The sequence below is a fragment of the Aythya marila genome (genome assembly GCF_965140915.1).
Source record: "Aythya marila genome assembly, chromosome: 2".
NCBI lineage: Eukaryota > Metazoa > Chordata > Aves > Anseriformes > Anatidae > Aythya > Aythya marila.
Window position 1 is genome coordinate 79,507,813 of NC_139043.1, and position 72,089 is coordinate 79,579,901.

The window sequence follows — 72,089 nt, forward strand, 5'->3', positions numbered from 1 at the left end:
TCTCCCCTTGAAAAAACATCTGCACTGTAAACCTGTCACCTTTCGATTCTCATTGCTGAAAAAAATAAACTGAGATACTTAAAGCTTGTCTCAACAACAGATTTCTAAGCCATCTTCCCCGCCTCCCCCCAAACACGCTCAACTCCCTTATGTTTCCTTTTAGTTTTCCAAAGTCCTTTTGAAAAGGCAGGCACCAGAAAGTAACAGTCTCACCGTAGCTATGCATGGCATAGATCACAACCTATTAGCTAAACAGTAAAATAGCCACAAATATGATCTAGATTTCACCTCTCCTAAAGAAAAAACAACTCCTGATGCCTTCGTGTCATCTTTCTCTTTGTATCTTCACCTGCTTTGGGAGTCAAATTTCTGAACTCTGGAAGATTTTTGGAGACTAGTACTCCACTCTACTAAAGCCAGCTTATACCACTAATTATGCCATTTCTACTCCCATCTTTTCTTTTCTATTTTTTCCTATAAGAGAACCAATTTTGTTATTTGTCAGCCAATTGTGTTACTCTAGCCATAATCACATGTACATGGGCACAGGATTTAATTACTACAGACCACCATTTTTAAGCACATTTTTAAGGCAACTGTTCTTAAATATTTTCAGAAATCTATCTTAAATTGTTATTCCAGAAAATTCTTGTCCATGTTAACCATTCACACCTTTCACCTCTCAGTGTGGCTGTCAGCCACACTGTAAGAAACAGCTGTGATGACTCCGCATGAGCAGCTGTCCCTATGGTAGGTGAGCCACCTGTGAGCTTAGCAGTGTTGGGGCTACAGAGAAATGGTCCCCATAAACATATAGGAAGTTACCTTCCTGCCATTGGGTGCTAGGAAGGCTATGGTCCCATTCCTGATGGCAGTTTTCTTGTAGATTTCATATTTAAGATCCTTTTTCCTGAATATTGCATTAAAAAAATGCCATTTTTATGTCACGAACTGGGATGTTCTGAATGACTATAATAACCACTGTAAGTACTAAAGCACATGATAATCTCTATGAAAATAATTATTGAGACCCGTTATGTCTCAAAGTTTTAGCCCACACAATATTGTTTTCCTGCTCTATAAATCTTGATGCTTGACTGAGACCTTATTACCCGGATATAGAATATGACTGAAATTAAAAGAAAGATGGGTAAATCTGGAAAAACAGACAGCACATCAGGGCAATATTGTCGCATTGATATTTGGATGTCAATTAATATTTGGATGACCTTAGGTTATTCCCATTTGATGTGAGCCAAAAGCAGTCACCCATCTGGGTTTGGAACATTGGTCTGAATCAACAAAGAATTTGGGCAATTATGTGCAGTTTATAAGCTGAGCTTTACTGTTGAGGAGCGAACTTTCCCGTTGACGTTATTGATGTGAATAGCACGCAGTCTGGAAGCTGTCGAATCAGCAAGATCAGCATGGCAGGGGTCTTGTGGTTTACGACGTTTCCTGTGTCCAGCCTGGGTGGAGGTACTTGGACGAGGGTCTGCCTAGTGATATGCTGCTTCAGCAGTTCCCGTACTGCTGAAGCAAGCAAAACTGGTAAAAGACACTTGAAAAATTAGACGGACTTTGAACTTCAAGATAGAGAAAAGCTTGTTTTCAGATCAGCTGTTACTATGGCCTGAAGCAGTTCAGCCCCCTCTTTTCATACCTGAAGACAGCCTCCACTCTGTATTTCTTCTTTTGCAAGCTGCCTGTAGGGAAGTGCCCTTTCCAAAATCTCCCTCACAAACCTAAGAACAAAAACTGGTGCCTCCCATGCAGCAGAAGGGGAGCGAAGACATAAGATCAGCAGGAATAGCGACTGTGGAGAAGCAGGTGATCCCTCTCAAAATCAAAAGCTCCTTGCCATTTTCTACTGACTTTGCTAAGCAGGACAAAGCAATTCAGATGTAAGAGCTCATTTATAATGTCATCCTCCAGGTCAGTCTCGAGCAAACAGTGCAAAGCTAAAGCACTTCTCTGTTCAATGAATCACGTTGTGGGTTTTGAATATGGAATGAGAATGAGCTTGTTGCTGAGGGAGAGCAACGAGCAGGAGCCTGAAGTGTCAACAGACGGAGAAGTAGGAATGAAAAATGAGGTTGTTTGCAAGCCCGGTGAATGGAGGATGAATGGTCAGCAGGACAAAAACAAAGAAAAGTGAGAGATCACTTGGCAAAGAAGTGGCATTATTTTCAGCAAAAAGCCAAGATGAAGATCTGAAGAGCTATCTGCTGTCTCCATTTCCCTGACATTCTCAAACTAGATGGGCTTAAATTACCAAGTTGCAGAAGGCTGCATCCCAGGCCAACTCTACTGCAGGGAATGGGTGCAGCTCCCACCATTTTGGGCCATCCAAGGTGAAACACTAATGGGCAGGCGTCTCAAGGGCTTGGAGGCTCAGCAGTTTCTGAAAATAGGATCCATTTAACGTGTCCCACTCTGAGCACCAAAACAAAGAGCCTTTGTTGCTGCTGACGGACAGAAAAAATCATTCAGGGATAAAGGAACAAACACGAACAAAGCAAACCTCTCATTTCCACAAAGGAAGCTATATTTAGATGCAGAGTTCAACGTAAGTGGCATATAGCCAGAGTTCAGCAGAGGAGTGCGTGAAGGAAAGCTCGCACACAAGTACCTACTGTGATCCTGGAGGATTTTCCTCCTAACTTCACCGAGAGCAGAAGTGGACCCCAAAGTCTAATTCCGTGGCCTGAATTCTTCAGACTGGCTGAGCAGCTGCATTGATTTGGCCTGCACAGCACAGTGCTGCTGGAGGTGAGAAATGATACCAGCATCTGTCCTGGAGGATTTTGTGAACCCACCTGACTCTGAAAGAACCAAAGATATAAAGATTTTCTGAGCTCTGACCATACAACTGATCCTCTTAAAGCTGTCAGTGCAGGAGACTGACAGACAGTGGTTGAAAGGTCATAAAATCAATACACAGAAAGTCATCTCACGGAAAAGCTAATAGGCGAGTAACTGCCCTTTGGCTCAAAGCAGGAGAGCAAGGTACGCATCCCTGATGGTTTCTAGGTGGCAGCTTCTCTACTTACTTCAGAAGGCCAGAGGGATGTCTTTGTTTTTCCACATTCAGCTTAGTTTTGCAATCAGTCCAATCTACAGACACTGTAATAAGAACAGGTCTTAAATCCAGAGGGGAACACTATCTTTCCCTGATGATTTATGAGTGTGGAATGAGAGAGGTGTTATCTGATCCTCCAGCTTTCTGGATGGGCTGTTAGCACAGCTCCTCCGTGCAAACTACACCAGGAGCAAAGCTCAGTACCTGCGGCTGGAAATAAGCTGTGCTGCCTCCAGCAGCCAGCTCCAGCAGCAGGGGTGAAGCTGTGCGGGCTGCAATCGCAGCTCAAATAAACCCTGCAGCACAGCAGTGCTTTGGAGAAGCACAAGGGACCTGGACCATTTTGCACAGTGACCGAAACTCCATTGGCAGGATTACCCTGGAAATGACACGTTTTCTTCTCCTGCATGAGGTGGCAACCGTAAGCACAGAAAAATGAAACATGGCACTGTGGGTGAGGAGAAAAAACTGAAAGACCCACAGAGGGGAATAATAAAAGGTACAAGCAACTTGCTATTCTGTAAGAAATCCCAGCAACTCAGCAACAGTTTAGGTTACATGCACATATGGGTAACACAAGGGGCATTTACTCCAGTGCCCTTTTCTCCAGAAGCCTCCCTGCCTCCAAGCCCCACAGCCTGATTTCTTTTACCCAGTAAGACACCAGTATATGGTCTCCCATGGGCTATTTTGCACATTTTCAGGATGCAGCTCCAAATTATGCAAATAACTGACCATACAAATTATTCCTCTGCAGTGTTTCCACTGCTCTTGAAGGGGTACAGACCATAAGTGGGAAAACGTGGTGCTCTAGCAGCAGCTATACTTTGGAGAAGCTTGAAAGGAAAAAAATAAAAATCCAAGAAAAGTTGCACCAAAAAAGGAAGGTCAGTTTAGTCAACAGAACAGCCAGAGAAGGGCATGAGTCTTGGCTGCATTCAGCCACCAGTGAGAACTCATTAGAAACTCCCATAGTCACTCTGTTAACTGGGTGATGAGCTCATGAATGTCTGCTTGTGTTTGCTTCCTCAAATATTCAAATCAAAGGGAGAGCAGCAGAAACAACCATCTTAAGAGTGCAGTTGCAACAAATGCATTTTTTTTTTGTTTTGAATTCAAAAAAATCAGTCAGTAAAAATAAACCAGATGCACAGGATCTCCGTTTATCCAGAGTTCACCATACTTTTGTCTTTCACATACTTCTGAATAATTTCCTGATGACTGCTGAGCTTAAAAAAGTACAGTTGAGTATACACTGGGGTGCTCACAGCCAATGCTGTATACTGTAACTTTTGCCCAGCTTTTTTTGTGAAGCATTCCTGCAGTTTTTCAAATGCACATATTACCTCAGTATATAATATCCATTGATTTGCATCTAACATTCACATTACTCACAAGATGAAAGAGAATGGTCTTTTAAAATTAGAGTACCAGCACCCGGTAATTTGGAGTCACATCATAGGGGAGTATATATCTCTATGTATGTGTGCATGAAAGAGTGAGAAAGCAGAGAGCATTCATCACAAAACTGAAAAGCTCCACACAGGGGTGAGTTGCATTGAAGAGTAAGATCTCCACCTTTAGATTTTAGATGAAGAATTTTTGCAAGATGTTACCTATGAGCTTTCTGTATCATCACAAAAATGTATTTGATGCTCATAAGGCTTCTCAGGGAATGCCATGTGAAATTTTACAACATGCCTATTGCTAAACATATGCACACATTCATAAATGTACATAAATGCACCACATATTCTCAAGCTGCACACAGACTTTGGGGTAAATGAGAGAGAAAACTTGTACTTTTTTTTTTTTAATTTCCCACAAAACCTTTTGAAGAATAATTGTTATTAACAAACTGATCCAATTCTCCTCCATCATACTTGCTGTCAGACTAAAACTATACAGGCATACAAAGGGAACAGGTCATTAATACTGATACCTACATTACCAGAGGAAAGGACAAAACTGTGTTTTGTCTGAAATTTTTACTGTTGCTTGCCTTCGAACTTACCAACCTTTACATAATTTCCAAAACAATGAGAGGGCTGTTTTAAGTACAGTGATATATATAATTAATAAATTCATATACAATTAAATTTTGTAGTGCTTTTCATACAAATCACATTCTGAGATGTCTTTCTGTATTACATAATACATAGAAATATTTTAAACAAGCTTTAAGCAGCTCATGTATTCTCAAGTGATGAAGGTCATTTAAAAACAAGACCTGAACATACTTTAAAAGAGGTATTTTAGGATATCTGCTGCAAGAAGTAGAATCTGGAGGGGTGGTAGTTTTTTGTTGTTGTTTTTTTGTTGTTGTTTTTCCTTTTAGGCTTGCAGAAGTCGTCTGTGCTACAACTCAAAAAATATAGCATTATAAAAACTTAAAGTTTATCAGGAATTGTTAAAGCGTCTAGCCTGACCCCTTCTCGTTTCCCAATTTCAACCTACAGGTATGTACCAAAATCCAAATTATGGGGCTGTAGAAAGCAAGGAAATGGCATCATCTCCCTCTGGCAGCTCTCCAGTCTCTGAGCCTGTTTGGCAGATATGTGTCAGAGACCCTAGCAGTTCAACCTCCCTGCCCATAAAAAAAAATAAATAAATAAATAAAAATAAACAAATAAATACCCATCTGACCCCAGTGGGTATTTCCTTGCTGCCCCTAGGTTTCTTGATTAGCATATGTCAGAGCATGTGGACAGGGCACAGCTATCAGGCGTCTCTGAGGGGTCAAACAGCAGGGCTACCACTAGCTTCCCAACCATGTTCAAGCACCAACAACAAAGATGACTAACAAAGTCACCTCCCAGCCTCCAAACAGGCCTGCTGAGGAACTTGAAGCCTTCATATTCCCCTCAAAAATGGTTCTCAGCATAGCCAAAGTAACCAATTTTTTAGGGCAGCAGACTGCCAACTACAGCAAAACAGCTACAGCCCTATTTCTTGCTTTGCTTCTACCTGGTAAACCAAGTCCAGGGGTCCAGCCCTGCTCCTTTTCCCCAGAAACATTGGAAGAAAAACACAGGGCCTCCCAGTTGTGGAAGGAAAGGTAAGTGAGGGCCTCCCTTGAACCTTCTTGGACCCAACACCAAAATGGTCCCCAGGGAAGGGCAGAGGGAGGCGAGGGATACAGGATGAGGCTGGGGGCTTTCACCAGGGAGCAGGGTCCCAGCAAACATAGCCCAGGTGGCAGCCTGGGACAGGGGAGGATGCCGTCCTGCTGGGGTGCTCTACTGAAGACCTCCATAGTGTGGCCTTGGGAGCACGTGTCTGCCTGAAGCAGCCCCGTGCCAAAGGGGATGTGTGTTAATTTAGCAGCACACAACTGTTTGGATTTCAGCAAGGCCTCTTTCAGTAGGTCCATAGGGAATCTGGCCTTGTTTCTGGCTATGTTTTGCTTATTCTAGCTCTTCCTGGAGAGGGAACTCCTAACTAAGCCATTGTAAATTTGTTTTCTTGCGTAGGTACATTAGTACTTCAAACCCAGCTGAAGACAATAATAGGTTAAGTATTGCCTTAAGATTTAGACAGCTGAACTCCACCCAAGTGCTTTTATTTTACTGTGCTACACAGACCTTATCCATCCGTTGGTCTCTGTGTAGGCTGCTCTCTTATCAATATTTGACTGCACACAGAAAAAAAACACAAAGCAAACAACACAAACATAATCAGAGGCAGGAATCTCAGGGCGTAAGTAGAGGAAAAAACACTTAATTTTAGATAAGTGCTTGGCCTAGTGTGTTAATCTGCTGTTCAGCAATACTTACTCATGCTGAGAGTATTTTATTTGCCATTAGTCCCGGTGCTTCAAACACCTCTCCTCGCAAGGTATCTTGCTCCATGAGAATAAAGGTGGCAGAACTGGGCCTTCATGATTTATCCACCCTCCATGTACAGCCGCCACAAAAAGCTGCATGACTTGCATTGTTCCCATTACACAGGCATGACTGGGACTGCTCAAAAGTGATACATTGGTGCAATTAATGTGCCCATCCGCACCTGTGACCAATTAATTAGGCTGGGGACACTGCTGAGCTGAGCAGTAACTTGGGAGCTGTTAGCATGCCACAGGCAATCATAGTGGCCTTCTAACCAGGGCAGCAAGGAATGAAAATACTGGCTTGTTTATTTGTATGTTTCAATTCCCCTGACTACGTCCTAAATCACGGCTCTTTATTTCTTTTTCTTCGTAAATGCACGTAAGACAAGGAGCCTGGAACACGGAGACATCTCATTTGTTGAGGTCTGGGGATTTTGGTCTGTCCTGGACATAACAAACGTGAAGGCAATACTGAATCCTCAGATGCCTTAGCAGCAAGAGATGTATATAAGGCTGATGAAAGGCTCAAATTAATTCATAGGAGTTAGCAGACTTGGTATTCTGTGGTAACAGATAGTGTCAAAACGAAAACCACTGCATATTCATTGTCAACCATGCCACTGTATTTATTCTACTCATACATTTTTCAGACCTGCCAGGGAACACAACCAACACCCGTCTGCTCAGTAAGGTTTCCTCTAGGATTAATTTAATCCATTTACTTTTTGTAATCGGGCCCTGCCTTGCAGCCCCCCTACTGTTGTTCCATACCTCTCAAGCCCTGACAGCTGATAGAAGCACATAGAAAAAAAAAGAAGAAAAAAAAAAAAAAAAAGTGATAAGCCCAGATCAGGATAGTGCTGGCAGAAATCTGTGTTGACTAAACACAGCTCAGGGTGTTTATTCTCATAACACTGACAGCAAAGCATATCAGCTAGTCGGTACTATGCCTTGCAGTTATGACTTTACAAGCTCATTTGCAGGCACTCATCTGACCTGCTTGCTTCACTCCCCCTTCTCTGGCACCACAGAGAACCTTGCACTGCATCTTCAGATGGAGACTGCACAGCCTAAAATACCAGCGAAACACTGCAGCCTTACTACTCCTAGCACAAGGTCAACTTACAAGCATGACCATGCAAAGGAGCAGGGGAAACTCACTCTAACATAGCTGCAAGGGAAATAAATAACAGGCTTTTAGCAAGGTAAATTGTTACAATACCATCGCCAACCCCAGCAAAAGAAGAAAATGAAGCAATGAGCAGCATCAAGGTTAGGAAGGCTGTATTCAGACATTAAATGCACCCAGCAATATGCTCACCTGGGCGAAGCTTAAAAATGCCATAGATAACAAACAGCAGGCAGCAAATCAGTCCTTCAGGTAGCAGGAGAAACTTTCAAGAAGCAGTCATTAATTTGGCTACAGTGACAAATTCCTCCATGCTGAAAGCGACAGCCCACTTCCCTGCTTCAGATTCATTGCTGAGGAGGCCATGAAAAGCAGCGTGATAATTTAACCTGTCTTCTTGCATAAGACTTAAGCTACCAGCAGTCTTTTATAATGCCTTCAGCTGGTGGTGAAGGGGTGGTTTTGGTGGGACAGGATCTTTTACGGCTTTGAGCTGGGTAGCTCTGCCCAATCCTACGCTTGGCACAAGATGGCTGCTTGGGCTCCATGCGGGGCCTGTGCTCGGCGTGGTGGTGGCTTCTCGCCCACCACAGGGCCCATCAGGCCTCCAAACTGTGCACCTACAACACGGCACACCCCAGCCACAGGGAGGTGAAGCCAAGGAGGCATTGCACCGAAAGGCACATTGGCAGGGCAAGCCTGTACCACATCGTGCTCTCCCTCAAGGCATGGCCTATGTTCCCCACACAATGCATGTGACACAAAGAGCTGAGCGGGTTCCCACTGACCAGGTGCCCGTCCTTGTTATATGGTGCCACGCAGCACTGAGATTTCCTCACCAGCAAGACCAGGATCTACCGAATAGCTGTATTTTATGCCACATTATCAGTCTCCCTCAGGCCTTTTCTCCCTTAACCACTTGAATTTTTCACTGGTGATACTGCCACTTCACAGAGGCTCAGAGCTCTCCTGCCTCTCAATAAAATTTCCTCTCTCCTGCACAGATCACATCTCCCTTACCCTCTCAGTACTCCAACTAAGTGGCATAGCTAAGGTAAATTCAGGGCAGCTGTCATCTGCCTGTATCTAGTTTTGATGCAGGCTGCTCTTATTTCAGGCTTGAAGAAGAAGAGCTTGCGGGCACAAAAAAAAAATTTTTTTTTTCTTCAGCTTATTGCTTCATCTAATAAAACATGCTACCTCACCTGACAAACCTAATTTATACTCTTAGTTCATCCCAGCTAAAACAATCATATTTACTAAGCTATCATAAATGACAGAGCACTCCATGGTTTTGCTTTTGCTTTTGATATTAAAAACACAAGCAAATACACCATTTTCAGGCATTTCCCTTCTTTGACGATGACCCTGTACAGGTCTGCCAATTGGTGTCTGTCACATCGCAGTGAAACTGGGTGTCCCATCCCTAATTGTGCAATGTCACTGAATGGAAAGTGATGCCATAAAAGTTGTGGCATGGCACTGCTAATGAAGGCATTCAGCCTCTTGCAGCTGCAAAGCTCCACTTGCCCTGGGCTATCTGCAGGCAGCCAGTACCACCAAAATTCATGACTGAAGAATAAATACATATATATATAAAATGCTAGGAGAGACTGGATGTCAGAAAAAAAAAAAAAATTACTTGAAGAGAAGCATAAATAAAATCTGATTTCCCATGGACTGGTGTCTCGCTGTTCACTGCAAGCTCCAATTTAATTTTTTTTCTCCCGGATGAGTCATTTATTGAGGATTGTCTCCCATTTCTAATTTCTAATAAGATTCAAGTCCACACTGTACCTTTTTCATTGGTTTGGCATATACACAATCTCTCTCTCTCTTCCCTTTACTCTTCTATCTACACATCATCAAAACAGAAATTTAATTATCTTTTAGATGGCTATCACGATGTTAAATTTCGTTTGAAAGGTCAGTGGAAAGGGACACACAGACACAGAGCATGAGTGTACATATCTCACTGCCATAGGAAACCAGGCTTAAAATTGAAGATTTACGAGGAAAATGAGCTGCACTTTGGCTCACAGCAACACACTCATTGGAAACATCAGAGATTTCTGAATATAAAAAATTAGCTGTACCTATTGGTCCTCACCTTGGGCATTATAAATCCTCAGAGCTCCTCAGAAGTCATTGGGTTTACATTCATTATTACCAGTAGCCCATTAACGTGGTGTTTATAATTCATGTGTCCATTAAGGAGGTAAGGGAGTATCTCTAGACATACATCTGTAAGCACAGGCATGCACGTGTGCAAGCACCCGTACACTCGGGTATCACAGAGCACTCACAGGGAAATGTCACAACAGACCCTGTCCCAAAGGATGGAGATTTGCACCCAAGTCAAGGGCAAAGTTGTAGAGGCAAAGCTCTCCTGGGAAAGAAGGGGAGCATGACCATTCACAAGATACTATTTTCCTCTCTTTCACAGGCTCATAAAAGCACCTTTCTGATGGACCACTTGAAAGTCACCTCTACACATCTGAAATTTGGCTGAGGATCTCATTCTTCCTTTATTACTGCGCTACTCTATTAAAGCTCTCAGTGGAACCGATGAGTGAATGTCCCAGCCAATTTTACTTTTTGTATTAAAAAAGAAAATCACACAGTAGTCTATTGAAAATCATTTTAAAGAATTTTAATCATAGCAAATGTGTCTGAACGGTTCTCATAAAATCAGCGCTTCCACATATACAAAGGACAAGACTACAGAGATTGGTCTACAAAAATACTATGTATTAAAACAGGGGGAGAAGGGGCAGTGGAAGAGGGAGGTTACAGCGACATTTAAGATATCTTCTAGGACAGACAAAGCGAGCAAGGAATGCTTCCACAGACATTCAGATTTATTGACAGCGCTTTAACTTCACCTTTATAAAGCCAATATTTGGCAAGGTTTTGACACGGCAGCCCAGCAGCTCATATATCTGTAGGGGCTGGGTAGCCCTTTGCAAGAAAAGAGGGAATTCTTCTAATGCTATGCTATGTATGTTCTTGCCTCTGAAACGCATCAAGGACTTCAGTTCACAGCCACCAAACAGTGCCAGCCCGCCCACTTAGCTGGAATATAATTAACAAGGGGTGGGGAGGGAGCCTTCAGAGGGCAAAGGAACATGTAAAACAGAGCGTAAAACAAGGAGCAGAGATGGTGGCAGGGCTGTAGGAGAGCCAGGTAAGACCCGCGTGCCTGAGGCTAGAGTCAACCTTCCCAGCTTCTGGTGCAACTGTTAAGGGGCGGTAGGGAAGAGGACATCGGCGCCACCAGGCAGAGGGGAGCATGTCTGCCTTCTGTTCTGAAAACAAGAGCCAGACCTTTGTTCAGCTCCTGCTTTAACTAATGGACCAAGAGCACGAGTATGTGCACACGTCTTCCCGTCAGCACTGAGCTGGAGCTCTCGCTTCCAAGCTGCACTGAGGACACTTCAGCTGATGTAATGACCGTGCAGCACTTCTCCTTTGCTGTGTTGTTTTAACACCTGGCAGAGTTTATTTGCATTCACTCAAAGAAAAAAATAATAATAATAAAAGCCCCCCCCCTCCTTCCTACCTTCCATAGTAATGCAGAAACCTTTGCTAATAGGGCTAGCACAAAGACAGGCCCTGTGGGACAGGGTTTATAGGCTGCTGTAGATCACAGCTCACTCACAATGCCTTTGGAGTGATTTGGGCTTCTGCAGCTAAAGTCACCTGAATGGATATCAACCACGGGGAGCCTGAAATACCCTCTGGGAAGCTGACAGGCAGCTCCCCTGGGGAGCACGTGCCTGCCCTACCCTCCCCACACCAGCCCACCAGCGCCAAACCATTGGGCCCAGCGCCTGGCTGCAGGGGCTGCCGCTGCTCCCTCCACCTTTTCCAGCAGCCGTGAAGCCCATCTGCTTACTCCCAAGACTTACAGATATTTTTATTCTCAAAGGTCTTCTGCTTAGCAAGCTTCAGGCTCCAAAATGGGAAGCCTGCTGGGATTCACTGGGAGCACAGCCGAAATTCAGGGACGCCTCTGCTTTCTCCCAACAGTGTTTAAATAGATCCAGAACAGATGGTATAAACATGGCCTGAATTAAGAACAGCTTTACTCTTCTTTTTGTTTTTCCTAGGGCCTGTTTTTGCTTTTTGTTTTTCCAAAACAGTTATAAGCAAAGTGAGTCTGGGGAGGGGAAGTGGAAGGACGAGAAACACTTTTTAGAGCCCACCACGAGAGCACCTGACCAGAGTGCTAAACCTCAGTGCAGCAGCAGATGCAGCAGCCTGCAACAAGCAGAGTCCCACCTTGAGACTACCTTCCGTACCTGAAGCTGAATAAAAGGCCAGGTTTTCCATTTCACGGGATGCGGGGTGGCCAGGAGAGCTCTGCATTTGTTACAACTCAGAAAGCTGAAGGAACCTTACAGAAAGGGTCTCACGTTCCCTTCAAACTTAATAATCCCATCTGGAGCAAAGCAACCATGAGACCCCGGAGCCTAACCAGAGATGATGTGCTTGGCTATTTCAGCAGGGAGAACATTCCCTGCGTGTCCTTACAGAGCTGTTGTTCCAGCAGAGGTCTGCGGAAGGTCATGGTCATGTTCCAGCCGGTTCAATACCAGCCCCGGGGCACCCTCTCCCCTTGGGCCATGCAAGCAAACTTGGCTGGGGCTACAGGCTGTGCAAAAGTGATTTTAACCAAATTCCCATCTTCTTTAGCAAAAGTCAGGTCGCTGACCCCATCGAGGATTTAATAGTTTCTTAAGGAGAAGGATGATTTGCCCTCAGAATTGGTAAATGTCTCCTCGTGAAAGGCTGCTTTTTGCAGACGTATAAAGCGAGGACTGCCACTGCGTATCGGACGTGTGACGATGATCCTCGCAGGCTGAGTCCACTAACTGCTCTAAATGAGGCGTGAGACCCGAGTTTGATCTCGGAGAACTGACAATCAGAGCTAATTCCACACGTAGTGCTCTCTGTGCGCAAACCCCAGAAAGTCCAGGCTTTGCACATTTCAGCGAGCATTTTGAATTTAATAGGCAGCACGTGACATTTCATTAAGATTTTGGTGCTATTGCAGTTTTCAGCTGTTAGGAGGTTTATGAGGTATTACAAAACAGAAGAACATACATACAATTTGAAACTCAGCAGACCTAATCCAAGCCATGAATATGGATTTTCTTCTTCCTTCTCTCCCTCCCCCACCAAACAGAGCGGAATCACAAAATTAATGTCACTAATGCACGAGAACTGCAACAAAAAGGAGCTGCTAAGCATTTATCTTATTTTTAAAATCAGGTTGTGTGAATAGTTTCTCGTCTCCAATCTGTTTTGCCTCTTATTCTGCTATTGCTTTTTGTTGTTGTTTTCTTTTCTTTTCTTCAAAAAAAAAAATAGTAAAAAAATAGTAGGGCTTTAGTATTTTGAAAGGTATAATAATAAAAAATATTTATTTAGAGAAGGCTGGTGATAATGACAGCAGATGAAAGGGCTATTACACATAAGACTGTGTAAAGCCCTGGAAATGTTCCTATTTGTGTGGAAACTTGTTATCATTTTCATCACCAAAAAGGCCACAGAAATTTGCAGTCACTCAGACTGAGATGGGTTTCTTCTTGCAAATCTGCCGGGAAACAGGCTGGCGAAACAATAGGCAGGAGAAAAGGAAACGGGAGATGGCAGTCTCACAAGGAAGCAGTATAAAGTGCTTTTTAGGCTCCTTGTTATGAAGGACAAAAGAAAGAACCCAAACCCAAAGATGTCAGGTATCAGCAATAACAAACACAGGCGCTATCTAGGGTATTAAAAAATATCCTCATTTATCCACTACTCCTCAACAGCATTTCCCTCGATCCCTGGGGTTTGTCAGAGTTGCTGCATGCTTGTTCTGCCTGGATGGCTGCCGAAAGACATTCAGTGTTGCAATGCTTTGTTTATCACAAAAACTACACTCCTTGCTGGTAACATTTTACAACTGTTATCATGCTGTTCAATCCAGCTACAACTGTCCAAATCTTGTCTTCTCTAAACCAGATGAGGTCAGAAAGGAAAAGAACCAGCACTATATGTAGCCATTGCGGTTAGCCAGTTTAGCAAATATAATCATTAAGCGGGGATTCAGCTGTATCAACCTGTAGGTTTATAGCAAATCCCTCAGCATTTCAACACCGGAGGAGAAGAGCGATTAGAATTCAATTTATTTCTCCCGAGTTTTTTAAATCATCATCACTCTGGGTTTTGGTGTGGGTTTGGACTGTCTGCTTTTTCTTTTTCTTTTTTCTCCTCCCAACATGAGTTAAGAATTCTCAGCTATGTGCGATCAGCAATTAAAAAAAGCAGTTATAGAAATACAGGTTTCTACACTCGAATGCTTGAAAACAGCTGCCTTGGGGGATTGAAGAGCCTCTACTAGGCAGTATGCTCTCAAATATCAAAGTAAAATCTTCCCCCAAAGCACAGCTTATTACTTCACATGTTCTTTAAGAATCATGCAGATTACCCAACTATCAAGAAAAAGCACCTAGGTGTAAAGCCCACCTCTCGTCAAGAAAACATTTAGTGTATGAGTAAATCCATCCTCCTTAGATTTAATGCTTTAGTGCTTTCTCAGTTAACATATTTTCCTGAATCACGTCCCAAATATTTCAATACGTTTCTTAAGCAAATCTTTGAGAAACATCTGTGACCGTTATTCCGAATAATTTAAGCACGAAATTATTCATTTGCAGTTCAATCAGCAAATTGGCCATGCCTAGAAACTGAGCTCCCTTTTATTCAGCCACATGCACCTACCAAATGACAGGCTGCATTGAAAGCACTGCTAAAACACATTGCTCTTCTTAAATTCTTCAAAGCAAGGTCACATACTTTACTTTACAGCGCCAAGCCATCTTGCAGGGGAAGGGACTTTTTTTTTTCCAGCTGTTGATGCACATTCAGATGTCTCTTAAGCAAACAAACCCCAGATCTAGGCAGTTATGCAGGGACCTATGGGGCAGTGCTTCCAAAACTGATCGGCACAGTGACAGCACACACACTTCCTTCTGTAGTTCTCAAGATGGGCAAATAAATAACCTCAAGCATGAAGCTACTCATGTTTCTCAGTTCTTCTATTTACTACATCTTGAAAACTAAAGCAGAAAGCCACAGACCTCTGCTCTGATCTTCCTGTTTTATATCTTGTAAATTGGATATTAGCAGTACAAAATAGCCGCTTCTTTCGTTTTCAGCTTCTCAGATCTAACAGATTCAATAAATCCTATCCTTAGTTGTTTGGCATTACCAACTTTTGTTCATGAACTTCGTTATTTGTCCTGGGAGACAGTCATTAAAAAAAAAAAAAAAAAAAAAAAAAGAAAGAAAAGTGCTTATTTTAAACAACGGGACAGATCTGCCCACACTGAGGACTCAGTACTTTGCCTTTTCTTTTTTTTTTTAATCCCAACTTCTTTCTGTTGAACTCCTGTTTAGCCTCTATCTGAGTCCTGATGGTTCAGCACCCTACAATATTCTGTCCACCCATCAAGTTAGGTGGAAAATTACGCTAATGAAATACACAGCCTCCATCTCAGAGGCAGCGAAGAAAACAGCAAAATCTGGAGCTTCACAGCCAAGGTATCCTTGAGATACCATTTGACAGAAACGATACATGCAGTCCACTACAAAATGCGCCCAGTAGATGGTTTTGCACATACGGATCTGAAATTCTAGGCTACTGCCTGATTGCTTGCTCATTTCCAGGTGTCCTTCTTCTTCTGCACCTTTTCTACACTCCTTAAAGCCTGTTCAGGCCAAGTCTGCATGTCACATTCAAGCTCTCAGGAGTGTGTTATACTGCAGCTTCTGAAGACCCTGAGCTTACACAGGCCCCCAGTATGCTAAAAACCCTGACATCTATGTCTCTTGGTTCTCTTTTGGGTGGACACCCCAGCCTGGAGGCACAGAGCAATGATGTGGGCCCTCACCTGAGCCCCAGACCAGATGTCCCCTCTGGAGCAGTTGGTCCCATGCCACAGCACTCGGTGTGTTTGCAGAAGGCAGCTCGGAGGGAGCGGCAACTCATCCCATGTGAAAACCAGGTAGCAATGCCTACACTTCATGCTACTGTGCTATCTCAGCACCATAGAGTACGTGACCTCCCTGAGATACAACAGCCCGAGGCCCTTTTACTAATCCTCTTGGCCTCTCTGCTCCATGAGAGCATGTTGCATCCTTACTGTCCTCCCCTGAAAATGGTAACAGTTCTCTGTGCTCATACATACAGGGGCTCAGTGCATGCCCACAAGCCCCCATCTCATCGCCATGCTCAGGTGCGTGATACAATTGAGGACAGACTTGTGTAAATCTGAAGGGGACTGTGGGAGGGAAAAAGGAAATATTTTCTTCTGTCTGTGTATTTTACCTATGTCTCAGAATTGCTTCAGATGTACAAGAACATGCTTTGCATAAAAAATTGTAGGAATTATTTAGAACTAAAAGTTTACTGAAGCATAAGGAGATGCTTGAAAAAATGCATTTATTAAGCATTAAATTTTGCTGAACTTAGAAGGTTGTTTTTGTTTTGTTTTGTTTTGTTTTGTTTTCATTAGAGATGCTCGAGGCAACTCGAGAAACGTCTGTAAAATCATTCTACTTGAAGATGGAGCAAGCAGCTTTGTTTGTTGACACGAGCAGGCAAGAGGCAAAGTGACAAAGAGAAAGGACAGAACAGCCCCAGCTGTCAGGCCCACGGACAGTGTACAGCACCAGAAAGGTCGCTAACATGCTGTAAACCCACTGCAGCGTTTCCAGACAGCCTTGCCCTGCTGAAGTTCTTGCATGAAAACTTTTGCCTTCAGGGCCAGCAGATCCTTCAACAGCCTCCTGGACGATGCTGGGACTCATTTGCTCCCATGCAGCTCCTCCCTCACTCCCTCACCCTCATCCACCCACAGAAAAAGTCTGGGAAAAGAGACATTTCAAGCCTTGATTTATGTGCTATTAGGATAAGGAAATGTTTCAACCCCAAAATTTATGTGAGATGTATTCACTGCACCTGTGAGGCAACGTCCTCCACTGCTTGGCACTCCTGTGAGAAGAGGCAGGGAGCAGAGAGGCTTGGACCAGTTTAGGCAGTAGGTGGGTGCCAGGAGATTTTGATGCCTGGACACTGGCAGTAGAGCTCAAATCATGTATGAATTGTTTGGTTTCATTCTAGCCCTGTTTTGAATGTAGCAAAGCCAGAACAAACCAGCCCTCTCCGTTCCAGAAAAGCCTTTGCCACATTACAAAGGTTGGCTGCCCAGGGCTCCAGCAGCACAAACAGGACTGGGAAGGGGGAGCCAGCCCGCCAGTCTGTACAACACATGCTTAAAATAAAAGCCAACAATCCCTCGCTTCCATATGCAAAAAGTTTACTTAAAACTTGTAAATCATCTGATTAAAACACACACACACAAAAAATCTGCTGTGTGGCTCAGTAGTCTTCAGCAATAATTTCATACTCCAAGGTAATGAAATGTGAAAATGCTTTCACCACTTGCCACAGCCCACACACTTAACACTTTGCCTTAAAACACTACGAATCAAATTTCTGCCAACCCCTCGTAAAATACGGAGCAATTCTGCCAAATTCCCATCCATGCTCTTCACTTGATGGCAAAGTAACAGAGGTAGCGTAACTCACTTGGTATCATTCTTTTCCTGCTAATGTTTTATTCAGACTGAGCTTCATTAATAAAGATGAAAGTTTGGACTCATGGTTGCTCCATGTATACAAAACGTCCAGGCTCCTTTACATCTTGCTTAAGCGTGAAGAATCACCGAACACAATTTCCCACAACCAAAAAATCCCGTGTAACAAAACTGCATATCCAGATTTTTAAAATTCACTGAACCAAATTTCACAGAGTGACCCCTGAAGTCTGTTTGCCAGGAAAGCACAAGCCCAAAACGGAAGTTGGGACCTCCCAGGGGAACAAAGAAGCTGGACTCCAGTACACACATCCTTCGCGTTAAACAAGCAAATAAATAGACAGCATTCACACGAAGCAATTTGTTCTAAAAATGCAGGTGCATTTGTACTTCCCACAACCACTTTTTAAGCCTTGGCTGCTCAAACAGCACTGGAGTCACAGAAGTCTTTTTAATTTTTTTTATTTTTTATTTTTTGGTGGAATTGAGCAGTGACTGACTTCTTACTGGACACCAGGGAACAAAAATTAGCCCAGAACCTGGGCTTTAGACAGGCCCAAATGTCTCCACAGAGAAAACCTACAAAGAAATGTGTGTTAAAAAATAAAAACAAAAAATAGATGTGTATACAACAGTATCACTTTCCAATGCCAGGTACTGGACCACGGAATGGGATAGGCTGCACTGCATTTTTGAAGTAGTGTGACTGTCGACATACTTGAGAAACATTTTAACACTGTACATTACAACAAACTATTCAGTTCACTTGTATACAAGTCAGCAAATACGCCAGGCGATCCAACATGACGTGGCAGTTGCAAATTTGTAATGATGGTCACAGTCTAAAGCCAGAACAAAAAACATCTCCAGAGTTTCTTGAAGAAAAGGAATTAACATACACACCGCACACGCACGCCGACAGAAATCTTGAGGTTTTACTTATTGTTCTTACACAAGGCTGCGAGCAGGCAAATGTCTGGATCAGAAATTAGGTCAAACATGCATTTCAGCAGGCACAAAAAGTACAGGAAATTCGTATGAACGAAAGAAGGTACTGCATCACGTAACACAGGATGGTGTTCTGCGAATACAACACTTGCGCCACTAATACCGGATAAACCCCACGCCTGCCTGTTGCATAACGTGTTACACCGCGTGGTGTTTTAACCTAATTTCTGATTGTTCCCACGTAGGTATGGAGGGGCAGGTTTCAAGGCAGCCGTTCTCCGCGAGGCCAGGGAAACCTCGGCCCCAAGAGCTGCAGTTGGGCAGGCACGGCCTGCACGGGGCCGGCCTCCACACGGTCACCTCCCAGGCCTGCTCTCTGCCTGCCTCGTGTTTTTGTGCAGCCAGCGACAACTCAAACAAATGCAGAAGTTGGTGCAAAATGCTTCCACGCTGCTCTGGGAGCATCTCCCAGCTATGCTCTATACTCCTGGTAGAAGCATCAGTGTCTACAGGGAATAAGGCAGTAGAGGGTCACGTCCCATGTCTGGTCACTTCCTTCAGAGTCTATAAAGGCATGATTTTTTGGTGAACTGGCTTTCCTTCACGTACCAAGCAGCACAGCGTGGATGTCAGCAGAAATCTGGCTACCTACTGGTGACAGGACCATTTACAAGACACATTTTGGAGTTCCTATTGCTCCCTACTGCAACCAAGTAAGATGCGCTGCTGAGAGGTGTCAATGTATTACAATACTGTAAGTCAGGCGCTTGGACCTACATGAAAAAGGCATTGAATGTGTTCTCTGAGGATTATGTTGTGTTTTTTTTTTTTTTTTCTGTGCTATGAATACATATGACAGTAGATAAAATTCAGCACAATCGTTCCTCTCCATACACGACCCTACGTACACCGTAACAATTAAGCACCATATGTTTATGCTGTTCTGCAGTGAAACAGAAATCGAGGAAGAAAAGGGTGGGTTGTGAACCAGGAGGGGAAGAAATCCAGCGCTAAGTCAGAGGTATGCTGACAGAAGTTGGAGTTCAGAAGGTTTATTGTGAACCAGATACTGGATTTGGTGACAACATCAGAAAGCCAACACCATCTACACGGCCAGCTTGGGCACTGTATAGTCAATGTTATGTTCTCCAGTGTTATAGTACAGCATTGAGCAATTTCTAATTAATTACTAGAAAGAGCACTAGGTGGAGGACAAGAGTTCACTCGACAGGGAGGTTATGCTTAGGCAATTGCTCACACTTTGTACTTGCAAAAAGAACCAGTGCAAATCAATAGCTTTTCCTGCCTTATTAAAGGTCTTTCTGCCACGTGCCCCTTGATCTGATCCTTAAATCTCAAACAAGTTTCAGCTTTCAGACTTGCCAAATACCCAAATTCACAGAGTTGTACTCAACTTACAAACAGGATTACTAAAGCTAGTGGGACTGCTTTATGGAGCAAGGTGCTGCTGAAATGCAGGTTCAGGAATTTGGCTCTTTCCGAGCAGAGACCTGCAAATGACTGGGGTTTTAGGACATTCATAGGTGGAGGGGGATATTGCCTGTGCTTTTTCTTTTTGTTCTGTTTCCTCCCAAGTCTGTCCTCATGAACACCAACATTTATATGAAATGTGGGGAAAGGTCCATCATGCTCACCCAGACATTTCGACACCAGGACAGCCACAGTGATTTAGGAGGTGCAGTGCAACCCAGGAGAGGGTTGGGTTATCCTGTATTCTTCTCCCAGCTCCGTCACTGGCTCTTATTAGATAATTGCACAAAAGGGTCCTCAGTCTGTTGGGATGCTGAGGCTTCCTTAGAGCAACCCCTCTTTTACAGCACCCATGGGTGCACAAGCTCTATCTCCTAGGAGAGAGGGAGGCAAAATAGGTCTAAATTCTTCTAAAAAATTAAGAGAACCCAACCTCTGGAAAAAGAAAAGGAAGGACAATTTGCTACCACGCCCTTGCAGGAAGGAGTCCTAGGACTTGTCCTGACCCATTTCTTCACTAATGGCTATGAAGGCCAGGTCTGTAGGAAGCCCTGTTGCCAGATCAGAGGTAAAACAGCATGTCCAGCGTTCACTGCTCAAAGCCATCCTTCACGTGAAGCCGGTTAGGCAGAAATGTTTCGGCTGCATTGTCAGGCATTCCTCCTAGCCCACTTTGCTGCCCTGCTGGGAAGCTCCTTCACACAGGAGGTTCTTGAAGTGCCACTTCTCTACAGCCACAAACAATGGGGGAAAGCGAAGAGAAACAGAGAGGCAAAAAACACACAGCACAGAACCAAACAATTGCTTGTAAAATGTTTCCTTTTAAAAACTATTATACAACCTCCTAACTCAGTTTAATTAATGTGCAGTTTAAAACATATAAAATGCCTCGCCAGCTAAATGATTTCGCAGTTTTACAAGTCTCCCCCTTCCCTCCTTCAATTAAAAAACAACACGTGTGGGTTGGTATCGAACACCTCTCGCTGAGTCACACGCCAGGTCTCCTTTAATTCTACATGGAGCAGTTTTGATTTTGATCTACTGTGGTTAGAGAAGAGCTCTTACCGCATACTTTACAGTATTAACCAGCTACGCAGATGTCTTTAATCTCATAACACGATAAAAATCACCGTAAATTACAGTCCCTTTGATAAATGATTATGGTGATGCATGCAGTCCTCCTCAGTGCTGTTGCCATCAGGCAGGGGACGTGGTTTTCTCCGCAGGCCACCAAGGGCTGGGGCCAGGCCGGCGCACCGCCGTCTCGGAGCAAAGCGTCCTGCAGCCGTCGGCCAAAGTTGCGGTGAATTGTCTTGCTCGATCCCACCACCACCACCACCACCACTACCACCACCACCCTATCCCCTGGGCGGGCACCCCCGGGGCGTCCCCCGCAACGCCTCAGCCGCACGAGATCACCGTGAAGCGCTTGGAAATGCACGACATGTTGTGGAGGACGATGCCCAGGAGAAAGACCAAGACGCAGGCCACCAGGATGACAGTGCACACCCCTGACCAGGTGGAGCTCTTCACCACGCCTCTGCGGTCGGGCTCCTCCGTGCCCACCTCGGCGGGGAGGCCGCCCTGCAGCGGCTGCTGCTCCGCCGGGATCGTCACCACCGCCAGGGACTTCTGCTGGCTGCCGGGCAGGAGGCGGCAGCCGATGTCTCCCGGCAGCAGGGCCCTCTCCTTGGAGAGAGGGAGGGGCAGCATGTAGCACCCGTTGCTCGGGAGTTTGATGAAGACGGGGGTGTGCTCGGAGGCGTGGGGGATGGCGATGACGGCGATCACCTCGGGGTCATCGGGCAGCTGCGACACGGAGTAGCCCGGCGGCAGCTTGGTGATGCCGCGGCACCAGGGACACCGCAGGTCCTTCTGGCTGGTCCTCATCTGCTGCAGGCACACCGAGCAGCACGTGTGCTTGCAGTCCAGCAGCTTGGGCCGCCGGCGTGGGCTGTAGTAGTTGAAGCAGATCTGGCACTCCAGCAGGGAGTCCTGGGACAGCGTCTCCATGGTGGCCGGCCTGCCAGGGAGGTCTGGCCACGGCGCCCCGCGGCCGCCTTCCACCGCTTCTCCTCAGGAAGGCTGCGAAGAGTGCAGGGAGTCCTCTGGTCCTGATCTTTCAGCACCTGAGGGAAACAGAGGAACGTGAATCAGTGGGTTAATTACAGGAGGCAGAGGAAATGAGAGAGCCCGGCTAAGGGTGAGTAAAAACGAGAACTGACTTTGTAAGATAGCAGGAGAAACCAGTTTGCGATCCCAAACAAGCAAGTGAGTTCGTCAGCTTTACCAAGCCCCCTCCTGTCTAACTTTCCAGTCAGCCATCAGCAGATCTCTCTTGCTTCGCAGTCATAAAATCGCTACCAACCCTCCAGACTTCCACTCATATTTATACCCACGAAAGGTCCACGAAGCAAGCCCCTCGGCCTCTTGTACTTTCAGAGCTTTGCAGCCCTTCCTGCACCCTCACAACTGCTCTCATTTAATCCTTTAAACCCCTGAGGATTTTTAGCTATTTGGCTCAACCAGGAGGTCTGTGAGCAAGGTGGAGGAAAAAAAATGTTTAAAGGGATGCATTTCCACGAGCTCCCGAAGTTACGACTGTAAGATACATGCCTGAATGAGCAACATGTTTTGTATTTACAACAAAACACCCACATCTGTGCACAACAGAAAGAAATGGCAAGTTTTTCAGTTACATTAGCCATTTGCCCAGTTACCTGAACAGCCCCTGAACATGTCCATCAGACACAAACCTCGTCCCTGAGGAGGACATCGCTCAAGGTGAGAGGCTCTGCTTGGACCCAGGGCTGCAGCGTGCCATGGAGAACCAGCTGTTAATGCACAGCATTGAAGGCGAACTGCTCCTGACCTTGTGCTGCACTAGTCATTAAAAAGGGCTTCCTTGCATTTCCCCACTTATTTCTTATCACTATGCAAAAAAGAGGCAGCTGTATTTACTTCCAACAGCAAGTTGTTTAGCCCTGTTTGATTTCAGTCACTCCAACGCGTGATAAATATGAAGGGGCGACATTTTTACAACTTCTTGCTTTTTGCCTTCCTTGCTGTATTTGAAGAAGTATCTGTTCGAATTTGCATCCAGATAATAAAAGAAAGCAAGCCCAAAATATTTGCATGGTGACCTTTGATCACCTCTTATTGCAATGTTATACCTAAAACAGTTAACACCAGAGGACCAGAGCTGTTGGAGGACTTTCTCCTTTCCATAGAGTTATTTCTTGCTCTTCCCTCTAGGTCACAGCAACTAGGTTGCAACATGCTGATCAATAGGTGACATCAGCTGAACAGGAATATCACAGTTCAAGACGAAAAAAATGGCATAAATGTGGGGTTTGCAATACATGACAGGCCTCTGGATCACACCGCCCCATATCCTACCAATATCTGAATTGGGAAAAACAAAATACATGTCATCCCTTCAGATCCTAACGACTTGTCACTGCTGGCAGCACCGGCCCTGCTGCCGATTTTGTAACAGCAGCAGATTTTGGCTCGCAAGACGCTTCAGCAAACACGCAGTGACAATCCTGACTCAGGAGGGAGCGGGGGCTGAGGTTATGAAAGCGGGAGCTTGCGAACACGTGAAAAAAGGCATGTTCCAGCCATGGGAACGTCACTTCTGGGATGCTTTGCCCGAGACCAGTGCTGGGGGAGGCCCTGACCAGTGTAAAACCCGCACAGTGGCTGGGGCAAGGTGCCAGGCATTGCACAAGGCATTAGGAGAGACTCTGCGTGCGGCCAGGGCCTAGCACCACCACAGAGGGGGCTTTGCATTCATACAGCCACACCAAAGGAGAGCAGCAGAAAGTGAGGAAAGGTTTTATTTTCTTCATACTCTTTTGCATTACCATCTCCACATTCTTATGATACAGGCAGGCTCAAGGAAGATTGGCAGAAAGGGGCATCAAAAGACTGGCATGCTACTGAGACAGAACACCATCCACAAAGCTAGGCCCTGCTGAAAAAAACATTAAGAGGCAAAGGCCAGATTAGAAATGAGTTACAGAAACTCAGGAAGGGATCACTCAAGTCATCACCATCCCATCTTTCAGTGATCAACCACACGTGATCCAGCAGTTTTATATTTTGTACAAAAGTGTCCATACAAAGTCTTCATAGTCATCCCTGTGACAAATGAGCTCAGGCAGTAAAAGAGGCAATTCTGATCTCCTAGAGATAGGAGATGCAAATCTGTTAAAAAACGGGTATAATACTGCAGTATTTCTATGATAATCAGCCCTACTGCCTGGAAATTCAGAAGGTAAAGCTTTAATTTAGAAACAGAGTGGACGTAGTTGTTCTGTAGGTGTAAATCACTATCTCTGTACAGATCTGCACTCCAGATCTCAGAGTCAAGGAACTGAGTGTCTAAGTTCTCTGACCTGATTTAGCTGTCACCTATAACCTCTTCCCAGTTAAATTGCTAAAGTCAAGCAAGTTCCCATTGATTTTAAAGTGACTGGGGATCAAGCTCATTTTTCTGACCTCATAACCCCAGGAGCTACATATTAATACGCTACCAAGCCTTCATCCCCATCCCAGTGACATCCTTACAGTAGAACAGTGCTAAAAAAAGAGGTGAGATATTCAGAACTAAAGAATGAAACAGAAGTCACATCCAAGCAAAGAAAATCAAGGAAAAAGAAAAAAATCCATTCTAGCAAGAAGACCTTAGCTGCTTTGAACTCTAAGAAATGGTGTGAAGCATTCCTCCAATAGGTCAAACTTACAAATCATTAGTGCAATGGAAGAAAAAAAAAAAAAAAGAGTGGAGCCAAATTAAGAGTTTATGATGCAACTTGGGACCTGCATGACATATGTTGTTCAGCATGTACAGGCATGTTTGCAGAAGCTGCAAAGTTAATGACAGCCCCTTTTTGAGCTGGTGTTGAATAAAGGAAACAGTTGCTTCCCCTGTGTCTTAAAGTTCGATCATTTTCCTTGAAAAATAGTAATAATAAAAAAAAACTATAAACATTATTTTGATTACAAGGTTGCATTGTACATATACCTATGCCAAACTATTACTTATCTTACTTTCCCCGTAAATCTCAAACAATAACCAGAGCTATATTTTGGCAGATCCTTCAGAATATGTCTAAGGACAAGTTAAAGAGTAGCCACATCTGTCTAACTCCTTGGCCCTTGCTTACACTGACGAGCTTGCCTTGTCCAAAGTTTTGCTATCTGGTTTGATGGGTGCAATGCAATTTTACTCCAAAACATACTGAAAGCCCCACAACACTCCTGCACTATGCCACAGCTTGTCTTGGGGAGACAGAAGCCACCATCTACAGTCAGAATTAAACTTCACAGTGTCCACTTGTTTCATTTCGTTGCACATGGTGAGGAAGGGAAAAGCTGTGGGGAAAAAAAAAAAAGCTCTAAGTACTTTTCTATCACCTCATTTTAATAACGAGGTGAGGAGTTAATGCTGCAGCAGACCTTCTGGTGGACAGAGGACTGACCTGTCTCACTGACTTGCTGATCTCACTGAATTGTTGACCAACACCCCCCACACTAACTGAGGGCACTGATCTACCCCAGGTGAACACGTTGCCCAAAGTTGACTCAAACTGCACTCTTCTTCACGCTTTGAGCGCAAAGACCAAGAGGCAGCCGGGCTGCAGATGGAGGCACTGCCGACTTCAGTGTCAGACAAAAACCTCGTTTTGTCACTGCATTTGTCACCCAGTGACAGACACAGAGGGCTGTTGACAGGAAAAGAGGAAAAAAAACAAACAAAAAAGACTGTCAGGGATCTCTGTAGGTCCGGTAAGAGAGAGCATACGTGTGTGTGGATATGGGCCTGCATGTGGGAGGGAGGGCTGGGGAACATGACGGTGAAACCACACACACCGAGGCAACTGCAGCTGCGATTAATAACTCTGCCTAGCCTGAACCTGACAGCAACTGACAGCTTTTCAGGGCTGAGATCTACCCAGTAATACGAATAAAAACTAATAGGGTATGAAAATCCACAAGCTCCAAAACGCAAGTGTCAGACAGGTGCGGCAGCACAGGAAGTGAGAAGAGGCAGAGCTGCAAAGAAGCATGAGGAAACCTCTCTGGCTCTCCGTTTCATGCTTGCCGTGGCTCTGCCCCACATCCACAGGGCTGCTGCTGACGAGATTCACACATGGGAGAGGAGACAGAGGGAGGAACCTGCAAAGCTGAGGAGATCCACCAGAGGAGATCAAGGTACAGCCGGGTGGCTCAGAGCATGACATAAGGCCCTCCTTGCAGATCTGGGGTGCCCTCTGAAGAGTTCGTAAGATTTGAGAAAATACCACGTAACTCAAGAACAACAAAGACAGTAAGCCCTGGAGAATAAATCATCTTTCAGCTGCTCGGCAGTCACGCCATCTGTTCTGTCCATACCCTGTCAGAGGCTGTGGCAGGCCCCACGCTCTCTTTCTTCAGGTGAGCAGGAGGCCCGCCATGCCAAGGCACTGCCCAGGAAGGTGAAGGGGGAAAGGGCGTTTGTTACAACTCATGGCTTCCCGACACGACACAGGGAAGAAGAAAGAAAAGGGGTCAGATTAAAATGGGATCTGATGTAGAGAAAACTCTGCACAAACGCTAACTGTAAAGTGGTCAGAAAAGGCAGTTATTCTTGGAACCCAGTGCACAGGCAGACATTAAACATCCACGATGAGAGGTGAACAAGTCCAAGAACAAACCAAAGACAAATCATTGCTTATTAAGATGGTGTTTCTTCTTCATAAGTGACTAAGCAGTGGAAGCCACAGCCTTGAAGGGGCGCTGCCTCCACTGGAGAACCAAGAACTATCTCCACACATACATCCTAACCTATTAGGGCCCAAAATTATATCAACGTGAAAGCCACAAAAATATATTGTAATGATGCCTGTGGAATTTAATACAATTCACAGAAGATTAAATATCACATCCCATTTTTAAAGACTGGCTACAGGGCGTGCTGACCACTGGAAGCCTCAAAAGCTCTGCCCAGACCTATGCGCATATTTAGGCGTGCCGTACCTGCTGCACGGCAAGGTTAATAACAGGCTTTTAGCAAGGCAGTGCACTGACGATACTTCACCTTTCTCAAGGAAGGTTCATTACGCAAACTCCCCGAACACATTAAGCATTCTCTGGCAGCGTTACCGAGTATGTATGATTTACGACGAAGGAAGATCCATTCATTTCGGGTGCCCTTAGGCTGGAAAGGAGATGGGGGGAGTGGCGCGGAGTGGGCACCGATCTCTGTAGGGGAACTAATTGCAAGAATCATCTGCCCACAGATATGGAGGGAAAAGTCTGCTGCAGTCACTTCCAACTGATAGTGGATAGGAAGGAACATATACAATATTTGGGTGCATTTCTGCTACAAAATTCACCATCCATTAATGTTTCCAACATATTTGTTTGTACTAAATGTACCGGGGCTGTTGCAACCATGCAGGACGTACTACCTGATTTCCCCTGAATATCCTTCACAAAATGATCCTATTTATTTTTAGGCTGTTCTTTAGCACTAATTACCATAGTAACTGAGAACAGTACAAAGATTAATTAATTTATTCAGCACAACACCCTTGTTAAGAGAGAAGTGTTATCGTTATTATATCCTTTCATCATCTAAGAAAAGAAGTGCTGAGAGATGAAGCAGTTGGTCCAAGGTCACGCAAGCACCACCCAGATTGCCTCAAAGCTCCTAGAAAACTTCATGGCAGCTCCACTTCTAACTTCTTGAGTCACTGGACAGGGGTGAAAGATTTTTTTTTTTCCCAAACAGAGAATCAGTAAGGCTCAGAAAACCACCCATTTCTCCCAGTCTCTCCAAGGTGGCTGTACCTCTGTGGTCTCTCCAAGGTTTTCAGTGGCTTTCACTGAACATACCAGCTTTTCCACAGAACATGAAAACCATGAGAGCCTGTGATCCAGAAGTTTTAAAGCATCTCCACAGACACAGCTCACCCATCATGACAACTGCAACTGAGAGACTGTCTGCATTTTGAGGGACATGAAACTAACAAAGTGAGTCCATTCTTCTCTCCAGAATTTCTTATTTTCTGGGCACCTTCCCCTGAGACACACAGCCTACAGCCACTATTCTTTCCATTTGGTTATCCACAATTGTACAGAAATATTTCAGAGCAAAAAAGCATTTTAATTTGGCCAAATCCTTAGCCAGTGCAAGCTGACGTTGCTACTTCAGCTTTAGCCCAGCCCTTGCCAAGAAATCCAGCCCTTGGCAAGAGGAGAACCAAGCATACATACTCTCAGATGTGTAAAGCCACAGAAAATAAAGCTGTGTGAAACTGAAATATGAGCCTACAACATCCTACGAACCTGTGCCAGGGTTTCCGTGCTGATGGGGAATCTGCCGTGGGTGATCTCAATGGCACAGATCAATCAGGACAGCAGCTGGCCTGCCTCCTGCCTCTCTGGCAGCCATGCAGTCAGAAGTGGATCATGAGAAGGGAGCCTGGGTACAAGGTATTAACCCACCACCTTTACCTCAGAAATGGTCACCAGCCAGCCGTAGCAACAGAAGACGGAGAAACAAAGGTCCCCCACAGGAATGTAAGTAACTACATGCAGAAGTTTACGTTTTTGGAGAAGAATGGATCCAGTGAAAGCACCAGCCTTTGGTGTTTATAGAAAACAGAGAGAGACTCACTTGCTGCACGTTGTTCCATCTCACCTCACCGGCTCTGCTGTTCCCTCCTTTTATCTGCAAACTTTGACACGTCCACATTCCCCAGCTCCAAAGACCTTATTTTGGTCAAATGTGATCAGGATAAACTGCACTTTGTTCCAGTAGCAAACACTACTAATCACCTGTAATGTGCCTGGTCAGCAAACGACGGGTACGGATTCGTACTGCTGAGTCAAAACAGAACAACCATGCTCACCAGCAAGTTTCAAGTGAGGTGCTTTCCTGTGGGAAATGCTACTTGAAATAAAAAGATTCCAGAGAAACATGCCCGTTTCAGGCACATTTCTTCTGCCCATCCAGCCCATCAACAGCCCTCCATGTTGTTGGATGCGGAGCCCAAGCAGTGGAGCCTCACCTGGTCCTCACCAGCCCAGGGCTTCCAGGTTTGTGGCTTTTTGACAAGGTGACTTGTCAAGCTGCCCTAGAGCTGCAGGTCCCTAAAACTCACAAGCTCCTGGGCTTCCCCCAGCCTGGGGGAGTGCAGGAGACCCCATGTGCAACCCCTGCCCATGGGGTTGGAAACAGGTGATCTTTAAGGTCCCTTCCAACTCAAACCACTCTGCGATTCTCTGACAGGATGAGAGATCTGACTGTGGTCATTAGGCATCCCAGATCTGCAAACTCCCCCGCACAGGATACTAAAAGGTTCCCTCTCAATTTGGAAATAAACAAAATCTCCAGGGTTCAAAACATCCCAAGGGACAGTGCTCATTTTTATAGCCTTTTTCACTGCAAACCTCACAGGGCCATTAGCACTTCTTCAGATCTGTTGGCTGCTCTTAATTATGCCTGACACACTCGTAAACCCTAGGGTGAGAGGACTTAACAGCCAGGTTTCTCCACTACCAAGTGACAAAACCGTTTGCCATTCAAGCTGGCACCAAGAGGAATGGGGGTGAAGGGCCATAAGAAGTGCAATCTAGCCCTCACCCTCTTAATACAAGCAACACCAGTAGTAACTGATGGCCAGGACATAAGGAGCAGATGGCTGGCAAAGACAGATTTAGAAGTAGCCTCCCTAACTTAAAGCAAAGTCACAAATTCAGCCATTAAGGCCAAAATCCTACAACTTCATAGCTTTGCCCAAGCTATGGTCATTAAGCTCACTGTCAGTAAAAGCTTTTATTTGCAAAGCAGCATCTTCTTTCTAAGAGATTTTCTTTTATGGCTACATGACCGGATTCTGTGGTATTCAAAACGCTGAGAGACCATGAAGCACCTGATCAGTTAAAGTGACAAATTTTGCTCTCCCATTGCAGGTTTACGCTTCATCTGCCATTGATTGAATTCGCCCGATACCTGAAGAGAAACTTAATTAAAATATTCTTCCTTCCCTCCCCCACGAATTTGCTATTAGACTTACAAAATGCCACCATCCCCAAAAATACAGTATTAAACAAATCTCAAATGCAGATGCCTCTCACCGATATAGGTCAGTGGGTGCTTGACTGGGAATCAGCTTGAAGTAGCGCATTAAGACACCCAACTATTACTACAGGAGCAAACATTGCAGCTCTCTGAGGTCACCGAGCAGTTTTTGATAAAACCAGGTCAAAATCTACCTGCACACTGGCCCGAAGAGAGAGAGGAATTGATACTCACATTTCATAATGCGAAAACTGCAAACTCCATTTCACGCTTACCTCAGGAAACAGAAGTCCTTCCAAGGAGAGGCTGAATTGTTGCAGCTCCGCTCTGTGTTCCTGTCTCACGCACGGGACGCGGTGCCCACAAAGCACGGCTTCCTGAGGAAGCGATGCTGAGACCCACACCACCCAGCAGCCACCTTCACGCTGCTGCTCTCAAGGGCTGGGCTGGATTTGGTTTTGTTTGGATGTGGGAAGGGGATGTTTCTTTTCTTTTTTTTTTTTTTTTTTTTTGCTTCAGCAGGTAAAATAAAAAAGCCAGAGACCTAGGGGAATCAAAATAATACATCTTTTTACAGTGAAATGGATGGGATTGAGAAATTGGAAAACACTTTATTAGAAGCCTCATAATAATAAGGAAGGAAAATCTCTTCTTTCATAGACCATAAAGAAGTAGAGTAAGGTTTGAGGGAGATTACACTGAGGGGGGAGCTTTTTAATCTTTTTACCTTTCTCCAAAAATTTACTATACGGGCAGCGCAGGGGAGTAAAGTCCCCCATTTATCACAAGAAAAGGTGTAACAGATGTCATAACACAGAAGAATGACTTCCAAGAGCTTATCTTCACAAGAGTGGCCGATAGCCAGCCAGCACGGCTCCTCAAGGTCAGCCACTAACTATGTCATTTCCTAACGCAGACAAATTGCGATCTTCATGCATTTGCAGCCTCTGATAAGCTCTCCAGCTACTCCAGGTCACGGCACTGGTCATTCTGGTTTGCAGGCTACACCGAAGGGAACTGGAGCCAGTCCAGAAGCTCCTTTCTTATTGGAAGCTAATCATTCACCCCGTAACACTCCTGGCAGCCAGTAATACTAATACCACGCTCGCTTCCTGAGTTTTGGGAGCGGTCCAACTCTCGCTGCAAATATGGATCGCAAGCAGAGGTAAACCAAGCCTGAGCAGCATACATATTGATGGCTTCCTGAGCCATCGGGTATCCTGATTTATATCACCAGGCAAATCATCCCCCAAAGATTTAGCATGTTATACAGAATAACTAACTTGTCCCAATGCTTTTCCAAAGCACATGTTCCTACGCATGACTACAATGCTCCACAAGGCCCAGTGCAGCCAAGTAATGAAGCGCCCGGCCTGACATCAGCCGCTGGAGTTAATGGGATGATACATGCTCCTGAGGTCAGTTGCACTTTTACATATTTAACACACTATCATCCATCAACACCACTAATACAGAGAACCAGTGGCAGCGGCCGCAGGCAGGTCAGTAAATCTCTACGAGCAGATGCTTTCACCCACCTTGTGTCACCCTGAAAATGGGTGACCTGGGCAAACACAACACAACCTTCCCGGAACAGCCACAACTAACCAGACTGGTGGTGTGTAAGACTTGAAGCCCTGGTACAAGCAGGGCAAAGCTGAGTCTAGCAGTGAGGCAACAGGCCAGGAAATGCTCACACTCCTCTCCTTCATGCCCGCAGACATGGGCAGGCCCATGGGAGCAAGAAGACGACTCCCAGGGGTGGTTTTCTAGGATGAAGCCAAACAAGGTGAGGGGATTTGTGTTGAGTCTCACTTTCCCTCACAGGAACCAGCACGGTTTGCAAGACACGACACCTCACAGCTAAGCAATATGGTGTTCCCGAGGGCCATGACCACAGCTCAGGTAGCAACTGGGCCCGCACTGCCATGTCTCACAACCCTCTCTGGTGGGCTGAGATAAATTACAGCTCCTCAGAGACGGAGCACAAAGATGCAGAGCTGCCAGCCTCTCTGCTCCGACAGCCACGTCATGGTGGGGACCAGCAATCGGCCTCTCAAATGCTCTGGCATGGGAAGATAAACTATTCTCGCCCATGTTACTTGAAACCCACAGATGCTCTCCCTCACAGAGACAGCGGGTATTCAACTCCAGAGCCACTCACCTGCTGTAGCTGCAAGGAGTTTATCAGACCTGCCAAGCTTTGTCAGGTTGTATTTCATCCCCTTCGAAGCTCAGGCCAGACATCACCCATCATACTTCTGCCAGTCAAAGCCTGGCTGCTTTGGAAACATCCTGGTGTGGAAAACCCTCCGCTTGGCAGCACTGATCCAACAGCATACAGCACTTACTGCATGAGGGAGTGCAGATGCTGGGAAAGGACAGTGTTATGCTACATTAGAGGGGAAAAAAAAAAAAAAAATCAAAATGAAGCAAACTGCTTAATTTTGGGCCTAGCCCTGCACTCCTTGCAACGTAACAGCAGAACAGACTTCGAGAAGATAACAAGCATAATATTGCTAGTGCTCAAGATTTCATCATAACCCTGATAATACATGGCTATGGTAAATCCCCTAGGCCCACATGGTTATCTACAAGCAGCTCAGTATTCAGTAAAAAGAAGGCTTCTGGCCCCCTTTTTCTGAAGAAAAGCTTGAAAACATCGACTTCAGAAGCCCCAAATCCTGGTTAGGCAGGCCCCTGAACTTTAGTCTCTCACTTGCCTCATGATTTCAGGGAACTCTGAACCTGAATTAGAGCTAACTACAGAAACGTAATTTTGAGGTAAACAAATTCATTGGCAGTTTCAGGTCAAATTAAGCAAATACTTTCTCCCTAAGGCAAAAATGGCTATTTCAATTAAATTGTCAGCTCATTCCAACTTTCATTTTAGTTTGACCATTTCCTTTCAGAGGAAGAAATTTATAAAAAGGTAGAGCAAGCAAAGCTGTCTGTGCTGACTCTGGAATAACTTTTCTCCTGATGTTGTCAACCAACCACTGAGCAAGCCAGAAGCATCTCTTACTCGCACCGCCTTACTGCTGAGCGCAGGATGCTTAACTCTAGCAATACCCCACATTTTCTTTTTCTTTCCCAGCCTATTCAAGGCAAAGGAGATAAATATACCCAAGCAATCAGCAAGAGTTTCATAGCAGCACGTTTACAAAGAATCCTTCAGCCTTTTGGTTGCTGGCATAAAAAAAAAAATTAAAAAAAAAATAACAACACAGTATATTTTCATCAGACCAGTCACTTTGCATGATGTGATCAAATCCTGAAGAGGGCTATATGTTTGAGGGGATTACTGTTTTTTAGAGGTGTTTCTTGCAGAAGAGCTAGAGGATCATCCTTTGGAAGGGCAGGTAGTTCAGATCTTTCTAAAAAGGTGACTCATCTCAAGGGTCTCAAGAGTACATCCCAAAGTCACTAATAGCTTAAACACAGTATCAGAGAAGCTTTACCACATGCATCCAATGCATTTTACCTGTAGCATCACACAGAACAGCCTTTCTGAACAAAAGATGCCACAGAGACTGTTGAAAGAAAGGGGATAAGGCCAAAAGTCTGTTTTGACACTCTCCTGGTGTTGCCTTGGAAGATGCAGCCTAAGAAGAGGTATATCTGTGCAGGACTGACACAGATTCCAGTCAGCTAAGGTCTTTACACTGTTTTATTAAAACAGTGTCTGTGTGCCTTACAATGGTGCACAAAACACAGGAAATACCAATGCATACAGCCAAGGCAATGCCAGAAGAACCATGCTGACTCACACCACTTGAGGACTTGGCCAAGAGGCAGAAATCAATGTGACAAAAGAGATGAGAGACGTACCTCTTTTCTACCGCCAAAACCAGTTCTCATTTAGGATGAGCTCTGGACCAGATCTGCGCCGTGCCACAAGCTATAACATCCTTTGCTTTCCATCCAAAAGATTTTCAGTATCATTTCATTTACTGACATCATTGTCACTTTTTAGAGTTGGGTCAGTGTTGTCCTATCTTTAAGTGATTTCATTTGCCATGTATCTTTCATTCTAATGATTATTCCTTCAAAAAGCAAACACTTTTATGAAATGTTTATTTCTTTTTGCCAACCTCAGGAATGATCAAGATATTTTATTAAATCGAGACAAAAATAAAAAGTATTTCCTATTTAGAAAAAAAAAAATGGATTGAAAAAATCCTTTTCTGTTCTTGAAGCCATTCCTTCATGCTGTGCCCTGTGTTTTTAAGCAGTGAAACTTCTGCAGGTTTCTTTCACATTAACTTTGCAGAAGGCTTGCCAGAGTGAGGTCTTTGCCAACGAACAGGGTCCTTAAATGCTATGACGAGGAAAAAATTCATGTAATGATCAATACAAATAGTTAATGGCATTATTATTACTAACACCCACCGTGTTTGGCGTTGAGCTCTCATCCTTTAGAGCAGCTGCCTCCAAAGAGAGCTCTAAGAGAGCAGGGGCCAGCAGGTGGCACTCCAGAATACGAAGTCCTAAGCAGCAGGGCTGGCGGGACCAAAAACCCCGATCTGCCCGGCTGTGCCCCTGCCTTGCTTCAGCAGCCTCCAGGAGGTTTGGCTTGGATGAGCATCTCCACTTTCCCACTCCCAAAGAGGGGGGACAAACGCCCACAGCCTTGCCTTTTAGCACCCTAACACGACGCTGCTGCAAGGCATGGTGTCCAGAAGCGGAGGGAAAAGCGTCCAAAGTGCTGAGCTCACAACTTGCTCCCTAAGGGGAGGGCTCCCTCAGGACAAGCTGAGTTTGCTTTTTTGTGTCATGCATGCAAAAGTGGCAGCACTTAATCCTGTTTCCTACCACTCTCCTGCACTCCTCCACACAAGGAGCAACCTCGGATGCAGCTGACATAATGCTGCCTCGTACTGCTTTAAAACACCACCAACAACAAAAAAAAAAAAACACACCCTAAAGACTGAGAAACCAGTTTCCCTTCTGTTTATTTTTAGCTATCCCCTACACATACGTACCAGCCCCAGTGCTTGCCTGCATGGCTACGAGGCGTCTCTGCAGATGGCTCCTCGAGGCGCCGCCACGCTTCCCACCCTCCTCTCAGCCTGCTGCCTCCCCTCCCGCAGCACATTCAGCCAAGCTGACACTTCTTCCAATTAAACGCTGACTGGCAGGAAAGCCCCCGTCTGGTAGCCTGGTCAGCCGGGAGAAATAAATCCAGCTCAAAGAGCTGTGGCTCACCCGGTCTCTGCAACGCTCACCTAGCTTTAGAAGCCATCGCTTCGCTGTGCTCCTGGTTTGGAAACCTCCTCGTCCCTCTGTCTTCACTGAGAAAACACCGTGCAACTTCAGGGTGAAGGGAAGGGGTGCCCTTAAACGTAAGAAGAATGTGCTGTTCTCTTAGGAAATGAAATTGTAAAGACAGACTGGAAGCCAGTTGTTTTGCCCAACTCCGGGTATCAAGCATAGCAGTTGTTTTTTAGAAACATAATGAATTGATGCAGCTGACAAAGATGCAATTTCTACACCATCCTCCCCTGGAAATTTTAGTGTAAAACGTTAAAGGTCATACAAACTGGGTGGAAAAAAAAAGACTGCATTTTTATCACAAGTCCTTATGAATTACCTAAAAACTATACAAATACTGAAAATGTAAAAATGAGTTGCTGCTTAAACTCTCCTTAAAGGCAAACTTGTACCATGGGATCCTTCTGCTTACGTGGAAACAGCAGGAAAGATCTCTCAGAAAGTAACTACCTTTCCTCTCCTGTACATGTCAGTGGACCGCTGGCATTTTCCCCCACGAATTGACCCCAAATACAAATAGACACAACACTGGGAAAAGTTTAAGGTCATCTCTGTGGGTATGAGCAACGCACAAAGCAGACAAAACCAGGCAAAGTAGCGTGTACTTCTTGCAGGTGAGGATCCACCAGCAACGCCACATGATATTCATTAGGGTTTTGGACATCATTTACATCCCGAATTCCAATCCAATTGCCCACAAGCCAGCAGTAAGCCGTACCTTCCTTGTCATACGTCTTCCTTGTTGGTCACTACCATTACCCAGCCGAAGCAGCTCAAGGTCTGTGCATCGCACACGCTGCACAGAAGTTTTTGCTTGTTATGTGTTTTTCAACCAAGTTTCTCTTAGTACACAACAAAGGGCCGATGGCACGGAAAGAGGGATGGGACAACTGTTCTTGCTTACTCTGCCTTCCTAGCAGCCATCCCGATGTGGATTCGGTTCATAAAATATTCATACATGGAAAAGCAAGTCATGAAGCATAACTGTAACCCATACCAATTTTAACCACTGAGAAGCAATGAAGCGTGTAACTGTCTGCTGATTATCATGAGACACCCGAAATATTTCCAAGTTAGCAAGCGCTGCAGTTGCTGCTGTAAGAACCCGCCCGGCTCCCCTGTTTCCATGGCTCTCCCCGAGCAGATGCAAGCTCTGCTCCACGTCCCATATAAGAGTGGAGGTGCAAAGCACAGGTGCCTAACTGCAAGTAGTACAACTATAAGAATAAGGCCTAAGCTGAAGACCTGTTTTTTTGTTTGTTTGTTTGTTTTTAAAAAATCATTACATTTTTTCATTCCCTGATGTCTGATTGCATAAGCCCTCTGAAGAATGCAGTAAAGGTCACCGAAATGCACAGGCCCTCACTGAAGGAAAAGATCCTGGTGTATATTGTTTAAAATCACACAAAAGAAGTGAGCACCGGTGCCAGAAACTGATGATATTCTGATTTAAATCACGCATGTATAGGCTCCCGCCACCTCTGTGTCTCTCTTCATTTGGAAAAGCAACAGTTTTACAAACTTATTAAAGGACAAAGTTGTAGATCCTTATCGCTTCATTAAATTGCCAGTGCATGGTCTCTAATTTTTTTGTCCTTGTTTCATAACCACCCATTAACATAAAAAGATAAGAAATTCTCCAATGGACTGACCACAGAGCGAGTTGCAGCCAGCAGAGGAGAGGGACAGCAGAGGAAAGTAACGCAAGCATTGGGAAAAAAATGAATCATCTTCCCCAAAATATGAAGGAGGCTTTTTGTTTGCTTTGTCTTAAAGATTTCTCCTACTTGAGCTAGAAGGGCTACAAGAGTAAAGTTCCTGTAGTTGTGGGGACTTATTTCCATTGCCCTCCACCAACCACTCATTTTTGAGTCATGCTGGCTCCAAACAACAAATAAGGAAGAAAGCAATGTCACAAAAACACAACCTTTCTTTAAATAACTCCTCATTATCAAGATGAGACCATCAGCAGCCCTCTATCTCACTCCTCCTTGTGCCAAGCACGTGGCTGCATCAGAAGTGAGATGATACAGACTATAAATCAGGACTCCAAAGTGGAACTCAGTCTGAGGATTTCTCCCTAATCTATTTCTGAATACAGGCAGAATTTCCTCTTAAAATGCACATTTCCTTATATAAAAGGCTTTTCAGTGGCTTACTTTACCCATTTGCAAGCATGTTCAGGAACACCAGTATGATACCACAAATTCATTTGTTTTACATATGAAAATAACAACTTTATACGTGACAAGTAATCACATGGACTTTGCAAACAAGTTCTTTGAAGCCTCCTTTCTTTCAAGCTGCAAAACAGCCTGGATGCAGGCCTGGCAGCATTTCTTTGTGCCAGGGACCCCGACAAATGAACCAGTTGCACTGCGCTGGGCAAAACCTCTTTCACAGTAATTGTTCTCACAGACAGATGTGTTCAAGGCTAGCCTTTTCCACAGATCCTGCCACTGGAGGACAGGCCATCCCAGAAGCAGTCCCACTTGCAGCAAATACAACGCATGTGACTGGCTCTGTTTGAGAAGAAAGTCTCAAAGATAAAGAACAAGGAGGGTAAATCTCAAAATATTCAGCAAAAGCTTTCAAAAGAGGCAACCACTGGAATTTTTAAGACCACCTCAAAACCATCCCGACATGCCCTAGATTTCCTTATCTGTATTAAAATTCTCTTTAAATGCTATTGCTTGTGTTTTCTGCGGATGTCACACAGACAGAGAGAGAGTGGCAGCTTCCAAGAGGTCGTAAGCTGAAAGACAGAAGTCACTGTGAAATTGCAAGAACGAAAAGACTGAGTTTCTGTACCCCTGAAGCCTTCCTAGAGGGTCATCTTTCTGAAGGGGAGTTTCTAATAGGCCAACCATAACAGCAGTAAGTGTCCTTGTAAAAACAGCTGGCTGCTTACCAAAGGCAAGTTTGGGAGCAGCGCTTCTTCACTAATTTCTTACCAATTGGCTATTACTGCCAAGACGCTGAAACTTCATATACTGCCACGCTGCCTACTCTGATTAAATAGACCGACTATTTAATCAGTGGGCTGCAATTGATGAAACCCCAATATTTCTGTTGACTTCTATTTGGGTAGGTAATCTACCTTGTTAAAAGCAAAATCTCTAGCCTGGAGTATATTTTATGCCCATTCCCTCTGCCAGTCTCATTCAATTGCACACACAGAAACATTTATGCCAGACCAGCAGGAGTCTCTTCGGGTAAATCAAATCACTACTTGCTCTACGCTGACCTTAAAAGAAATTCCCGTATCCTAGTATCACATTTATTATTGCAAGGCAAGCCCCTAAAAATGGTATTGTACTCTTGAAAATTATGGCAAGATTCTGATTTAAAGCAAGATCAGTCAACAGTGAGTACCAGTGGAAAGGCAGATTTTCAAATGAATGCCTCGTGAAGGAAGTGAAATGAACAGCTATGTTACCTGTACAAAGGGGCACGCTGTCTCTTCACTAAACGGTAGAAATTTGGCAACCCATTTTTAGATCTGTGAAACACTGCCCGTAACAGCTCAAGGTCTTTACATACGGGATAACCCACGACCCCATTCAGCAACACAGAGTGGATTTCCTAGCTAGGTTATACCTGCCACAGCCACAATGGGCGACTCAGTGTGAACAGAAGAGATGCAAGTCAGCCACAAAGTCAAGCCCAGAGGGAAGAACGGGAAGACAAAGCATGCCAATTACTTCCCATGGGAGATGGTGCTAGCATTCCTAACCCTAAGTGTTCCGTCTGATTTTTCAGTTCAAGGAGATTTGTTTCTTTTCCCTCCCCATAAAATAAACCAATGAACTTTTGGACAAAATTTGGATGCAGTAAAGATTTCCGGAAAGCAACACAGGATGAAATCTCCAAACTAGTTGTAAAGCTAATGGAAGAGGCAAAGAGCTTCACCCTTTTGCTGCTCAGAAGCTGAGGAGGAGGGGTTTTCCTGCTCCAGGAACATCCTTGAGGCTACATACCATCACATCCTTAACTCCACCTTTTGTCATACAACTCTTACCATTTTTAATTTAAAAGAATGCTTCTACACAGGACAGGACCTTTAAACCCCTATTCACCCAAAAAAAAAAAAAAAAAAGGTTTTAGCTAGGTTGCACCTGCCTGAGAGGTGCCCCAGTGCCTGACACTGAAGGGAAACAAAATTAAGAGGGGATTGTGGCTTCTGGATTCTGCAAGCACCCCATTTCCTTGCACCGCTAAAATCTCATCCTGGAGTTAGAGTATAAATGGGTCAGGGCTTAGCAAGGATACAAGGCCAAAACGCAGTTCCTCATTAAACACAGAGAAGTGGTCCCTTTCATCATCTCCAAATCCCAATGCAACTTACTACAATGAGAGAAAGGTTCAGAGAATTAGGTACCGGCAACCCAGCCTGATGAGAAACCTCATTATTTCAACACAGTTCAATAATCTGAAGCATCAGCAGTGTCGACTACCTGCTCTCTTCAATGGTCCATTGTTCTCCTCCTCACTCCTGGGAAAAAAGAAAAAAAGGAAAAAAAAAAAAAAAGAGAGAGAGAGAGAGAGGGAGAAAAAGAAAGAAGCTATTCTGAGCTTTAGTACCACTGACTGAGCAGTCAGTGACCAGCATGGGGCTGATACAGGACTGGTTCACCCACCTAAAGGGATTGTTTTATAAACTGCAGCAATATCTCCAAGAGAGGTGGCCAGTACTTGACTTACCCAAGGCAGAACCTCAGACAGAACAACAACAAGAATACAAGCAAAAAATACATTTGGACCAACTCCTTTCTGACAATCCCTGCAATAGTCTTAACAGCCATGTTACACCTCCATCAGTTAAAAAACACAATTAAATAAAAAAATAGGGGAGAATAAATAAAAGCTTACAAACGCATAGTTACAATACTGGGTCTGTAATTCAGCAAGCACTCAAATAAGAGTCATACACTGGGAAATAGCATCTGAAGTATTAATACTGCCATTACTGGACGTCTGCTTTACTTGCACCGGGAAAATCTAAGCTGGCCTAAATTTAGCGTCAAATATTTACCCAGTCCAAGTTAATCTTCGTGCAACAGAGCCAGGACTTCCCCAAGCCACGTGCCACAGGCAGATTCAGCGAACCCACGCAAGAACCTGGGTATACTCATCACAGAAGGAAACTTTCATTCACCACGGATGAGCCTGACAAAATAATAATACTCTTCTCCCCGATGAATGTTAAGTACCGGCAATTTCAGCAGCTCAGCAGAGCTCTGCCAATGCCTCCTGCTGAACCCATTCTACTTTGAAGTGCATAATTCAATATTCAGGTCAAAAAGGAAAAGTGAGTGTGAGGGGAAGAGAGAGATCTGGGTTCCTGTCCCTGTTCCAATGAATGTTTAATTATTTTATATTAAAAATTCATTTGGAGAAGGGCTGGAATCCAGGCAGCCTAATGCCTTTACCTACAGAGAAAAAGAACCATGACCAAATGCTGCCAGGGGTAGGAGCACAGCCCTGCCTTCCTGTGGGTGAGCACCACACCTCGCCCAGAGAGCAACCGCTCTCTCTTCCATTGCTTGCATCTGGGAAGGTACCTAACTCTGGGAAAGAGTAAAAAAGAGCAGTTCAGCATCTTCTGGAGATGGGGAAGGGGAAACCTCATCAAGGTGTATACATATCTGAGGGGAGGGTGTCAAGAGGACGGAGCCCATCTCTTTTCAGTTGTGCCCAGCAACAGGACCAGAGGCAACGGGCACAGACTGAAGCACAGGAGGTTCCTGCTGAAAATTAGAGGGCATTTCTTTACTGTGAGGGCAACAAAGCACTGGGACAGGTTGCCCAGAGAGGTTGTGGAGTCTCCTTCTCTGGAGATATCCAAAACCCACCTGGATGCCATCCTGCACAACGTGCTCTGGGTGATCCTGCTCAGCAGGGGGGTTGGACTAGGTGATCTCTGGAGGTCCCTGCCAACCTCAGCCATTCTGTGATTCTGTGGCTTCTCAAAAACTTGAAGCTGTGTGATTCATGTTATGAATGAGAACCAGCCCAACAGAGCTCAGTTTGGAGCACCAAGTACTGCACCCTACAGTCAGCTGAAAGAAGCTGAGGGGGTTCAAATGCTTGAAATGCCTTTTGTATTTCAAAAGCAGAAGAAAAAAGTCAGCACATAAATCATATACAGTGAACAATGCACATGTGATAATTTTTGACTCAATGATTTTGAAAGCGGGGCAACCTAGCAGATCCTCCTGCCAGTGGACACGACTCTCCCGAACAGCCATGCCACCACAGGGAGGCCAAGGAGGGCGGGTGGCAGGAGCTGCTCGTGCCATGCCAACAGGAAAGCCACCACCTTGGCCTTCCCTCTGCCTGGCAGCGAGAGGAGCTGGGATGGGGACTCACTTGGCCTCCAGGCCTGGCATGGTGACAGGACGGGTTGGCCCTGACACAGCTGTGGGTAGGCCTGGGAGAGGGCCCACCCTAAGGACAGCTACCTCCACCTCGTCCCCAAACACGTGTCTGTCTGCAGCGGGCATAACTAAAACCTTTTCAGAACAAGCTGCAGACTGTTGTGTTTTTAGTTTGCTTCTTTAACTAGTCCTTGTTCAGCTACTGGCAGCAGCACTGCCTTCAGCTGAAGCTGCCCATAAAGGCCGGCCTCCCAGAGGGTGCTCCCCGAGTGACACAGGGGCAGACAGGAGGGACATTTCCACCTCCAGAAGGAGGTGAAGTCCTACCGAGTATTTGATCCAGACTCGAAGCTGTTTTCAGCAGTCAGTTGCAAGTTAAATAACTATCCTGCTTAAAGAAACCTAACAATTATGTTTCCACCCCTCACCCCCCCAGCAACTACTGCTGTTGTGACAATATTCATCTTGTCCGTGATGACTATTATCTGCTGTATAAATATTGATGGTCTGAGTAATTGCTGCTCTGTACATATGCGTCTCACAGATATGAATTTCTCTGCCTGAAGTAGGCTGCTGACAAAGTGCTTTTCTCCTTTTGCACGGCAAGGAAACATTATTGGAGGTGCCACCGAGAGTTGTTAGACCTGGGGGGGGAAAAAAAAAGCAACGAGTAGGAACAGCCTTTGGAGAAAGGGAATGAAATCGTGTTTGCCTGGGCTGGGAAGGCTGAAGAGTCCCAAAGAATAACAAGCTAGCTGTGCTGGCATTCAGGCAGCGTGAGTTCAGCTCTGGCTGTGCCAACACCAGGCACTGCTCACAGGGAAGGAGCTGTGCCCATGCTGTACCCAGCCAGTGGCTCAGTGATGATGGAGGTGCTCTTTCTGGATTTTGCCTCTGGACTCCAGACAACAGCATGTGAGAGACGAAGGCCTTTCTTAGCAGCCACAGACTTTCTAGGAAATAAAACACGGAGTCTGAACACTGATAAAATCACACCCCTGGAATTACAGGTGGAGAGATGAAGATTTTTTTTTCAGCCATGGCAAGGTTTGCACTGAGTTTCCTGGTAGCGTTACTCTGTTTGTAAGGTCTCCACCCACCCTTCACAGTATCTGGAAGCTAACACTGGACAAGAATGTTTAAAAAAAAAAAAAAAAAAAAAGTTATTTTCTAACTTACATCTGCTACAGAAATTTAGGCGAAGCTAAAAATCAGCCTGATTTACATGTGATAGGGAAGGACTGTGTTGCTGTAGATTAGGGAGGGGGCAGATAGGATGCAGAAAGTAGCGAAAGAAAAAAAACCACTGAGCTCCCTACAGGAGCTGGAGGCCAGGGCAGGAACAAGAGGAAACGCGGTGGATGGGGACAGGGAACGAGCAGGAAACAAAGGCGAACGCAGATAAGGTGTGAGCAAAGTTTGGAGTGCCTGGAGGTGGAGAGGGAGGACTTGATGTTTGTTATGAGCAAAAGCAATAGTCTGGAAGCCTTACCTTCTTTGTTGCCTTGTTCAAACAATTACATAATATGCCATTATACGTAATCACTGCTGCCACTAATTTATATATACATATTACGTGCGGATGAACAGACTCGATGCAAGTATTTGCTGCACATTGACACGTCTTCTCTCTGTGACACTCGAAATTGCTCGATGCAATAACGCCCCTACTACTTGCTGCAGTTTCCTTCCCCCCCTTTCCCTCGTAATTTAAACAGTGCTTTGGGGATTAATATGTTCGAGTCCTTAATGACAACTGCTGTACATCTCTGAAGGTTGAAGGGAAGTCGCTTCCAGCAGAAAATGAAAGGTTGAACTCCTACCAGTAACCCTGGGCACGCTTAACTAATACTAAGCCACATAACATAACCTAATTAGTACAACAGGTCCTTAAAAAAAAAAAAAAAAAAAAAAAAAAAAAAAAACACCGCATGACCTCATTGCCAGTTCTTACACTGAGTCATTGTGGAAACCAGTTGAAACAGAGCCCTGCCTGGTTCTCTGTCAAAACAGTGCTCTGCCCTGACCGAACAACTGGGTCTGGCTGCAACAACCGGGTAAACCCCAACCTCTTTGCTCTTGTCTCATCACCCCTGTTCTGATTTTAAGGCGAGACACAGCCTGGTGGCCCCCAGCAGGTATCCAGCCTTACCTCAGTGGCCCCCTACAGCTGCTTTTCCCAGTTGCTTTGCCTGGACGCAGATTAGCTGTAACATAATCTGCACACACTCAGAATGCTCCACTGCTAATGCAGATTATTTCACCTGCACACACAAAATGCGGGTGGGCCACGCAACGAACTGTCCAATTCACGAGCACAAACACTTGGTACTCGCAAGCTTTTACATGCATTTTAATTTGAACGCAACGAAGTGTACCCACAACTTTGAAAGTCCTGTTAAAACACCGTTAAAAGCATGACTCAAATCTTAAATGCTCACATTCCTGAGCCACTAAAAAGTGAAATCAAATTTCCATCCAATAATGCTCTATCATCTCGGTTATTAATCCCACGCTTTGCTCTAAAATCACCACGACTTGATTTTGCTAAATCTGTGCCCATTCAACGTACCTTACCCCGTCAATCCGAAGCGTGGAGAAATCCGACCTCAGAGCACCACAGCCGCATCGCCAAGTTTCCTCGGAGAGGATGCAGTCGTACTTGCAAAATTGCAGCTTTAGCAGCTCACTGTGTCTGCATCGAGAGATTAGCTAATTTCACCACATCTGTGCCAAAATTGCTATGTCCACAGAAACAAACGCTTTGCTGGGTTCGTACCCTGATAAAGTATCCCTCGTGGAGATGTGAAAATGCAATTTCGCTATAAAAATAAATGCAGTGGAGTTAATCATTTCTTGTACTGGCCACATGGCCATCTGTTTTCATTGCTTCCAAACATCCCCTGCGCTCTCCAGACTCAGGAAGCCAACGACACGTGGGCTGCAAGACCCTACTTCTCCTGGCTCTCTCCTGACTTGCAGCAGCCTTCCTGGGGAGAGCAGGGCTTTGCAAGGCAGGTGCAGGTGCCTCCCCGAGGCCGAGCACCCTCTCCTCAGCAATAAGGGCAGGCTGGTGCTACGTTTGCCTTCTGCTGCTGCTGTGAGATCTGTAAGTGGGCCATAGAGCTGCGGCTGAGGCTCACTGAAACAGGGGTTTGAGCCACGGTACGGGGAAGGCTCGACCACACGTGTGCATCCTCACAGTGAGTGGCACACGGATTTGGGCAGTGCAGCACACCCGCCGGCCACTCCCTCGGCTGCAGATCAATTATTTTGCACCAGCTTTTCACGGGGAGAGATTTTGCCAATACCTGGAGTTCTGCGCTTTAACGAGCTAGAAAGCGCAGCCAAAAGACTGACGGAAAGCGTAGGCGCTAATCAAATTTATTTACATTATGTACTCCTGAAACAAACTACCAGGCCCCAAATACATCACCCGATAAATCAAAGAAACCTAAATAAGCAGTTTGAGATTCCAAGCAATCTCCCGAAATTGCTACTCTGACAAAGCTTTATTTCAGCTTGCTGGTTGCAAAAGGTGCCAGCAATCTCAGAGCAGGAGCTGAACAAGTAATACAATACCACTCAAGCATTTGTTTGCTTACCAAGGAAACGTGTTTAGCGGTTTTCTTTTACACGGCACTATAGAACTGCAACTTGTATTTTATTCTGCTCATTCTTTTCAGTCCTCGAGTGGCTTACACTGTTTTCTTCCTCAGCTAGTGCCTAGATGACTCCCAGTTTTCACTTCAGGAATATTTCTCAAGCTCCAGAGAGCCTGAGCACATACATCCTGACGTGTTTCCCAGGTGTGCTCCCGCCAATTCACAGTACTCTTTTCAGATGAAGCTGGTCCTCAATAACTTCAGAAACGTGTTTTAATAAGGCCAGCGCTGGAAGTAGGTTTCTGCCTGCTCGTGAGGCTCTGCACAGAGAGCACCGATGGGATTCGCTCTTTTGGATCACTTTCATCAGCAGCCTCCTGCTCAGAGGAGGTCGTAAAACACTGCCAGGAACCAGATGTAAAGATGGATGCACTGAAGAAGTAAAACAAACAAAAACCCAACCAAAGCAACTGTGCCCTTCTCTCCCCAGCCTCCTCCCACTTTTATTTCTTCTTGCCTGCACATCAGTGGCAAGAACAGAAAATAAAATGACAACGTGGTCACAGAGACACTTAACCCACAACCTCCCAAATGTTTTGAGCTTTTCTAAGTACTGTTATGGGCTTTTCCGTCGGAAGACAGGCATTTATTTAATACAGAAGCTCACTATTTCGGTCACATTTGACATTACTGAAGCATTTGAAGATAGTTTCACTCACCTAAGATGCCTGCATGTGTTTCTCAGCACCCTCTCCACTGCATCCACTGAAATAAAGTGGATCTGCGTGCTACCCTGCCTGATGTGATTTGTGCGAGGGAGAAGCTGCCGCATCTCAAGAGCATGTAGCACATCACACCGGTGACCCCAGAGCTTGCAGAGCTCTGCAAGTTGCTACTAAAACCATTTTTTCCATAACAGTAATTTTTCATAAACCACTGATTTTCACTGGCTTTTTTTTGCTAAGTCAAAAATTTTAATTCATTTTAGTTTATCCTCTGTACATACACGTGTGAGCATACACACAAAGCTTTCCCTTCAACCTTTTCACTTTCCTTGTTTTGCCACTAAGAGAAACAGAAGAAAAAGAGCGAGAGAAGGGAGCAGATGAGAGTTGTCTTTTCGCATTTTGCTTTTAAATGAAAGAATGGGCAAAATACATTTTTGTGCAAGCTTCCTGGTTTGGTAAAGGCCTTTTACATTTGAAGCAATTCATCCAGGTGAATACGTGTCAAAGGCTGAGAACAAACAGCTTTCAGACCACAGGGCTCGGCCCTTTGATTTCACCTGTAAAAATGAAGATGTTTCTCTGCAAAGGCAGCTCACCATCACTTCTGAGACGTTCAGAGGTCTCTGATGAGAGCCACGAACACCGTCTACTAATCACCTCCTCGCTAATGCAAATAACCATCTCGGCCTCTCATCGGGCATCTCTCAGGCTTAACCAGCGTGCCCTCAGATCGCACAGCCCTGCGTGCACAAGTCCCAGAGGACTCGTACTGGAGCCCAGGCCACCCATTCCCCAGCCACCAGCACAGGTCACGAGCCTGTCTGTCCCCAGCCGGGCAGGGAAGGGCTGGATATGGAGACCAGAGCGAGGTGAGGGCAGCCTGGGGCCCCCCCATGAGCTGTACCCACCTGCAAAGTGGGACACGTGCCACGGTCTGACCCTTTCTTACAGTGCTTTGAAGCCACATCCACACGACGGCTTTCTTCGCGTCTTGAAAGGTGCCTCCTTCTCCCAGCTTCTGACTTGGAAGAAAGCGGGAGGAGATGAGGAAAAAAAAGGCTGATGCTTCCTCATCCTAACTAACTCACCTACGCAGGTGCTTTTCCAAATAAGCGCAATTAGGGCAAATTGCCTTGGGGTTGAGGAAATTCTGCAGAGTTTTCAATCCCAGAGGAAACCAGAATTGGATGGAGAGCGTTTTGGCCCAACTCTAGATGAAGCACGCTCCAGCAAACCTCCTGTCCGTGAGAAAACCTCACGCAGCACACAGACATCTGGGCTGTGTTTTCAAGCTGGCAATCGTCAGTAGCTGGCTGCCTTGTGCCCCCCGCTCAGCCACATCCATCGTGCCCAAAACTGGGCTCGTTGTTCTTCAGTGCAACTGAAAACAGATCACCAAGCTGAGGAAACCAGACTGGCACAGGCTTTTTTCTTTTAAACAGTGTATTGTCCACTCTACGGTAACATCCTCGCCCAAAAAACGCCTGATCTGCCCTGCACCTTAGGAGCTGGCTGCTGAAAAAAGTCCAGACTGCAATTAAAACGCGGATTCCTTTTAAGTTTCACTTCCCTCTGCAATTTTATAATCGTCTCATCCATCAATTCTGAAAGAATATTAATACTGGCATCAGCTGGCTCTCCACCTCTTCTGCTGAGCCAGCTTTCTCAAAGCCCTGTCCGTGCCTCTCAGCATCCAACCAACCGCAGATGCTGTGAGGAAGAGGAGAGGGGGAGGCAGAGCCAGAGGGGGCGAGCAAAGCCCTCAAAGCTCATCCAGCACGGGGCCACCCCGCAAAGCAGCAGCCTCCGTCCCCAGGGAGCTACAGTGCCTGAAGATTTGCCTCTGTTAGCGCAGCATGTGGCTACTACCAACCTTCCCTCCCCTCTGATGGAAGCTCTGAGAAGACACTGACTGCAAACTGGCCAGAAGAACGAAACACGGGCTGAAGAGCACCTCACTGCTTGCTGGGACCACACACGTCTCCTCCGGGAAGTGCCTGAGTTTGCACCAACTTGTGCTTCAGCTGGAATCCCAGCCTCTGGAGCCTAATCTCAGAAAACTAACAAAAAGAAAGTCATTGGCCAGTCTTCCTCACTTTTCCACGAACTGATGCGATTTAAGTCTCATATTCAGCCCCATAAAGCAGCATATTCACCTAGGCTTGACTGTAGGATAAGTTATTTGGCATCAGGTGAGGCCCCATATACAGAAACAGAGCAGAAGGCAGCATGTTCTTTGGATATAAAGCCACTTCACCGAGCTGGCCTAAAGCAGCCACCTACCCACTGCCTGAGCTCAGAGGATGGCCACAACAGCTCTGGGTGAGAAGTAAGGAAGATGAAACCCCCCAGATGAGCGAGGAGGCAGCAGAGCTCTGCCCACCCCATCCTCAGGTGGGATCTGGGGGTGTCCCCAGCACGGTGTTCGTCCCGCTCAGGGGACTACCAGCACCCAGAGCCAGCCGGCGCAGCCTGTTAGCTCACGGGTTAGAAATTAATGCTGTAGCCCCAAGGTCTAAGCCCTCCGGATGACTCTGGACGATTTGCTCTTTGCCTCCCTTCCTGAAGACGCGCACGGTGCCAGCATCCGAGGTGTCGCAAGAGCTTCCCCGCCCGCGAAGCCCCCCGGGAAGGAATTACCAGCACGGCTCGGCTCGAGCCTTGGGTGGGGTGTAAAAGAGGTGCTGAAAGTAAACGGGGGAGAGAAAATGAATTATGCAGTAATTACCAAAAAAGAGGGGGGAAAAAAAAATGTATAAGGGAAAAAATGACGCAACGGTAGAATGAGAGATTGTATCATCATGCAGATGCGAAGGGGAGCCGTGCAACGTTAGTCCTGGCATTTCCTTGCCTTTGTCCGCTGGGTTTTGTAACCTCATTGTTCTCCTCGTGTCATTATTTTGTAAATAATTCAAAACGCAACATAATTATGAGCTCATGTGTTTACATCTTCTCATCATTAATAAGGCGCGGAACAGCTAGCAGGCTGCTCCCAGCGTGACGGATGCCTCCAGCAGATGGCTGTGAATGATTCCTCTGCTTCCACCTCTGGCAGAGGTAAAGAGCAGGGAGGAGAGAGGGAGATTGCAGACTTGAACTTCGATTTCATGAACAAACATTTGGGGATTTTGGGGTTGCTTCAGATGAGGAAACCAGGACTGCTATCCATCAATCAGTGGCGCTGAAATGAATCGTAACAGATCGGGCCTGAAAAGCAGGGGACGCAGCAGCTGATGCACCTTGCCCAAGGTCAGAACGCAAGCTCCCCAGGCCTGGATCCCAAATAACCCGGCCAAGCTGCTGGATCCCTCCTCCCTCCCGCATTAAAACTGGTTTAAGCGCGACTCTCGCTGCTAACTGCAGGTCAGGGAAGGAGCCGATCACCTCCGGGCTGCGTTTGCTGGCGAGTGCAGCCAACACGCAACTTCGGAGAGTGTGTCACAGAAAACACAACTGCAAGCAGACACTACGGTCGTACGTGCTCATCCTGGAGGATAATTGTTATATTGTGCTTTGTGTTGTTTTTTTTTTTTTTTTAAGTAAATTACCCTGTGCACCTCAGTCTTCAGGCAACTTGCCAGCCCGTCTCCCAGAGTCGGACGCGTCTGGCTCACCCTGCTTCATGAGGGAAAGCAGCTGCAACAGCAACAACCCGACTTGTTTCATTTGCAGACGACATTAGCTGGCAAGAGGCAGTGTGTCTGATGGCACACTCACTGCGTAGGCTTTGCGCTTGCAAAAAATAAAACTCTGTTTGTCTTTGTACGCTCCTGTTTGTAAACACACACACACACACACACACACCCTGCCTCCCTTTCTTTCAAGTAGTATCCCTGCTTCGTCTAGCAGGCGCTGGCAGCTCCTGTCAAAACCTTTGCATGCTGCTGCTCCTAAGGAAGCGAGCGGCGCTCGCCTCCTTCCCCGCCCTCAGCCGCGGAGCTGCGCTCGCAGCACTCTGACCCCTCCAGCTCTCCCCAGCTCACAGGCACTGTGCAGGCTCCACCACGAAAACGGCTGTCTGGGTGGCAGCATCGCCGTCCTCTGCTTTTGGCAGGAGAGCCACTCTGCTTTAAAACGTACCAGAGAAAGTGCAGGTTGCTCTGCAGGAGTAATTCCTGCTGCCAGAAGGAAGGGGTGGCCAGGCCAGGTTGTCTGCACCTGAAGGGGGCGAAATGCCTTGGCAGGGCTGGAAGAAGAAGACCTGAGCTCGCAGAGCCCAGCACAGCAGCAGCGAACCTATCTGTGGAGGAAACAGCACCAGCACAGCAAGGAGGCAGCTCTGGACAGACCCCAAAACAGCTGTGGAATTTCTCCAGAAGCTCTGGGTGCTGTAAAGGGGAGGGAAGCCCGGCCCCCAGCCCACCCACCGGACAGAGGCAAAGCCTAAGAGCAGGAGAGAATGTGAGGCATGCCAGGATCCCAGGCTTTGGAAATCCATTTCCCACATTCTCCCCACACACACAAAAAAGAGAGCTCGTGCCCCAAATCCACAACCTTTTACTCAGATTGCACACCGTTTCCTCAGCTGAACAACCACGCTCCAGCCAGCAGAACTTCGTGCCTGAGTAACTGCTACTTGGTGCTGAGAAGGGCTGCAGGACTGACTGACAAATAAATACAGGTGGCAGTGTAAGATCACCCTTTTAAAAGGCTGGGGCCCCGCACCAGGCCCCAAAGTCAATGGCTGTATGGGCAAAAACACAGATCACTGGGTCTTTGGTAGAGTCACATCAACGTCACATGCATCCCTGCAGACCTGCATCCTCCAGGCACCATCAACTGACTGGGGTCATGGTCAGAAAAATATTTCACTGCCTTGGAAAACTTAATTCTGCTTGAAGAGATGGCTTGTGCATTTAGAAGTATAAGCCTCACTAGCTTTCTGAAGTACCTCAGATCTCTAGTCCAACTAATCCCCCATAAAACTCCAGCAGAGGAGCGTCACAGCTCCTACTTTGTAGGTATCGGTCCCAAGCAAGGTCAGCTCCTCTGTACCGAACCCAAACACAGTATGGCATTTGTTCTGAGCACCATGCAGTAAAAAAAGATGTGCATTCACACCCTGGAAAGCTTACAGTAGGCAGCCCTGAGCTTAAAACCCTTGCACGCCAGCTTGCTTATGCATACCCCTGAATTTCACCGGGACTAGAGGTAAAACCACGCTGAAGCCTCCGTCAGGCTGTGGCTGCTGGAGATCCTGCTCCGCTTCACCAAAGGGTCAAAGTGAGAGCCCTGAAACGGAGCCAGAATCAGGTAGAGGAACATACCCTGGGATTTTGGCACGGCTGGAGGCCCGGGTGAGTCAGTCGGGGAAGGGAGACGAGCGCCCAGCAGCAGCTACCTGCCAGCTCCCTGCACGCTCTGCTGAGCCAGAGCGCATCTCTGGGCGAGCAGCTCATCCCCAGTCAGTGCCTGTACACGTGTAATTTAAAGGCATTAATTAAGGCCGAAATAACACCTCCTGTCCTGCTGGCATTTCTGATCTGGGTGTAATCTGGTCATCACCGCCACCGCTTCCGAGGAGACTTTGCGATGTGCACAAAACTTCCATCGGGTGTTCCCCACGCAACTTCCCCCCGCTCCCCCCAAAACAAGCAGCAGAAAAACAAACATTTTCTTTTTTTTTTTTTTTTTCCATTTGTCTTTGCATACCTGGCAGGCTGTCCGAAACCTCCGACCGACGTTACAGGTTTGAACCAGCGATTTCGGCTTTTTAGCTCTACTGCCAACAAAAGCATGTGCACGGAGGGAATTTTCTGCAGAGCCCCGTGCTGACGATACACCGGTGACACCGATGGTCCCAAATTGTCCCGACCCCATAAGCCAGCGTTACTTTTACATGTCACCTTTCGTGCAATTAACAAGAAGCTCAGATGCAATCTGAGGAAACGCGACCAGGGGAAGCGCAGCGTGCGCAGCCCAGCCGGCGGGACCTTACCATGAGCCCAATTTGCTTTGTTCTCCCTGCTGGCTCTCCTCACACCCCTACCACAAGCACCCGGCTGTGCGGGCACATCCACAGCCCCAAAACCTCGGCACGAAGCGCCGGGCTCAGGGATGCCGCCAGCCCTCGCAAGCCGCAGATCCCCTCGGCTCGACCCCGGCTAAAAGGCAGCAGCAGCAGCATCGGCGGCGGCAGCAGCAGCATCTCCCTCCCGGCTGCTGCAAACTCCGAGCCGCTGCGAGCGTGCTTTTCGCATTGTATTTTCCTAAAAATAATAATAATAATTTTTAAAAAAGCGCATTTGCTTTACCTGCCGCCCAGCCGCTTCGGGTGTCTCCGGCGGGAGGCGGCCGCCAGCCCCGTCCTGCCGGCGGCGGGGCCGGTTACGAAACGCCCCGGCCGGCCCCGCGGAGCGGCGGCAGCGGGAGGAGCGGCGGGGGTGAGGCGCCCACCCCGCCCAGCACAGCCCAGCCCAGCCCAGCCCGGCACAGCCCAGCCCAGCACGGCCCCGGCACGGCCCCAGCAAGGCACAGCCCGGCCCCCGCCGCCGCCTCTGTCCGTGCCCGGCTCGCTCCCACCCCACCGACCTTGCCCGCTGCCGGCCCCCACAGCGCCGCCCCCCGGCCCCGCTCCTCAGATGGCGGCAGGGCCGCTGAGGCGCTGGGGATGGGACGCGGGGAGGCACAGAAGCAGTAGGGTTGGATCCTGGTAGATCCCGGATCACCTAATCCGACCGCCCCACCACCACCACTGTCACCACTAAACCATGTCCCCAAGCACCACATCCAACTTTGCCTTGAGCACCCCCAGGAAAAGTGACTCCACCACCTCCCTGGGCAACCCCTTCCAACACCTGACCGCTCTTCCTGAGAAGAAAAGTCTCCAAATTTCCAACCTGAACCTCCCCCGGCACATGCCCTCTAGTCCTATCACTGCTTATCTGCAAGAAGAGGCCGAGCTACAAACTGTGAGGGCAGCCCCCCGGCTCCTGCAAGAGCCAGCCTTGTTCTGGGCAAGCAGCTGCCCCTTGTGTGAGAGCAGCACGGTGCCACAGCTCCGCACTGAATATGTTTGTTGTGACAGAGAGAAACCTCCATAATCAGCAAAACAAACAATTTTCACCAAAGTCCGTGAGGTTTTTTCCCCTTCTCCCTGCTCTCCTCTGCAAGGGGCTAATTGCTGAGCTGGGTCTTAAGCCAGGCTGCCACGGGGGAGAGATGATAGTGCACTCACTAGTACAGCTCCAGGTCCTGCCATAAATATTGAAAACTCAATTACCACTCTCCGAATGAGCATTCAAAGCAGATTTGCAGATCCCACTGTGTTTCTCGGATCAAAGCTTTCTCATCAAATAATTGAGAGAAGGCTGGGGAAGGCAAGGAGGCCAAATTCCCCCCAATCACGTCTGCCCCCAAAGTATCAGTCATTTCCATCTCTGACTTCTCACGACATATTCACACCACAAACATTTCAGCACGTGCAGCTGGCTTTCATTTCTCCACGAGAGGCTGGAAGGACAGCACAAGTTTCACTGCTGTTCCCCCTCTTTGCCCAGCTGCTCAGGACGCAGCCCGCGAAATGGCGGCCATGGGGGCACAGGCTTCACTGCGGGCCTGGGCGCTCGGCCACAGCCGTGTTTCCAACTCGGGGGACTGCTTTGGGGGTTGTTTTCACAGTTAAGGAGACCCTCAGGGTGAATTTGCATCACATATTTGTATAACATCATGATTTTTGAACAGACACCTCACATTTTGGAGGCGCAGCTCCATGGATGCCTCTGTGTGCCAAGTCCCTGCCCCTGTCCAGGCCGGCTCCCCCTTTCCTCCTTACAGAGCAAGTGGCAGCTAATGGATGTAAAGTAGTAGCACAGTACCAGATCTCCATGGTCACAGGAAAGGAAAATTCATCACAACATGAAAACAAACATCTGACTAATCGCCGGCCAGCACGGCCACAAGTGATGTCCACCAGAGAGGCCAGGGACTGTACAGATGTAGAGAAAGATAACCCGCTAGCCCAGGCGGAACCCGCGAGGCAGTGCTGGAGAGCACGGTGACTTTGCTAATTACATTACCACTGCGGCTACTGTGCTTTTATCATTGCAGCAGAGTTCAGGCAGTCCTGCTGAGAGTGGGACACCCCCTTGCATCCCTGTCTGGGTTAAATGTACGGCAGAAAACCGAGAAGTTGTGCACCGGCACACAAACACGTGCTCCTGGTCCTGGAGGGGCCGGTGTGTGTGCTGAGATTTTAGCATCTGACTCCCTCTGCTGAACGCGATTAAAGTTTACGTATGCACACAGCTCCTCGCAGAAGTGCTGCCAAATAGATACAAGAGACAAAGAAAAGGAGAAGGGAAGTATAATTACTCCCAGGAGGATTCTCGCGTTGCTGCTGTCATCCCCCAGGCTGCACCTGTTATGAGAATAAGAGTCTTTAAATCTCTAGGGAAGAAATCTTGAAAAGTTCTCAGCAATAGCACAGCCTCAGATTGCTCCGCAGAGTTTATTATTATAAACCTCTGTTCACAAGGACTCGGATTCGTAAAAGGCAGCGATTTCCTTGGCACTGCCCTTTTCAGTGTGTACCTCATAAAAACTGCATAAAGGGGATCATCCAGTGCTGTGGGCACATGAGGACTGGAAGCAGCCCTGTGCTGTTTTCTGCTGCGAATTGGTACACTTACCCATTTGGCACTGAGGGACTTTTTTTTTTTTTTTTTTTTTTTCATCTACACGTTTCTATCATTTTTTATAAACAGATTATGTCGAACAGTCAATTCCAGCAAATTGCTCTAGATGTGTCCTCTCAAGTGCAGCTCAGATCAGTGAGGTGGGGTCCAGAGGAAATATTATTCACAGGAACAAATCCCTAGAAGTGCTGGGAACCCATAACAGAGGCAGCTAACTGCTGGCTTCTATGTTATGATCACCAGAGGGACCTCTAATAGGCCATATATTTGGAGGAGCTCAATGTCAAACTTTCAGCTCCAGGCAGGAGCAAGTCACCAAATAATCATAAAACTGAACTGGAGCTTGCAAGCATTTTAAAAATAATCAATACATGTGGGATTCATTCCTTTTAGCTTCTGAGCTCACAGCACAGACTTAAGTCATGTTCCCAAGGTTTATTCTGTTATGTAGAGGCCTAGGAACTTTTTTTTTAAGCCTAGTTTCCTAGAGAAACAGAGTTTATATCATCACAGTCTCTGTATCTTCCTGTCTTCCTGTTTTCCTTCAGCAGCTTTTGAATCCATTGGCCAAACTGTCAGAGGAGGAGAAACCAGGGACAGTAATGCCTCATCCTTTTGTTTTTCTTTTTCTTTTTTTTTAATCACCAACAGGACGTCGGAAAGAAACATCTTTGAAAACCCCCTGAGCGAGAGAATTTGGCTGCTCTCCGGTCTGTCTGGCAGCCAGCAAGCACACGTGCATGAATAGCAGTATGTAACCAACCTTCATAGCATCCACTGCTCAGCTACTTTTGTCAGACTGCTATGGTCTCAGACCTCTGGGACCAATGGGGGAAAAAAAAAAAAAAAATTGCACTTGCCATAAAATCACTGATGAATCAGGGTCTGTCAAACCTCACACCTTGCATGAAGGATTCACTAAAGGGCATTGCCTAAAACTGCAAGGCCAAAGCACAGCCCACAAAGACCGAAAATGCATCTATCAGTAAAAGCAGTTCTGGCCCAACTGGTCACAGGTAATTATCACTCCTCACATTGATACCCTGTGATAAAACTGCGATGAATATTTTGACTCATCAGAATCTGACAGGCTCGTACACATTCCCTTGTTCTCTTCCATAAAATATTGTTTTATTGCATGCTTTAAAATATTCAGCAGAGTGAGTATTTTTACGGACTGATAACCTGAAAACAGGCATGTAAAAAGGCTGCATATTCACAGCAACACAGCTTAAGAAATCGCTTGGAGCTCCCCAACCCCCTCAAAAATACAATCTCTCCAGATAAGAGTGGAGTCTTCACTCTGCTAACACTGCAGGCTTCCAGCTGGAGAAGATGGTTCATCTGCTTAGCAGAGAAGGGCGACAAAACAAGGAAACTGTATTCATCTGTATCACAGGATCGTCACAAAATAACTTGGATTTTATGATGTATCCCATTCAGTCCAGTTTTTGTCCTCGGTTTACGTTTGGAAATTTGGCCAATAGTCTACTCCTCTGCTGGTTTGAAAACACTCATCTATTATCTATAGCCTTAAAAAGGAAGGTGCATCAGCATCTTTAGGTACAAAACTTAGGGAAGTTACTCCTTCGGTATCCATCAGCTGCCTTTATAATCAGAGGAGATATGTCGCAGGAGGTGATTCAGAGCAGGAGACCAGCCTGGTCTCTCTGAGTCACCTCCTGCCTGGACTAATCTCCCTCTGAAGACGAGATAGGGGGAAAAAGCTTCCTGAATTGAAGTGCCCAAAGATTGGCAGCGTAAATAGCCCCCTGAGGCTCCCAATCCATGAGAGCACATCGGCAGAGCATGGCTGAGGCCAGAAGGGACCTCTGGAGATCCTCCTGCCCAACCTCCTGCTCAAAGCAGGGTCAGCTACAGCAGGGTGCTCAGGGATGTCTCCTGCTGGATTTTGGATATTTACTGCCAGAGCACAGCGCTGGATAAACACACCAGTGGTGCTATCACTGAGGTTACTCTCTACAGTCCTGGATATTGTCTTTGCTGCGGCAGCTGTCAAGAAATGAAAGAGAAAAAAACAGTTTAGGAGCTCTGGCAATTATCTGCTGAGCTGCGCTTTCATCTCTCCTTGCCCCATCGCTAGGCGATGCTTAGACAAATACACTGATATGAATCAAATCTTGAGCCTTCGTTTCTTCCCGTACATCAATACAGAATCATGACTGTATCCTCTCAATAATTAATAGTGCGCTGTATATTAAAAAAAAAAAAAAAAAAGAGCAAACATCTGTGTGAAAAATATTCTCACATCAGTGAATTTCAATTACCAAAACTTGATGGTTTTTTAAAAAAGCCTCTTCTGTTATCCAAAGCGGTGTTGAATTTGTTGCTGGGCATTATCTGTACCGAAAGCCCATTAGTCAGACAGCCCCTCATTCATCCATGGTAATTCACTGTCCTCCTCCGAGGTAGCTGAGCTTTAACAGCTAGACGTATATGAACGCAACACAAATAAATGGCATGGAGATATTTCATCATAATTTACGAAGTGCAAAAAGTACTTCATTCACCGCTCCTGACTCCCATGCTAGAGCACTGTGACAGTCCTCTGGCACCAGCTCACAGGAGAATTGCTTTAGTTCGTCCTATGGCTGACTAAAAGCTCCATTGGAAGGAATGTTGAGGTAGCAAACGCAAGCGTGCAAAATTTGGAAATGCCCAAAGCAAGCCTGATGCCCCTTGACATAATCATACTCCTCAGCCACATGCGTGCATGCTGCTCTTCACCTGCTGCTGAGCTCCTCTTCTGCTCTGAGGGCCCTCGGTAGCACAACCCTGCCGCCACGCTCCCCACTGCTGACACGTCCACAGGCCACCACGCCAGCTCTCCCTGTGCCCTCAGCCCCGGTGGGCCTCTTTCCTTGCTTTGGCACAATCTCCCCAGTTTTCCTTGGCAAGCTCACTTTGTGCTTTCCTTGGCACACTCCCCCCCAGCTGTTTCCAGCACCCGTTTCCCACCCCAGCTCCCAGACCAGGTTTCTTACAGTGCACATCTTCTCCACCCCCGGTCCCCAGCCCCAATCTTTCTGTGCTGCTTTTGCCCACCTATTTACGCCTCCTGCAGACATCAAGGCCAGGACGCTTCCTCCTCACGGTTTTGGGTCAAGGAGATAAATGTGGCAGTGCTGGCGTCTCTGTGCCTGTGCCAGCAGGCATGAAGAAGGGCACGGGCAGAAACCTCCTGCCGAGAAGCTGTTCTGGGAAAAGCATTCCTAGAAAGAACAGCGAGAAACATCCCTCCAGAGTCAGGCTGAGGCAGTCATCCGGCACGGAAAATGCTAGCCTAAAAGGTTACGGTTTGAACAAATCGAAGAATATGGGAAAAATAAGATGGTGCAACTCAACTCAGACTATAATTAAAGCAAACCCAGTAGGAGAAAGGTTATTCTTTCTCTAACCTAACGCAAGTCCCATATATATTGCCCCTAGGGTAGTATGAGTCCACAGTTCACATCACAGGCCTTGAGAAGACGAAATTGCGCTGTGTAAACACCCCGCTTCATTATCACCAAACCACCCAGCCAGTTTAGGGTGTTTTATGCCTCGTGACTGGTGTTATTAAGTCCTGGTTGCTACAGGCTGAACACCGGGCGAAAACCGGGCTGAACACCACAGCGAAAGTCCAGCAGCCACCCAGGGAGCAAGCACGGCCCCGCCACCTCCTTCTAGAAGGAGAAACTCAAGCGAGATGTGGCAGCCTGCGTGCTGAAGCAGGCTTGTTTCAGCTACACCTCTGCCTGACCATGCCACCTCTCACGTGCAGGAGGAGCCGCTGGGAAGCACGCTCAGCTGAGTAGCGCTGCTCTCGAGGGGAAGAGTTAGCAGGGTTGGGACCAAGGGCTGCAGCCGCAGCGCTGAAGCTGAGGCACGCATGGGAGAAAACAAGCGCGCTGGGGGGTTTCGGTGCACAGCGCTAGCATGGCAGCAGCGAAGGCACTTCAGCCCCACACTTCCTGGAGGTGACAGCATTTATAATGAACACTGCAGCTGTGGATTCACCACCATCGGAAACGAATTAGATAACAAAGCTCCTTAGGAAATCCCACGGATTTCCTGAGATAGACAGTATGGCCAGTTAAGTATGTGAATATGAAGTAAACGTATATTAAAATTTATTTTTTATTTTTTTTTTAATTGAGGTTACTGAAGAAAGCCCCATATATGCATCAGTAGAGGGGATGGCACTGCTTGTAGCAGGAAGCACATTAAAAACCTTCCTGTCCCCCTGAGAGATGTCTCATCAGGCTCTCCCGGCCCAGGCAATCCTTGCACAGCAGTCTCTCACTCAGGGCCTCACCCTGCAGTCCCCACGCCCCTGAAAGAAGCTCGGGGGATTTCAGTGTTGTCCAGTTTGCAGATAACAGGGCCATTTGTGCAAACAAACGTCTTCAGGACCAGCCCTGCCAAGGCAGGGCCATTCAGCCCTGTGTCAGCATGTAAAGAGCCTGGTTGCCCACAGTTGCTGCTGCACATCCTCACGGATCCTTTCTGCATCCTTTCTACCTCCCAACCTGCTGGAAACTCGATGCTGAGAACATTTTGGAAAAGCATCCAGAAAGCCTTTGTGCACAGCCAGGGCAGAGCCTATATGTGCTCTACAGCAGCAGTGGTGCGAGTGCTCTCCGAGTTACTGCCTTTTCCTTGACTCGCTTAGTTGACATGTGTTTTCCCAAACAACCCATGTATGGTCCAAGAGGGAATAAGCTTCTTTCTAGGCTGATAGATCCATCTCATTAATAGTTGCTTTCCTAGAGCTCCTATTTTCCTGTCAAGTTGGCACATGCTTTGTAGCACAGTGCTGCTTATATCACATTTAAGTTTGCTGCCGGAAAATATGTACAGAGGTTCCTAGTTCAGACCTCTGGGCTGTGAGACGTGCCTGATCCATATGTCTAGTGTCAATCCTGTGAGATGTCAGCTCTTAAACATGCCTCTGATTTAAAGAGAGCTGTTTGAGCCTCTTCTTTGCTTCTTTCTCCTCAGAGATCTGGCTGAAGAGCAGGAAGACACGGCTGAAGGGCAAAAAAAGAGCCCAAGCGTCACTTCTGAAGTCAGATGGGACTTACACCCTGAAATCACTGGGAAGCTTTTGAAAAAAAATTATTGTGTCACTGTCTGGGCTGATAAAAACTACCTCTGAGAAGAGCTGTTCTTTTAAATATCTATCTGGGCTTGGAAAAGGCTTCCCCATGCTCAGGGGAGGAAAGAAAAGGTTAAAAGGCCTGATCTCGCCTTTCTAAACTTCCCAGCTTTCCCACTGATTAAATTGCTCAGCAAATCAAGTTCTCTGGCAAGTCCAAAGGGTACAGCTGGGTGTGAGCCTCATGGGGGCGAGCATTTTAAAGGCCATTAAAACTAGCAGAAGAACTTCCATGGACTGCAACAGGATTTGGACCACCCCATCAATAAGCTGCTAAATGTCTGTGAGGAGCGTGCACATGCCCTGCACAGCAGTGACAAGGAAGGACGCAGGAAAGGGAACAGATGACACCTCCTTTGCAGGGAAGGTTAGCCCCATTCTCAGATATTTTACCCCAAGACACGTATTTCAGCATCGGTAATGGACCAGCTTGCAGGATGGGAGCCTACATGTGGGTTGTAGCAGAGCTGCCAAGTTTCCACCAGGGAGGCTGTGGGGAAGCTGCCTAAGACCGAAGGGGGCTTTGGAGAGCCTTGTGTACAGCTGAAGTGCTCAAGAATGCTTTGCCCATTCATCATCCTCAAAGAGAAGTGCTTGGCCACGCTCCTCCGAGGGAGGGGAGGGCATGGCAATCGGACCCGCAGCAGCTGCCAGGGAAAAATAATCCAGGAGTAACATGAATAAATAAGAAACATTTTGCTAGTCTTCATATTACATGGCTTTCTGCATGCTCTCTCTCTAACACTTGAATTCCCTCCCAAACATTCAGATTTTCCACAAGCCTCTGTCTATGACTTTCAGCTCTTGTTTTCTTTTTCTTATTTCTCTCCTCTTTTTTTTTTTTCTTTGAAGAGCAGCACCCCCATCCTCTTATTCTCTCTTTCCTGCAGTATCTTCATGTGTTCTCCCCATATTCTGCACCACCTTGTCCACTTTCAGTTTTTCTTCACACGTTGTTCCCTCCATCTCTCTCCCTTTAAGCCCTACTCTGCACTTTATTTGCATGTCTTTCTCCTCCATTGCTTAATTTTCTACTCATTTCTCTGTCTCTCTTTCAGATTTGTTTTAAAACTGGCCCAACTTTTCTCCACAATCCACTTTGAAGACCTCCAAGCCCTTTTATTTCATTCTCTTCCAAGCAAATGTTTCCTTTCATCATCATTTTCCTGGATTTTAACAAAGAGAAGCCTTTGACTCCAAACCCTTGGCTCATGCTTGAGCTACAGAGGTGCCACTACCAGTTTCGGGCCGTTCCTCCCCAGGCACTTCAGGACCCCAGCTAAGGGGGCAGAGATCCTCATAGTGACAGGGCCTCTGTGGGAGAAGTGACAGCAACGTATCTCCACACTTAGGTCACATCTGCCCAAAGCTTACAGGGAGTAAGCTATTAGTGAGTAAGTTACAACTAGAGTAGTCAACATATGCTCAGAAATTCATTGCTGAAGGGCTCCAGACAATGCGTTGGCTGAGAGCTGCAGGCTCTGGCCCTTTTGAATTACGTGACACAGGTGCCTAAAAACAATAAAAACACAAACATGGGAAATGAACATGAAGAAAACATTTCTAGACAGAGCTTTCCAAAGCCTAAGTGTGCCTGTGCTCAACTGCACCTTGAAGTTGCAAGAGTTTTGCTTTCTCTGACTGTGTTTTGACGCTGATTTTTGTGTTCTTCCAGATTTTCTGCTCTGTGTTAGGCTATAGCACAAGTGAAAATATCCACTGGTCAGCAGGCTTTAAGCACATGGCCAGACATAATCATGGGAGACAGACCAGCTCCACTGAAACCTTCCCCTGCTTGGGATTTCACTTTTCCTACCGTTGCAGCTGCATTAAGCAAACTGCGCTGCTCCCCACGCGAGGTTCATTGGCCTAGGTAGTTTTGATTCGTTTAGCTGTGGCTTTATCAAAGCCAGATCAAGCAGCATCATTCTCAGTCCTAGGAATGGCTTTGTTTTTTTTTCCTCCTCTTTTCACCTCCTGCCCCATAATTCCTTCCCCACTGCTATGAAGGATATTGCTTGGCCTGAACTCTTGCAACCAGCTTCTACATCCTTGTTGTGTTATAAATACAGCACCCTGCTCCAGCCAGATCCAGCCCCGGTTGGCTTGCTCTACCTCTTATTTTATGAAGAAAACTTCTCTGACGTGTGACAGTGACTCCAGGAGACCGCCAGGCAGCTGGGGGGAAACGCTCAGATGAACGAGGAGGGCCAAACTGTAAATCTGGGGTGAGGAAAGAGCTCGCCTCTGGTCCCTCGCCCCTGCTGCTCTCAGCGTAGCCAATCTTTGCCTCACACTGGATTATTTTCGAGCTGTGAAAACAGCTGCAGTTGCAAGTTGCTGCTTGCCAGAGCCTAATATTTCTCCTACCTGTCCAGACATCCCATATAACAAGAAAGTGCTGATGGCAGTATGACAAACCTCTCTCTCTGGAGCTGGGGCTGTGTAGTCATGTCTGCAGCTGAAGCGCCATCGCGGCCTCACCAGCGGGTTGGTTCTTGTTGGCACCGCGTTTGAAGGCACAGGGGATGCCACAACCGTGTTGCCACAGCATGAAAGATGAGAGTAAAAAAAGCAGTATTTAAGGAGCGGGGTTATCCTGGCTACCCGAGAGGCACCATCTTTATCTGCTGAGTGCACGTAATGCATGCCTCACCTCATTCAGCCACTTATAGGCTGTTAGGTAAGAGTTAGGTACGACCACATCCAGCTCTCCATGCACACTCTGGCATTTTCTACAGGGTATCAAAAGGAGAATCTCAGTTTATGGCCCTGGCGATAAGAGCCCTGCCTGCTGTTTAACCCCAGAGGTCCCCACGTGCTTATCAAGGTGGATAAGCAGTGACAGTCCCTCCCTGGTGATGCACCCACGCCCGCACGCTGATTGCTGGGGATGTGGAAGCGTAGGAATCTCTGCTTATCTGCGGACGGCTTAACTGCTCTTACCCCAAACGTGCCTCTTTCAGGAAACAGCCGAGTCAGACTGGCGAGAGATTTAATTCCTTCTAAAGCTCTACCTTTAACCTTGCAATGCTGTAGCAACTGCAGAGGATTGTATTCTAAAACACCTTTGATTCTTGATTTCATCTGCTTGTATCACCGCTGTCTTCCCCAGGTAACCAAGGTGTGAACGCCTCAGCAGGCTACCAGCTTTCCCTGTGGTCAGGAGGAAGACAAAAGACACTCACTCACCTTTTTCAAAGCCTCTCCCCTCGGGGTGCCCATCTGATAGCCCAGGATGCGCCTTCAGGAGCTGATAGCTGCCTTCAGCAGCTGATAGCAATCACGGTCTTTGTCTCCCCATCCTGTCCCACCTCTCTGAGTCAGTCCTTTTGTCTCCTTATTTGGGTGTCTTTTGACTGGAAGCCTGCCCCTTGTCTTTCTGCTGTCAACTCTTAGTGGCTCGAGTCTTCTTCTGGTTGTTCTGACTTGTCCTGTGCCCAGAGTCCCCGAGGAGCTGCGTGCAGGTGTGCTGCGATGGTGACGACCTACTAAACTGAAGGCTTTCCCTGGCCTTACGTAGAAGAGGGGAGAAACACAGCAGAAACATCTTCCCCACTGCTCTGCTTTGCCCCTCGTCCCCACCTTAGGATCCTCCACCCCCAGAGGTGAGGGTGGGTGATTTTCCCCACAGCTGAGGCCAAGGCTCAGCTTGGAGGGCAACCACCGTGACAGAAACATCAGTAGCTAACGCTCCCATTTCCACCAAAACCCAGGAACATCTACAAGCACGGAGAGGGAGGAACACCAGCGCTGTATGCTGCACATAAACAAAGGGCACATTAAGCAATTGCCTCCTATAAAGCACGTTTAAATGCCCGGAGTTTCGAGAGAGCGCTTTAGTACCAGCATTGGCTTGCTCTAGTGGAGCTGCAGGCCAACGCGTATTCGTCGCTATAATTTTATACAGCTGCATTATTTTCACAGTTTATGGTGACACTATCTCGTTTATGAAGTGCACGCAGCAGTTACACATATGGCTGTATTATTTCCAGCACTTCGAGTGCAATTAGTAATTTTGTCGAGCTAACGCTGTCAAAGCTACAGCGGCAGCACGCACTGTATTGCAGCTGTCCAAAATTTAGGGAGTGCTATCCACGTTGATGCAATATGTACGTAGCCGTTTGGGTGCCTGAGCTTGGGCCGCTGTCTCCAAAAGGTTACCAGAGATGTCAGGTGAAATTCCACCCCTCCGGCTCCTTTCAGTAACCTCATTTATACCTGGGATGCATCTGGCCCTAGGTTTTTGTGGCTCCGAATTGCAACACGATCGCTGATCAAGGAAATGCTGCTTCATCCCCACCAGGAGCCATCACGAGACACAACACCAACCTGAGCAACCAGGCCCTGTGCACAGACCAGGGGCTGACAGTGGCCCTTTGAGACATCTCTGCCCATAATGCTATTTTGAGTCATCTGCTAGTACCGTAAATGACTCTCAAAATTAAGGATCAGTTTCTTAGGGAAAGAGGAGCGCTGTTAAGTGGGCAGACTGGGCAGAAAGAGAAAAATGATACAAATTTCATGGGCAATTGTGCTTGCCAAAAAAAATGTGCCAGTTTGCACGTCACTGATTTATTCCTAGTGTAGTAATTATCATTGTGGCTTTACCCTGCCTAATGAGAGGTATTATCTATTGCTGAGAAGACAGATTCACAACTCTGCTGTCAACTTCAGTGCTGACTTTCACCAGCACTTGCATGCCAGCCAGTTTAGCCAAGGGGCGACTTGCTACTCGAAGGGACGAGAATGAGCAGTTGCCCTCAGTTCCTCCTCGGGCCTCTCACACAGGTGTCAGACACCAGCAAACTGCCAAAATTGCGCCCCGGTTTTGCAGCATGCAAACCAGAGAGAATGAAAGCCACTTCCTGGCACATTCGAAAATTTGTTGATTTGCTTCTAGGCTTTCTTCGCCCCCCGAGCGGGTGGTGCCACCGAGGCGTGAAAGCGCAGCAAGGCTTCCCCCAGCTCCCCTGGCTGCTTCTGGGACCAGCAGAAGAAATGTCCTCGGAGCCCCAAATCAAAATTAATGGGTTTTCCTACCAGCTCCGTCTTACGCCGTGCTCCATGAAAGAACAGATCTATCCTTATCACAGCCCCCTGTGTTTGGCTAAACAGAAATACGATAAAGCACTAAGAGCAGGAAATGAAGGCAGGGTCAGGGGGATTCTCCGGGCACATCTCCCTTCACATGCTGACAGACTCGTGCATTGACACAAGGGAAAGTCTACCTTTTTTACTCTACTTTTTGGCAGTGGTTGTCAGTTTGGCTTGCTTTCCCCTGCAATAATGTTGACAAATACATGGCTCACAGCACTCAGGCAATAGCACTTCAGCCAGCCCATTCAGACAAATGATGTTTTGATATTTACTGGCCATGCCTCACCACTTGGGCAACGGGCTGAGCAGGAATTTGTATTTAAAACCTTCCAGGACATGCTGTTCTCTTTTTTTTGGTACTTCAGATGCAAACTCCCAGTGCAGGACTAAACCCATTCCACCTTTCCCGTGTTCCTCCAGCGTGGTATCTCTGCAGGGCTGGCATTTCAGTCTCTGAACGTCTCCGTCCCAGTTTAATTTTCCCTTCATCCACCTTCTCTGATCCTTACCTCATCAAAAGTAAACGCCTCATCCTGATTTTATTTTTCTGTAATTAGTATGCTTTGACTTGAGACGGAGTAGGGATGCTGCCCCTCACAGACATTGCACCTGAAAGTTCATGTCCCCAGTTTTGAAGTAAAAACAAAAGTATTAAACTCCTGCACTACACTATGGTGTGTGGTTTTCTAGGTTTAAATTGGCCTATTTCCTTCCTGTTCTGCTTATTGACTCATTTCCTTAAATCTAATTTGAGCTTGTTATTGAGTTTTAGCCTCAGACAATACATCAGTTGTGTCCATAACACCCATCGATCCAGCAGGAAAAGAGATGGCAGCAAGAGATGGAAGATTTTCATTATTTTCACAAGAGAGAAATACAAATTATTATTTTCTGATGGGAGACAAGGAGGAACAACAGTGGATAGCCGTGGAGCAGACCATGTGTTCCTCCAGGGAACCTTATCTGCTGCTCCCATGTCCAAGAACATCCTATATGAAATCCATAGAAATACAGAACTTGGATTCATGGAGTTTTCATCAACAGAGATGTTGCTCTTTTGTAGCTGAGCATGGTAAAGATCCCTCAATATCCTTTATAGACGAATTAGAGAAGCTTAGAATGCCTTTTTTTCCTTTTTTTTTTTTTTTTTTTTTTCCTCCTGGAGTTGGGGAAACTAAGGAATGCCTGCTTTTCACTTCCACCTTAACAAACATTTGAAGAGGTTTCTGGTATTCATCCTGTCTGGATCCCACTGGGTATGTCACTTAAATGGAGTTTCTCCACTTTTTATTTTTATTTTTTAAAGAGTGGATTAAACATTTGCATTTCCAGTCCTCCAGAGCACAGATTTCAAAGGCAAATGTGTTCTTGCTTTTCCGTGCTCCCATAGCTATTTGCTCTGAGAGAAGCCTTTAAGTGTAAATAACAAGAATAATGCAAATATTCTTAATTCAAAACCACATTTAAGCCAGCGGTTTTCTAGCTTCCTTATATCTGGTCCACAAGTAAAGACTTTTTTTTTTTTTTTCTGAATTCTTGCCCCTGGCTCCCTTTTTGCAAGTTAAGAGGTTTGTGTCTCTCCATAGGAGTGGCTGGCTATTCAGTGTCAGCTGGGCTTGGTCCCAGCATCCAGCAACTTGAGCACAACCTTCTGTGTCTGCAAGTGGACACATTTAGACATCTAACTGCTTGATCTGCAAGAAGGTGCTGTGGCTCTGGTTTTATGCCCACACTTGAGCACGGAATTAATATTAAACTGCAGCACCCTACTTGAGACTCACATTTAATTGCACTTGAATTGTCAAAGTGCAGCCTTTGATCATAGGTGAGTTTCAAGCCCTTGCTTGCAATTAAGGAAGATGTTACAGGAAGCATCAGGCTGCTTTTGGAGTGAGAGTAAAGGAAGACGGAGAATGCAGGTGCTCTAGCAGCAAAAAACATCTGGCTCCACCCTTGGAGCTTCAATAAACTTCGGATAAGCATTGCCATGAAATGATGCTGGTTCAGTGTCATAACCTCAGCTGCTGTCAATGGCATTTTTCGTCTGCAAGGTATTTTATGGACACTAATAATGAGCTCACAGAAAGGCCTGTCAGGTAAGTGAGGTGTTATTACACTACATCTTTAGAGGAAGCAGAGCCAAAAAAAGCTGAATTACTTGCCCAAGGCTAAAGAGTGTCAAGGCCAGAGCATTTATGAGTCCTGTGCTTTATCCAAGCCACAGGGTCTCAGCTCATTCCCATAGTTTCTTAACCCACAGAATCTGCATAAAAAGATATCATTTCATGGTTATTTGGCCCTATTTGCTGTGCACATTTTCTTGTGTTGCACTTGGAACCAAAGCTCTGAATCCAAATAACCGATAGGAAAAAAACAATAATAATTAAAAAAAAAAATTACCAACACTACTATTGTGTCTTAAAAAATCAGATTTAGCTGGAGAGACTGAGAAGGTGCCCACCAACAATAAAACTATTTATTATTTTTCTTTCCAGAGGAGACAGTGTTATCTCAGAGCCTTGGTAAGATGACTGGGAGAACACCCGTAGCACTTTTGCCCAGGTTAGGCTGCTCAACAAAAAGGCATGCCTTAATGCCCTCATGTCTGCTTTAGCAAGTAATGAGTGTCCTGATTTGCTGGTAGGACAAAAATAAAGTTCCTGATAATTGTGTCGTTACAGTTTGTCCTGGCTCACTTACATCTCAGGAAATCAAGAGACACTACCAAGGACAGTAAGCTTTCCATACACCCAACTAACCACAGATTTACTGTCGGGGTAAAGCACTCCACCGGGTCCCCTCCATCCCAACCCTGTAGTACCCACCCAGCTGGCCCCTGTCCCTGCCCCACACTGGCAATAAACACATTTATCTGCTCCCCAAAGCTGGTGTGAGGATGCCATGACTGCCCTTTCCTACAGGGCCCCCAGAGCACACACACAGAAGCAAAGGCATGGTACAGATACTAAAACAAGTCCAGACTCAGACAAGGCACATAAAGAAATCCCTGGGCAGCCACACTTTCAGATGGCACCCTTGTACAGCTGGTGTACAAGTTCTGTCCCTGCTAAGAGACCCCATTGCCCTCAGGCCTGGATGCACCTGATTTTGGTGCCTGAGGGCCCCGTCCTCGGCACAGGCCTCTGAGGCCTCGCTGCCGCCCATGCCAACATTGTGCAAACCACACAGTGGCCAACAACAGCACCATTAGCTAATAAACCTCGATCAACTGCTACGAGCAGCTTTTTATGGCAGGCGAAGCACGTCATAACAGCCTACTCGTGCTTCGTGCTGTTAAACGATAGCCCCGATACCGATATCTCGGCCTTGCAGGGGCGACGGTGGCACACCTTAAACCTGCGTCACTCAGGGACAGACAGGCTTTTCTGCCCCATCCAAACTGTGCCACTCACCGTGAATTTGGCAACCAGGGAAAAAAAATAAAAAATCCCAAGATTTTTTTGGTGGGAATTTTGAAAAGGTTTTCTTTGCCTGGTGGTCTCCCCCTTCAGGGAGCCTGGGGCAAGAGGAGCCGCTGCGTGCTAGCAAAAGGCCTCTGCCACACGGGACTTCCCATTGTGGATTTGGTTAAAGCTAAAGGCTCTTACACTCTTCTGTTGCCCTAAGGGAGAAACACTACCTAAAAGGCTGGTGCTTTATACATCAAAGGATGCCAGGGGATTTTTTTTATTTTATTTTATTTTTAATTGCTCTGAGTAATTTTAAGCCAGACATTTTCATAAAAGAGTATCAATTTAAAATCCACTTCTGGAGCTGTTGAGTGAATAAGCTAGGATCCAAAGAGAGGCTTAAATGAAAGCTACACTGGGAAAAAATAAATAAAGGAAAAAAAATATAAAGAATCATGCAGAATATTTGTTCCTCAGGGCATTTGCTTTCAGTTTGGAGATCCTTTATAAGCTCCTCTGATCTTCAGCTTCCAATTTGTATGTGCCTGTTTCCAGGGAACTAAACACCATTCCTCCTAGTTTTGCTTTACAAGAACATAAGGCATACCTGTAAATCGAACCTGTCTTTACATTTCTTAGTGAGCATACTGCATCTCCTCCAGTTACCTAAATAAAATGCACAAATCTCCAAGTGTGTCTGATCTGGCCAATCTTTAAATAAAAGGTCTGCTTTTCACTGGGAGGACTCCTCAGCACTTTCTGAAATTGCTCAAGCCTCCCTGACAGTGGCTTTGTCTGAGCCCATCCACACAGAGCTACCACAGCCATGTGAGGTTACATGAAACCAGCAGACGTGTCCAACTGAAGGACTCATTTCTTCAAATATCAGACCACGCACACATGTACACCCATAAAAAGAATCCAGAACAACTGGGTTTAACTGAATAGGATGAAGAGAGACACCACAGAGCCAAATTTGTTTGAAAATGCAAATTCTATACAAACAACGATTGTGTACAGGAACATACATAAAAGCAAAAATACCCATAGTATTTGTGGTTCTTTTCCCAAACCAAAGAAACAGTACAAAGGAAAATGCTGAAATTTGCTTTTTTTGTCCTGGGTCCTCAATGTAAAGCTTACTAGAGATAGAAAAGAAAATGAAGCCACATTTCATTAAGCAACCCCCAAATGAATTAAAATCAAACAGACAAAAGGGTCAGCAGATACATGTACAAGATGGTGAATTCAACTCCTCTGCAATTTCGTCGTTGGCAGTAAGTCATGCCATTACTAAAAGCACCAGAAAACACACTCTCAAAAAATATATATATCTTTTCAGCCCATCACATCTGCTCAAAAATAATGTGCATTGTGGTGTTTCCATTGGGGCTCCACAGGGCTGCTTCCTGAGCGAAAGGCTTGGAGTTGCCTCCAGGCTTCAGCTGGACAGGATATAGCATATTATTGCCAGGATACACCAGGCTACGATCTCCACATCAGAAAATAAAGCATCAATCAAAACAGCTCTAAACTATTTGCTCACAGGTCCCACTCTGGCAGTTGTCAGTCTGCTGGGTCCTCCTCCACCCCACCAGTCAGCCGGTCACCCACCTCCTGTCCCAATAACCCGGGAGGTAGGTCTGGTGGGCAGAGCTCTGAAAGGCATACGGGTCTGCATACAGCACGAGTGCCCGTCAGACTCCATGAGAGGGCATTTTGAGGTAGCGTTACGGACACGTCTCACACATACTAAATTACTGCAAGCTGAAGTCCTAAATTTATATCTATAAAGAAAACTGATGTAGAGTGAAGAGAAGAACTGCAGAGGTGTGCAGTAAAACGTGGCTGCATTGATGCAATTTTTCACAATGGTTTCCTGCACAGCTTCAACATTCATCTCTCCCCAGAAAGCCTCCTTCTAACAACCCCCAAATTCCAGCGGTTGTAAAGAACCAGGTTCAGCCCAGCAGAGAAAATGCAAGGGTGAGAACTGAGGTCTGAATCTGAAGCCCCCTGAGCACAGGGGAGAGAGACTGCAGCAGCTGAACACATGGACTTGGTCCAGAAATACCTCTGATAAATACCAGAGTAGCAACTCCGTCAATTCCCATATTGTTTGGGGTCAAAGGAGGAGCACTGCTTTCTGTCAGGAAAAGCATACCAACCCACAGAGTCCTGGTTTTGGGGTGGCAGTCCTTCTACCCTGCCTGGTGATAAATTGCCTCTTCCACAGGTTCCCTACCCCTTTCTCTGCCTAGGATTTCTGAAATAGAAATTTTTGGTTTAGGACAACATTGCACTGGTTCTCCAAGAACATCAAACCAAGGAGCCAACTCCTTCCCTATTCAGGTGAGATAAATTCTCTGATACTTGGATATTACTTGGATGAATTATTCAGCTCGCAGTTAGTCACGGGCATGCTCCTGGACACAATCTGCTTCTTCAAAGCGTGGTTGGGTAATGCAGCATGTACTCCCTGGGGGGACCAGCTACTTCTTGAAGTTCTCTGTGGCCTGGAATTGCCTTAAAAGAGACATTAGATCTAATGCAGAAAGGCAAATTCAGTCCGATACTCTAAATGCAACTACCCTGTCCTGAGCTGCGGCTTTAGTTAACTTGAAGCACATTATCATGAAAGAGAGCAGTGACTAACTACTGAGCAACTTATTTCCCCCACCCAGAGGTTTCCACGATGCAGAAACCAACCTTACACTGAGCCTTGCCAGTCTGTTATCACGGGCAATTATAAGTAATTACAGCAATTACTAATGAGACATTATCAAGGATAATGGGGAAGGGGCAATTGCTACCGTTTGCTTCAGATGATCCAAGGTCACGGCAAGACGTGACCAAGAAGGACAGCCACAAGAGGCACCAAGCCTTTCTGATGACCCAACCCCAGGTCTGCGTGGCAGAGGTGAAGCCAGGGACGTGCCCTTGAGCACGGGCACTCTGCAAGCCCCTGGCTCAGTCTGGGGTGCACGGCTGCTGGTGTTGACCTTCCAGCTGATCTTCTGTCTCTGCTAAGCAGGAGATGACGCAGCTCCCCCAGCCCTGCCAGGCTGTTCGGCCACAGGGGCTGAATCCCTGATTCCCACAAAGTGGTGGGAACTGGGTGAATCCTCACCTCCAACATCAGGCATAGTTACAGAGGTGAAGGGTCAGTGTAGTCAAATCGCTGGGCCATCTGCCTTCCCTGCTGCAGGTCACCTCTTTACATGGCCACGGGGGAACGTGGGAGAAGGGTGTTTTTCCAGCTGACCTGCTGCCTTCAGAGGTTTTCGTTTTACCTCAGCCTCTGATTGATTTCCCACATCCTCCATTAAAATATATATGAGCAAGCGGTGGCTTGTGCGAGGGTGACAGCTCAGCAGCAGCAGTTTCCATCCCGAGGAGCAGCTTGTATGCACTCCTGCTTCTTCTGCCAGAGCAGCAGTATATTAAGATGGATGTTTCCCTCGGTGCGAAGAAAACAAGGTTTTTTAACCCGGTGTGTGGCACTTTTTTAACTGACGTGCATCTAAACTGCTGGCTTGGGGATTATCCCCTCTGAAGACATTTACACCGACACAAAGGGTAGGCAA

At 46.4% G+C, this 72,089-nt stretch overlaps 1 protein-coding gene across 9 annotated transcripts; it reads right to left on the reverse strand.

Moving 5' to 3' along the window:
• Positions 1–16,597: 16,597 nt before the first annotated feature.
• On the reverse strand, positions 16,598–52,597 carry RNF152 (ring finger protein 152). 9 transcript variants are annotated; one of them, XM_082752585.1, is made up of 3 exons: positions 52,450–52,597; positions 30,484–30,752; positions 16,598–22,259 (listed from the first exon to the last, which is right to left on the reverse strand). In XM_082752585.1, the coding sequence occupies exon 3, from the start codon at positions 22,141–22,143 to the stop codon at positions 21,532–21,534; it is 612 nt and encodes a 203-aa protein (XP_082608711.1). In that variant the 5' UTR covers positions 22,144–22,259; positions 30,484–30,752; positions 52,450–52,597; the 3' UTR covers positions 16,598–21,531. The 9 variants fall into 9 exon arrangements, with proteins under 9 accessions (XP_082608711.1, XP_082608714.1, XP_082608710.1 ...); XM_082752588.1 differs by lacking the exon at positions 30,484–30,752 and adding an exon at positions 44,440–44,557; XM_082752584.1 differs by lacking the exon at positions 30,484–30,752.
• Between the last annotated feature and the right edge of the window lie 19,492 nt (positions 52,598–72,089).

What these genes read in the sequence shown, in the direction of transcription:
- RNF152 (XM_082752584.1), bottom strand. Translation starts at nt 22,143, where the DNA reads ATGGAGACGCTGTCCCAGGACTCCCTGCTGGAGTGCCAGATCTGCTTC.